A 71070-nucleotide genomic window follows, 5' to 3' on the forward strand; every position below is an offset into this window, starting at 1 on the left:
AGCCCAGAAACTCCCTGGCCCAGCCAGCTGACTCCCCACCTCGGGCCTAGTATTCAAACAAGGAATGGGACCACGCACTTTCTTGGCCTTGTCTGTCGCTTCTCTCCTTCGTATGTTTCCTGGGAGGTCAAGGCCACCCAAACTTTATGTCCACATGGGAAATCAGGGAACCGGAATCGTTTCTCCAAAAGGGATAACCGACACAGTGGGCTTAGCCTAAACTCCCCACGGCCGGTGCTTTCATTTCAGGGGATGGCCGAGTGTGTGGGTGGAGAGATGGATGGATGAAGGGTCAGTCAGAGACGAGGAGATGGGCGTGGGGATGGATCAATGAATGGAAGAGAGAATGGGTCAAGGAATAGTGGGTAGAGAGATCTTAGATGGATTAGTAGCGGGATGGGTGAGAGGACTTGGGACTCAAGAACACATGGGACACACAGGTGATTGGAGGGGTAGGATGGACAGACAAATGAGCAAAGGGGAGATCTGATAGGCGGGTGAATGGGTAAAAAACGCAGCCCAGCCCAACATTGGGCGGGAAGAACGGGCAGACCAAAAAAAGAACGCCACCGTAATGACCTATATCATAGGAAGGCTCAAAACACAAATGCAGGAGAGGAGAGTGACTCTAAAACATCTCCAAGTAAAGGCTCACAGAAAAACACCACTCGGGCCCAAATTAGAACTCCTGGAAGACATGTTTAAGAGACTTTAATGCAGTAGTTATTAAAAAAACATTTTTATAAATGCAAATGATTAAAAAAACATTTTCATAAATGCAAATGAGAGTACTTGAGGAAAAAAAATTGGAAAGGAGCTTTGGAGGAGAGAATCAGAAAGGATCGTAGCTGAATGGGCCTATGGATGAGCGCGGAGGTGAGCGAACCAGGTGAAATAAAGGGATGGCTAGCTGGACGGATAACTGGGTGAACGAGGGAGTAAGCATATGCGTGGCTGAATGGACAGACAGATGCACTTTTTTGTCTTTCTATTCCCCCACTGCCTAGCACGGTGCCTTGCACAGAGCGGACACTTAAGACACGCTCCTTTGTCTGGTTAACGGGTGCTATGTTTTCACAGTGGGAATTCCTTTTGGGGATGGGTTGGGCACTAGGGTCTATGATTTTTTGAGTGGATGAAGGGATGGATGGGGGTGAGGGTGGGAGAGTAGATGAATGGGTTGATGGGTAGGTGGAAGGACAGATCAATGGGTGAATGGATGGAGAGATGGGTAGAGGAGTGGATAGATTGCTTAGGATTGCCTAGGTTACTAGGCCTTCATGATGACAAGGAGTCCATGAACTAAGCAACCCTCACTTAGCCCTTGACTTCCTAACCTCGATTCAGACACGATTTTTTTCTTCCAGGGCCTGATAGGCCACAACCCTTGAGCCTTCTTCGATAGAAACCATGAGTTTTCCAAGGGCCTAGAAACCCATCTGTCTAAATCTTTTCAAGATGTCAATGACCTCAAAAAAGAAGCAAGTGCTATCTTTTCTCTCCCATTCTTTTTAAACTTCTCTTCCTCCTTCCCTCCATCGCTCCATCCCTTCCTTCCAGGAAAGCAGAAAATTGTCAACAGTTGAGTCTTTGGGGAGAGACCATAAAAGAGGGCCAGCTGTGCCTCAGTGGGCTTCTCAAGTGAAACTGTTTGGGGAACTCTGCTGGAAGAGGAGACAGATGGCTATGGAGACACATGAGCAGGTTCTTAGAATTCGAGCTAAACGGCCAACACGACAGACAGCCTAACCTGAAACCCGCCCGGGGAGACCCCGGAGGAGGGGAGCAGCACCCACACGCTCCCTCTCAAGAGCCAGCTGGTGGAGGGACACAAGGCCAGCAGTAAAGATCCTGCCCCGGCTCACTAGCAGAGCCAGTCCTAACTAGGTCTCTCCTCCCCGGATCGTTCTGATTTAAAAAAAAAAAAATAATCCACAAATCGTTTCCTTGCACAATTATTGTTGAAATAAAAACAAGTCAGCCCCGTCACTGGGGGCAGGCAGAGGTGAGGTCCCTAAGTACCACCACACATGGAGGGAGTCAAGAGGTAGCGTGGAGATCGTTCTGGAGGCCCCCGGGACTACCTCCCGGGCGGCTCTCCCAGGACAAATTCATTGGGCCCGGTGAGAACGGGCTTTGCCGTGGGAATCTCTGCAATGTTCTCCAGGCATCTTGGATTATGGGGAGCTACGGTGGGGGAGAGGCCCCCCCACAACCTTCCTGAACACACTTCCTTCGAATTTTGCCTTTACAAAATAAAATAAATGTAACGAGCTAACTTTCCCAAAACAAATGCAGAACAAGAGTAAGACAAAGCAAGTGGACCCAGAGAGGGAGGCCCCGGACTCAGGGCGGGGCGGGGAGGAAGTTCAAGGGAAAGGGAAACGGGGAAACCTAGGGTGAGGCTGAGATCATAGACGGGGTCTCCTTCCCAACCATTCATTCTGCCTCTCTCTCCAGGGACAGCTAAGCCATTCTCTTCTGGCCATCCTACTAGAGGCAAACTGAATGTGGGAACAGGAGCCAAAGGGGCAGATGGGCAGGAGCTATCTGAGAGCCGGGGGGGGGGGGGGGGGGGGGGGGGGGGGGGGGGGGGGGGGGGGGGGGGGGGGGGGGGGGGGGGGCTTTCTTCCTTCTCTAATGCCAAAGCGGGCCAGACACTGGGAAAAGCAACAAGCCAGGCATTTGACAAGGAAGTGCATGGGCAGCCAGCCCATGGTGGAGAGCTGCTCCTGGCTACCGGGGCAGCTGGTGGAAACAGCCAGGAGACGCTTCCCCCCATAGCCCCGCTGCTCAAAAGCCCCACGTGGCCCTGGGCTGGCTCCAGCTGGCAAAGGTAAATGGGGGGGGGAGGGGGGGGGGGGTATGGGGAAAGGCTCCATTCCTAGGAAGGCCGGCTCAGCCCCCGTGCCTTCCATCCCTTATGCTGGGGACATCCAAATTAGGTTGATCGGTCTGTCTGTCGTTCGTGCCGAAGCACAGAAAGTGAGGTCCTACAGAGTCTTGGGGGGGGGGGGTGTCCGGCTCTACACGCGCCAGGGCCGGGGCGGGTGAAGGCCCTCCCTCTCCTCACTAGCGGCTGCTGTTCTTAATCGCTTCTTTCGCAGCAAGGATCAGAGGAGTCAGGCTGGAGAGAGGCTTGGCTAGTTTTAAAAACGGATGCTGCAAGAAAAAAGGAAAAGGTTGAGCATTATTGGGGTGGCGCGCCCCTCCACGGCACAAGCCGTCCTGCGGGGCTCCATTCGGTCGTGGACCATCATGGGAGGCCCCATTCAGTCAATTGATGGAAGGCCAGAGACCCTGAGGCTGAGAGCTGGGAGGGAACATAGAGGCCTCATTTAACAGAAGGGGAAATTGAGACCCACGAGAAGGGAAGGGACTTGGCTGAGATCATGCAGGAAGTGAGGGACAGCAGCAGGATCCAAACGGGGCTCCTCTGATTGCACTACACCACCACGGGCCAGCTTTTGCCTTGAGCGCCACAGAGCTGGAAGCTCGGGATTAAGGGCCCGCACCGGTTGGACAGTTCTCCGATCCTTTCTCTGACTCAGGAGGTGACTTTACCGGGGAGGAGTCTCATCAGTTCTGCCAAGAATCTCCCCGGCTAAAGGCCACCCTCACACCTGCCTAGTTGACCCCCTGCCTCACTGTCCCCCTCCCCCAGAAATCTGCTTTGCCTCCCGCCCCCCAGCCCTGCTTGGCACAGAGGGCAGCGGGCAGGCCTTGCTCCTTCTCGGCCCACCTCTTTCCACTCTCAGGCTCCAATGACCCCACCCACATAGCAGCCCCCAAATCTCTAGCTCTACGTTCAGGCCTCTACCTCCAGGCTCCACATCTCCCCTCGGGAGTGTCACTGCCACCCTCACTCACTGTGTCCCAAACCTGACATCGCTGTCATCCCCTCCCCCCCATGTAGGGCTCACTACCCTGTATTCTTCACTCCTACCCCTTAGCCCTTCTCCCTGTGCCCTGGACTAGAGGCCTTGAAATCAGCATTTGTACTCACTGAAGGCAACGGGCTGGTGTGGGACAAAATGGGATGGCGCCCAAAGCCATCAGTTACTAGGCCCCAGACTTTGTGTTGGACACGAGGGTGTGACATCAGAGAGAGAGAGAGAGACCCCACGGGAGCCCGGGGATGCTACTCTGGCAATACCTAGGGGCCGTCTCCTCCTGCCACGTCTGTGCATCAACCAACCAAAGGCCACAGGCTCTCTACGGTCCAGGCCTTGGCCTGTTGGCACCAGAGAACACACGGCTAATTGGGGTAAAGCCTGATAACTGCGAGTGCCAGCATCTCCCAGCAGGGCGATGCTGAAGAAACGCTGGTCCCTGGCCCAGCTGCTGGAGTCCCAACGGCCCAATGTGGGAGGTCGCTTCCACTCTGAAGACCAGGCATTAAAGGCCCGGAGCCTCAGAGCCTCTGGGACAGAGACGTGGTACTCCCACACAGGAACCTGGACATCAGTGTGCCGTCTCCGAGTGTGCAGGGATGCTGGGCACCCAAGACACCGAGCCCCCGTCAGAGGGGACAGAGAAGACAGACCACACGACTGGGAGTCAGGAAGCCTGCAACCATCTGAGCACTGCTCTAGGGCCACACACAAGGTCCTCATCTTTCCCAGAGGGCACAGTGGGGTATGGTAGGAAAGGGGCCCACTCTGGAGCCAGACAGGCAAAAGCCTCCCTGCACATGTGACCTTGGACCGCCCAGGTTCCCTTTTTCTTTTCTTTCTTTTCTTTTTGTGAGGCAATTGGGATGGAGTGAGTTGCTTAGGGTCACACAGCTAGGAAGTATGAAGTGTCTGAGGCTGAATTTGAACTCAGGGCCTCCTGATCCCAGGGCTGGTGCTCTAGCTACTGCGCCCCCTAGCTGCCCCCAGAGCTCCCCAGATTCCATCTTTGAACCTCAATTTCTTCCTCTATGAAATGAGGCAGTTGGGCTTGTTGAACCCTAAAGACATTGCTTAAGGCTAACACGATACTCTCGTGGTCCTTTGATACTTCCGGGATCTCTGTCTGTCCATCTCAGAAATGGGAGACGGAGGAGGAGAGACTCTAAGAACATATGTAAGGTGCCTTCCAGCTCTAGTCACCAGCCAAGCTTAGACCAGCCAAAGCAGAAGTTGGGGCTGCTGAGCTGCTACAGAATGGGACAATGGCACTTGGAGCTGGACAGATGGACAGCTCTTGGAGATAACGAGTCTCCCTCCCTTGATGGATTACGGAACGGAGGCCTGCCTGGTGAGGGGAAGCGATCTGGCCAACGTCAATTCGAAGGCAGGGCCTTGGACTCCTCGCCCAAGGGTCTCTGCTACCATGCCGGCTTTTTCCAGAAGCAAGGCCCCACTTTGCAAAGAGAACCTCACCTGATCAATCCCTCAAGCTACGAGTGTCTACCAAGAGCAGACATGGCCCTGTGGAAACTCAGGCCCAGGGACCCAGGCAACAAGGCAGGCAAAGGGGCCCCGCCATCCTTCCCATTGGCCTTCGCTCTCTTTACCTGCAAAAGCTCCTTGGCGGACCCTCGCCGGTCCACATCCATCTCCAGACAGCGGTTTAAAAAGTCTCGGAACACAGGAGAAAGTCTCTCAGGGTTCTGGAGCTCCGGGGTGCCATTAGTAGCTATAAGGTACAAGGCCTGGGCAGAGACAGGAGGCAGTTAGGCAAAAGAGCCCCTCCTCTGGGAGCTCATCGGGTGCTCACACCCAACCCCTGAGAGGATTACAAGGGAAGGCTCTGTCACCTCATTTTATACAGAAGGCCCAATGTGATTGGCAAGAGGGCCCACAGTTGGCAAAGGGTACGGGAGGTGGGCTCTGGTGCTGGCTTCCACTATTCCAGGCCAAGCCACCAAAGATTTAGCAAGTACTTGCTGGGTACTTGCTGGGTAGGCAGAGCACCAATGAGTGCTGGGAACACAAACAAGAAGGCCCTTCAACTCCCCCCGCTAGGCAACTGAGGCTCAAGGAGGGGAAACCGATATTTCTACAGCAAGGCGGCCCATGGCAGAGCCGGAATCCAAAGCGAGGTCCAGGTGAGATGGAGGGGGGGCGGGGGGGGGGACTTCTCCCTGCACTATCCTGCCGCCACCCACCCCACACCTCCATCTGCCACATCCTGAGAAGGTTGGCATCACCCTCAGGGCCAGTGACTAGGCTGTTCCTGGGCCACACTGCTCCACAGGACCCCTCCTACCTGTCCCTGCTTCGGTCCCCAGGCTGGGGATGGGAAGCACTGGAGGCAGCCAACAGGCACGAAAGGGAACCATGAGGCTACGGTACAGAGACAGGGCTCTGATTCCGGAGGAAGCCATGGGAACAGGGCCTCGAGGAGCCTCTCGGAGCCGCTCCCCCCGTGGGCACGGGAGCTTACAAACACCAAGGCCAAGTCCCAGACGGGGAATCTGAATCTCTAGGTACCTGCTCCTCCTCCCTGGAGCAGGACACTATGACCCCTTGGCCTCTGACGGGGCTTTCTCCACGTTCCCAGCCCAGCCCGGCTAAGGCGAGGGCCTGAAAAGCGTCCAAGGAGCTGCAGTTCCACTGCCATGAGCCTGCCCTCCTACGGCCTCTCGGCAGCTCTGGCTGGAAAAAATCATCCTCCCCCTGGAGTAGGCCGGCCCCCTGGGCACGAGACCCACCTGCCATCACTGGACCCAGACTCCAGGGGTTACCAGTCTGGCTGAGCTGCCAGGCCCCTTGGGGCCATCTCATCCAGTCCATTCAACTGAACAGAGCAGGAAACTGAGGCCAAGAAAAAGGCAAAGAACGGGGCCATGGCTCCCCAGGCACTTAGTGGGAGGCCCGGGGCAGCAGACTTGCTAATGACTCTAAGGTACCTTCCGGACCTGAAATACATGGAGTCCAGCAACGATGTCATTTGGGAGCCCCCTAGCAATGTCAAGCGCCCCGTGGGCATGCCCAGTTGGGCCAGTGTTGAGTGCCCGTAAGCCCCATGGCAAGGAGGCGCCACTCAGTGCTTGGGAAAAGTCAGAGGGAGCCCTTGAGAGATAACTGTTCAGGGAGAAGCACCTTTAGTCAGCTTGGGCCCCACCCGCCCCATGAACTGTGGGCAGGGTGGCGCAATGGGGAATTCTCACCCACTTACCCGGAGCGGATTTTCATTCAGGTATGGGGGTTCACCCTCCACCATTTCTATGGCCATGATCCCAAGGGACCAGATATCCACTTTAGGCCCATAGGCCTTCCTTGTCACCACTTCAGGGGCCATCCAGTAAGGGGTCCCCACCATAGTACTCCTTTTGCTTTGTTCAGGAGTGATCTGGGCACAAAACCCAAAGTCCGCTGTGGAGAAGAGGACGGGGTCAGATCCGGACCTGGCTGTGAAATGGACACCTCCCCCCCCCTACCCCGAGGCGTTCCTCCAGAGCACTGAGGCCACCCCTCAGAGGGCAGCAGGCAGGAAAGGTAGCTCCCCGGGCTCAGGTGGAGGCTGTTTCCAATTATCTTCTTACCCAAGAGAAGCCCCATGGCCAATGGATAAAAAACCAACAAGAAGTGGATACAAATCCCACCTCTGAGGCATACTGACCAGCTGACTGGGCAATTCCTCCCCTGGGAGTTCTCTATACCAGAAAAATCCCGGCCCAGTCCCCGTGGCTCTCGCTCTCCAGACCGGGACCTTGAGCAGGCTGAGGCAAGTTTGCCCTAAAAGGACTGTCCCTGACTGGGAAGCAGCAGCGAGCATGGCAGCTGCTGGTCTAGCAGCTCTATGACTGGCCATTTCCAGCTCATAACCCCCAAGTCCCTTTCCTTGGGATCCTCATGGGGCTTGGATGGTCCCGAGCCCTTTAGTGGCTTCCGCCAACAGCCAGGACAAATGCCGGATTCTCCTGAGCAGGTCCAGGAGGAGCAGGGACTCCTCTGGTTGCCTGCTGAGAGCCAGACACCAGCAACTCTCCAAGAGGCTAGGCCACAAAGCAAGCCCATGACTGGGCCAGCCTTCCTTGGGAGGGGAAGGTTCCTCACAGAACACTTCCCTCTACCCTGCTGGGAGGTGCAACTAAAATTATCCCTATTTACAGATCGGGAAACCAAGGGCAAGAAAAGAGAAGGCTCAGGGATCCTAGATCAACAGCTCCCCATCTCTTTCCTATTTTCTCTGCTCCCCACATGAGCCAGCCTTCTATGGGGATCCAGGATCCTCTCCAAAAGGAAGCTCTAGATGCCCCCCTGACTTTCCCAAAGTTGAGCCTTCCACAAGGGGAGCTGCCCGAGGGGTCGCAGGGAAATGCCATGGGCAATAAGAAGAAGCCAAAGGAGTCGGTCGTGAGGAAGTGACAGAGAAAACCTGTCCCGTCACCGTAGGCTTGCTCACAGCTCAGCCAGATCTGAGAGGATCTGGTTATCCCATTTCTTAAAGTACCCTGCTGGCCCCAATTAGATGGCCTGTTCTGGGGATCCGGACTCCTGCTACAGAACCATATGGAGCAACAGAAGAGAGCCGGGCCCACATTTAGGGAGCAGAAGCTTCTCGAGGGTCGGCTCTCTTCCATTTTTGTCTCTGACTCCCCACTCGGCATTCTCCCAAGCTCTGGGCCCCAGCTCCTCCACTTCAGCCCCTCCCATGTTCTAGAAGCTTCTCAATGGCAGCTAGGGCTCCACTCAGACAGCAGGAGCTCCCCACCAGCCCATCTACAGCCCCCGGGCACCTACTAAGTTTGACGGAGCCATCCATCCCAAGGAGAATGTTGTCACTCTTAATATCTCTGTGGATGACTTGGTTTGAATGCAAGAAATCCAAAGCCTGGAGACACTGAAGCAAAAAGTTCCTGTTAGTTAAAGGGCCGAGAGCAAAGCCCTGCCTGCTTCCCTCCCAGTCATACTCAGCTGGGTACACCCAGAATGGCCCACCTCCAACTCCCCCCCCCTTAGTGAGGGTGAGAGGATGAGAAATGGGGGGAAGAGGGTATGGCTGGGGATCTTCCTGGCAGCACCTGACACTGGGCTGGAAATGGTGGGAAGGACAGGCTGGAGGAAAGTCCGCGTTCCGGCGTCCACGGTTGGTCCGTCGGCCTGCGAGGTCCTCAAAGGCCATCATTTCCAAGGCCCGGGACTCTCCTATCGTGGGGCGTGGCTCAAGTTCTTACCTCTCTACAGACAGCCGCTATCTGGCCTTCATCCATACAAGTCTCCGTGACAACATCGGTCAGAGAACCGCCGGCCAGGTACTCCATGACTACCCACAGCTCGTCGCCCACCAAGTAGCTGTGAGGGGCAAAGGAAGGAACCGGGCTAAGCGCCACCGGACTCTAGGCTCCAGGAACCTGGATTTAAATCTAGAACCTGCTACTTGGTGTCTGTACGCAGACACAACTCCTCTGCCTTCAGTTTCCACATCTATAAAAGGGACGACATAATCTCAAAAGTCATTTGACACTCTGGCAACTCACATTTTATGTTCTAGAATGATGCTAAGGACAAGGTGGAAACCCAGATGGCCCCAAGGCCCCAATGGTCACCCCTTGGAGCAGACCCAAGAGAGAAAGAAATAAATGAAAAGGAGGGAAGGTGGGTTCAGGGCAGGGAAAGGGCAACGACTCCCACATAACAGGTGGTGAACTGTGGCAGTGTAGACTGCCCACCTGGATAAGTCTAACTTAGTCTGGGTTCTTCACATGGGCTTTGCAAAGAATCACGTCCTACAGAACTGAAAGGCAGGCTCCTGAGACCAGTTGGAGCAACATGGAGCAAGGGGAACCAGTATTGGGTCTGGAGTCCAAAGATCTGGTTTCAAACCAATGTGACTGACTGGGCAGATCTCTTCCCTGCCATTACCAAAATCAAGGAGGCTGAATCTAACGCCCCATACCAAGATGATGTCAAAATGGGCTCATGATTTAGACAGAAAGGGTGGTACCATAAGCAAATTAGGGGAACGAGGGATGATCAACCTCTCAGATCTGTGGAGAAGGAAGGACTCGATGGCCAAAGAAGAACTAGGGAACATTGTGAAATGCAAAACAGATAATTCTGGTTACATGAAATTAAAAAGGCTCTGTCCAAAAATACCCAACGTAGCCAAGATTCAAAGGGAAGCAGAAAACTGGGGGGAAATTTTGCACCCACTGTTTCCGATAAAGGTCTCATTTTTAAAATATATGGAGAATTAACTCACATTTATAAGAAGCCAAGCCATTCCCCAATTGATAAATGGTCAAAAGATAAGAACAGACAATTAATTTTCAGATGAAGAAATTAAAGCTATCTATAGTCATAAAAAAAATGCTCTAGATCACTATGGATTAGAGAAATACAAATTAAGACCACCCCAAGGTACCACTTCACATCTCTCAGATTGGCTAAGAAGACAGGAAAAGATAATGATCAATGTTGGAGGGGATGTGGGAAAACTGGGACACTGATGCATTGTTGGTGAAATTGTGAATAGAACCAGCCATTTTGGAGAGCCATGTGGAAGGATGCCCAAAGGGCTTGGATCTCTGGACTTGTATCCCAATGTGTGGAAAAGGACACACTTGTGCTAAGGTGTTTGTGACAGCCCTTTGTGTAAAGGCAAGAAACTGAAAACTGAGTGGCTGCCCATCAGCTGGGGAATGGCTGAATAAATTGTGGTATATGAATGTGATGGAATATTATTGTTCTGTAAGAAATGACCAGCAGGATGATTTCAGAGAAGCCTGGGGAGACTTACATGAACCGATGCTGAGTGAAGTGAGCAGGACCAGGAGAACACTGTATACAGTAACAAGATTATGTGATCATCAACTGTGATAGATGTGACCCTTTTCGATAATGAGGTGATTCAAGGCAATTCCCAAAGACTTATGATGAAAAGAGAGAGAGAACTATGGAGACTGAATGTGGACCAAAGCAGAGTATTTTCACCTTTTTTCTTGTTTGTTTGCTCTTTTTTTTCTTATGTTTTTTTTTAATTTTGAACAGAAAAATCAAGGAGGTTGAGATGGGCTCTAGGTTCTCTTATCTCATGGGGCCTAGAGTCAGCCATGTTTCTGAGCTGATATTTTTGAAACCAACCTTTAAACTAGTGAATGCATTTTATCAGCATGGGGACAGTTAGAGACAGAGGGAAGGTTTGGATGTGGCACCAAGATATAGCCAACCCTGGCTTTCCAGGTACGTTTGCCCCCAAAACATTCTAAATCTTTCTTTTTCTTCTTGGTGCATCTGTATCACCAGGAACCAGCACTCTGAATGAGGGAGGGAAGATTCAGAGGCTCAGGGCCTCCATCTCCTCCTGGCGCATGTGAAAAAGCTGGCCTAGATTGTCTTTGTGGTCACTTCCCATTCTAAGCTCGTGCCTTTATGATGAACCCAATCCCAGACCCTGTCATCTGATTTTAAAAAAAAAAGGCAAGCCAAGCCCAGGAGAAAGATGAAACTAGACCAAGAGCTCACGGTCAATGACTGGCAGAGCCAAAGCTGGACCCCCCGGAAACACACGAACCCACTTGTGTTTCACTCTGGATTCTCCCCAATGGATGACTGCACTCTTCTCAGGGAAGAACGAGCCAAGGCAAGGGCCTCATGGGCACCTTGCTGCTAGAAGTCAGCTGCCCCATAGCCATGAACTTTAAGGAGTTTCCAACCAAGAACTTACCTGGGTTACAAAAGCAAAAACCATCATGGCCCTCTCCTCAGGGTCTACACTGTTATCGGCCCGATGGGAACAGTGGGTGAGTAGCAGGGGCTAAGCCTCAGCCTAATTGTATGGTGAATATGCTCGCTTGGGACATGGAGCCTTGAAGCTGTGTCCATGGGCAATGAGCCTTCTCTCCTGGACTACCACTACTGCCCATCTATCAAGCCTCACAACCAAGTCAGAGAGAGCCCATGACCACTAAGCCGGGTGTGGAGGGAACTCCTCCCCTAAGTGGAGGTAGGTTTGGGGCCAAGATCTCTATCCACAGGGGGCAGGCAGCTGGCAGCACCGATTCAGCAAACCGCAGAATAACCAAATGACAGCCTATGTAACACAAGGTTTGGAGCGATGGACTTGGAGTCACCACAAGTTGGTGTTCAAAGCCTGCCCCGCAATAGCTACTACTAGCTGTGATACCCTGTGGCAAGTAACATCACCCACTGGAGCCTCAGTGTTCCTCACGGTATATAATAAGGCCAAAACACCCACAGCCCTTGCCTCAAAGGGTGTTGGGAGGCTCTGAGAGCTCTATCAAGCTGAAGACTCCCTAGAAAGGGTGGCTCCGGTTATGGCAGCTACCAGGCCCACCTGTCACCACAGCCCCCAGCAAAGAAGTACTTACCTGTCTAAATAATTCACAATGTTGGGGTTCTTATTTTCCCTCATGACCAGAATCTCGTTAATAATTAATTCCTTCTTGGGCTGCTGCTGGAGGTTCATCTGCTTTATGGCCACCTGAGAGGACATTGGAGATCCAAGCATGAATGTGATCCAGGAGAACTCCCTCCCCACCGGCCTCCCAAACAATCCCCACATCTTTGGAGAGACGGCTGACACAGGGGCCTCAGCCAGGCAGACTGGGCCCTGCAGACTGCTCAGATGGTAGCACTTACCTCCTGTCCTGTGGCGATATCCAAAGCAGTATAGACAGTACCTGATGCCCTGGGGGACGGGGAGAACGGAGAAAAGAGTTCAATGAACGACCAAGGAGAGTGGACCAAATTGTTTGCATTTTGCCCCTTGGAAAGAAACGGAGGGATTGAGAGCGCTCCGTGCGAGCCTCAATTGAAGGATGAGAGAGGAGCCGAGCTGGGACCATGGCTTCTCCAAGTCTGTTCTCTCCACTCTCCACCCAAAGCATCTCTGGGAACTCCCTTCTGGTGTCGGAGGGAGCTCTCACACCAGGAGTTCCTAAAGCCTCCTTGGGACCATGTTAAATTGTCAGCCTCCTGAAGGCCAGCTCCTCATCTTATCTAAGCTTTCTTTCTCCCCCTGCACACAGTAGGTAGTTAATCAAAATGCCTCTAAACCCAACATCTGGCTGCCAAGCTAGTGGCCACTGGAGTGGCCCTGGAGCCCGCTCAGTCCACTGTTCAGTCTTCTAGGAGGGCACATACCTCTGCCATCCCTCCAACCCAGGGCCGGACTTACTGCTTTGTTGGTTATTTTGACATAAGGACACTTAACGAGGTATGTGTGTGCACCCACATCCCCAGCCCCCCTGCCCAGGTGAGTGCTCTCTAAACACTGCCAGGACTCAGGGAGTGAAGTCATCGCCAGCCGCTAGAGGACACAGTAACACATGCAGAGCACCTGCCATTCGGTCTCTGCCGGGCACCTCCCAGTATCCCCAGGCGCCACCGTTATCTGTGTTCACAGCCTTGGGGTTCCTATTTTTCCTTCTCCCTTACTCCCCCACGTCTACTCAGTTGCCAAGCCACAAGACCAGCGATTCCGAGCTGGGAGGGACCTCAGAAAGTGCCATTTTCCCAGTGAGGTAAGTGATCCCAAGGCCACACATGGGCTGCCTCAGCTTCCTGGATCCCCTTCCAGCTCCTCTGAGTCTCTGTCAAGGTTCTCTCCTACATCATGCCAGATTGACTGTGTAGACATCTCGGAGTAACTTCCCTGTGTACATGGCATTTTCCCCAAATAAAATAAACTATAATCTCTTAGAGGGTAAAGAGGATTTTGGTTTTTGTCTTTCTGTGCCCAGTGCCTGGCACACGGTAAGAGCTTAAGCTCGTTGGACTGAGTTGACTCTGCCTACCGAGTGTCCGTTCTCAAGGCACTACCACTGCCTTTCCACATCATCTGATTGGGAGAATAGAGGCTCACAGATGGTGACTACGTGGAAGGTGTTGGAAGGGGAGAGGGAAGCAGTACTGACCCCCCCCTTTCAGCTCGGGGGCTGAGGGGGTGAGAGAGGGCATGGGAATCCTGGTGCCTTTCAGGATCAATCAAGGCAGATTGGAAAAGGAGGAAGCACCTATCCAAGGCCCTGGTGGATAGAGAAGGGAGACTTCACTCCCTAGCCAGAGGTCCCAGGAGGCAGGAAAGGAAAAGCCCAGGACAGGATGGCTACTAGCACAAGGTGGCTGGAGGCCAGACTCCTCTAGCAGGGGCCTAGTCACCTGTTGGATGCAGGGAGTAGGGCTGGACACCAGTGTAGCTAGTCTGAGAGCAGCCCAGGATTTACAGTGAAAGGGATCATGGAGTTCAGCTTTATACAGATGAGGAAACTGGTGCTGGCCAGGAGTCGAGTCACTGAGTGCCAAAGTGACCCCTGCATGGGCTCTCCCGGCTGGGGGGTGTCCGCCCGTCCCAGGTGCGGCTGGGGCCATCCTCAGCATGTGCTCTGAATTCTGGGACCCAGATGGCCACTCCAGATCCCAATCCTCCAGGGCTGCCGAGACCAATTCCATGCAGCCCAGTGTAGCCTTTAATAAATCACTTTGCTTCCGGCTTTGCCCCCAAACTGCTTCCTGGGTGAGTTCTGCACACACTGCTCCTCGGGCCTGCTCTCCCAAACCTGTCACATGCTCCTTCCCTACACGCACCCACGCGCACACACAATGCAGTACACACACATGCACACATACACATACACACAGATAACCACAAGGACACGCCCACCACACTCTAGCTGCCAAACAGCCCAAATCTCTGCTCCTTGACCGTACCCCGTGTTTTCCTGCCTCCAAACTCTGACTTACGTGCTCCTCGGGCCTGAAATGTCTACTCTCCGGTCCCTCACCTGCTGACTTCTCACCCATCTTTTAAATCCCGACTCCAAGGGCACACTTCCTCCCAGAAGCCCTCTCTGCTTCTTTTCCCCATACCCCCAGCCCCTCAGAAAGATCCCCCTCTCCTCTCCAGCGTGTTCCTCGAGTAATCGCTGCCACAATGTCACTGTTACTGGGGCTGCCGCCGCCAGAGACCCCCGTTCGACCAGGGGATCACCTTGCCCAAGCGGGCCCCAGGCAGGGCCGCTGCCCGGTCAGCCCCCCCATCCCCACACATCCACGTGTGCTCCTGGCAGGAGGTGCAGGGGCTCACTCACCCTTGGCCAATTTTTTCAAATCTCGTGTATTTCTTCTTGGGATCACCGATGCTCACGATGCTTCCTAAAGGGAGAAAAGGAACGAAGGCCACAGGCTGGTCAACAGCACGGGGGAACGAGACCCCGAAACCCCTACGGGGTCACTGCCTGGCTCGGGGAACCACCCAGGGGAATGAATGCTTTGCTCAGGGCTTCCAGTCGCTCCTCTGGGAAATGGGAGCGATTGCAACCCGACACAAACGGCTGCTCTTCACTGAGTGTGCCTTCACGTCCCCTTGGAGGCAGGAGGCGGGAGGTGGGAGGCAGGAAGCTTGGGCTCTGGGCTTGGCTCAAGATGGCCTCATTTAGACCCTGTCACTCTCGTTGCACTGATTTGCTTGGCCCCAAGGGGAAGCACTAGGAGCAATGGGGTTAAAGACTTAGGTTCCATATAAGGAAAAACTTCGTCTCAGCTGGAGCCGTCCCCAAACGGAATGGGCTGCCTGGTAGGGTGATGAGTTCCCCGTCCCTGAAGTCTGTAAGCAGAGGCTGAATGAGCATTCGTCAGGGATGTTACAGAGAGGACTCCTACGTGGACTGTGGGTTGGAATAGAGCATTTCATTTGGAGTCAGAAGCATTGCATTTCCATCCCAGCTCGGCTAGTTACTAGCTGTGTGGCCTTGGGCAAGAGTGTTGGGGTGGCTGGATAAGGAGGCGAAGGACCTGGGTTCAAATCCTGGCTCTGCTGCTTACTACCTGTATGACCATGGACAAGTCACTCTACCTCTCTGAGACTCAGTTTCCTCATCTGTAAAATAAGAGGGTTAGAATAAATCAGGGGTCAGCAAACGACTTCCCATGGGCCCAGTCTGGCCAGTGCCTGTTTTTGTACATTACCAGCTAAGAATGGTTTTTACCTTTTTAAATAAAATATGAGCGTATTTAAAAACGTCCAAACCATTATTAGCTTGCGGGTCGATCAAAAACAGGCAGTGGGGGGGTGAAGGGGGAAGGAATGGGGGGAGGAGGGAGAAGGGAAGAGACAAGGGACAGGGAAGGGGCCAGATGAGTTTGCTGACCCCTGAACTGCATGATTTCCGAGATCCCCTCCAACTCGATCTGTGGCCCTATGAGCTCTCGGAGCCTCAGTTTCCTCGTTTGTAACATAAGGAGGGCAGGAGAACTGTACCAAATCAATTCTGAGGCCTTTGCCAACTCAATCTGTGGTTCTATGAGCTCTTGGGGCCTCAGTTTCCTCATTTATAACAATACAAGGGAGGCTGATTCTGTCTCCAAATCCCCCGGCGCCACGGCCCCTCCGAGTTCCCTCTCAGCTCTGGGGAGCCTGAGATGCTACAGAGGAGGAGGCCGGACCAGGTTACGGTCACCGTCTGTCCTTCCCCACCCCCTCCAGACAGAGAAAGAGACAGAGAGATGGGGGGGGGGGCGGTCAAGCACTCACTCAGCTTTTCCAGGATCTCTTCGTCTGTCATCTTGGACTTCTTCCTCTGGCGATCAGCATTTCGGTAGAGCGTGTTGGAGGGCGAGTTCTCTGCCGTGGGGGCGGAAGCCTCTTTTGGGGGCGCCGCTGGCAGGGCAGCATCCATCACGGAGCGCGTATAAATCTGAAAGACACACGGGAAGCCACGGATCAGTTCATTTTGCTCAAGTATACTTGGAAAGGCTCGGGAGAGGGAGCGCTACGTCTAGCAAGAAGGAACGACTATTCGGAAAAAAAGCTAAGAACCCTGTTTTTAAGAGATAATATGGGGTAACGGCATCCCCGACCCCCTTCCCCCAGGTCCTTGTTCCTCCTCCCTTCGTTCTGCTCTCGCTAGGAAGTCCCCAAGTTCCGATCGCCTCCTCTCCCAAGCCTCCCTGGCCTGGCCTGCAGTTCCAGCCCTTCCGAAATCCTACCCGGGCCGCCCGCCCCAGCCACGTTGGCCCTTCCCTTCTCACAGACAGCCCCCATTGGAGCATGGCTGCTTCCCTGAGCCCTCGCTCTCTCCAGGCAGCCCCTGAGAAGAGCTCGGCTGGGGATCAGCTCCGCCACCCCAGGAGCAGGCTGGGCGAGGGCACAAAATGCTCCCCTCTCCCCGCTCAGGGGCCAGGGGGAAAGCATCGAGAATGGGTCACGGACCAGCGCTCGGGGCCAGGGCCGTCCGGACCAGCTTCCAGTGAGAGGGCACCCAGAAGCTGCTCAATTGGGGGTTCGGGAAGGGAAACAGCTGGTAGGGAAGCGCTGGGCAACTTACAGATTTGGTGTGTTCAGGGCGTGGCGCAATTACTGGGGGGGGCTCGTTCTCCTCCTCTTCCTCTTCTTCTTCATCTTCATCCTCTTCTTCAGACACCGGAGGGGCCAAAGGAGGTTCGGATGCTGTTTTGGTACTCTACCAAGGCAAAGGACAGCTAAGTACTCGGCAGGAAGTCCCTCCCCGTCTCTCTCCTTCTAATGGGGGCGATTAGACATTTGAACAGACATGCTGGCCCATAGGCAGGGATTTTGGCAAGTGGATTGACATGTCACTTTAACATTGGATTCAAAATGTCGAATTAAAAACCATCTGAGCCAGAAGGGGCCTTAGAGACCCCCGAGTCCACCCCCTTCCCAACGGCTGAATCCCATTCACCAGTCTGAGACACAATCGAGAGCAAGATTCAAAGAACTACAGATACCCAAGGACGACGAGGTACGCCCGCTCTTTCCCGGTTCCTAGAAACGAGAGATTGTCCAAACTAGCAGGGACCCCAGAGACCTTTTGGTCCAACCGCCTCATGTTACAGCGGGGGCAAACCGAGGCTGACAAAAGGAAGAGATCCGTCCGGCTCGGTGCCTGGTCCACTGCGACACGTGCCCAGATGGGACTTGCCCAAAGTACAGAGAGAGGCTCCATTACAAAGCTTGGGAATGACAATGTTTAGAACAATCGCCTAAGACAAACGTGTTACATTAAAAGGAGATTTGGTTTTTTCCCCCAGAAGGAACTGAAACAATTAATTGTCTTCAGTATGGGAGGCAGCACTGAAGAAAAAAAAAAAGTCCCGGCCTGGAAGTCAGAAGGCTTGGGTTTCCCGTCCCTCGGCCTCAGTTTCCCCCTCTGTAATATGAGGGTCTCTGGGGACCCTTTTATCTCTGCCATGTATTCGAGGTTCTCCACATCATGCTCCCACCTTTGGTTCGAATTAGATTCCATCCCTGTCTGTTCCCAAGCCCAGCCTGGGCTCTCCTCTCTCAGTGCCCCGCAGTCATGTTCTCCTAGGTGAACCCTCCTCCCCCCCTTCAGAGCTTGTTCTGTTCTAGACCCCTTGGATACACACATTTCCTCTTGTATATTCTAACTAGCAGGCCAGTGCCCAACGGGTGAGCTGCCTTTCACAGAGTACCCGAAGGCCTGCAAAGCACTTCCCAAACAGTATCTACGTGGACCTCCTCGACAACGCCACGAGGCAAGTCCTAGGGGCAGAGGAGGAAACTGAGGATCGGGGAGATCGAATGGTTTCCCCAAAGTCACACTCCCAGTGGGTCAGGAATAGGATTTAAATCTGGGTTTTTTCCCCTGGTTCCCAGCGAGCTCGCCTCTACAACGGCAGCACCTCTGACCCGGCCGGGGGTGCGCACAGAACGGGCACGCCGTCGTACTGGCCGAATGAACGAATGAACCACGAGAGGTCAGTGAGTGGGGGTACCTTGTCATACTTAGGCGTCTGCAGTTCTTTGGGTCTCGCTCTTAATTGTGCCTCATATTAGCGAGCGGGACGCGCCCGTCCTATCAGCAAGAAAGTGAACGAGATGGTCTCTCGAGTCCCTTCTAGCTTAGCCATCCTCTGGCTATCGGTTTGATTCCAATGTTTACCTGAGCCTTCACTCCCTCGGCAGCTGAGGTATCCAGGTAACAGAGGGAAGCTGGTCTTGGAATCAAAGTCTGCTGTGGATCATTGACAATAGCATCTTACCCCAGAGTGGCTGTGAGCCGCGGTTAACGTTAATACACATTCGCCTCCTTAACATGGGCCCTGCTACTTGCACCCTGAGTCTCCCCTAAAAACTGAGTTCTCGCCATGCACTGGGGCCGGGAGGTCTACGGTGGACGTCAGACACATGCAAAGGCATGGGGGGGAGGAATCGGGCTCGATGCGCTAGGCCCCAGAGGGCACGGCCCAAGGCACGCGGAGGGGGGAGCTACCTCGGGACAAACTTCCTAACAATCAAGGGGGTGCAGAAATGGGACAGGCTATGCCAGGAGGTAGTGATTTCCCCTTGACGGCCGGCCAGCTGACCACCTATTGGGGACGTTCGGCCCTAGGTAGGAGGTTAGACTGGATGACCTCTGAGGTCCATTCCGACTCTGAGAGTCCTGGGTCCTACAGTACGAAACAAGAAATGTGAATTTGTCAAACTGATTCCAAATGCGCTCAAGTACATGGGGTGTATGGATGGCCAGGCGGCCACGGTTAAGGAGTGCCGGGGTCCCTCGGGTCACATCCGTGGGGTGAATCAAGTACATCTCCGGGACGGGGGCTCCGGCCACGGGACGACCGCCGTGAGAACTTCTGAGTGTACATGAAGTTCAGCTCGTGGAGATGTGGGTTCCAGCCCAGATTTACCAGACTTGGGGCGTGACTTTGGAGAAGTCCTTTCTCTGTCTCTGAGCCCCCTGGATTAAAGGGGTCGGTCGCTTACAGAGACAGACGGGGCCTATCAGACAGTTACGGTGGACAGACCCGTTTGTTTGGTTCTACTGCTTCTCTTCATAATGACGGAGGGGGTGGGGGCAGGTTCTCCAGGGAGCTTGTGGGAAAGGGCCCGTGACGTGAAAACATCAACCAAAAGTCCCCCTAAAATAGGACAAGTTCTGATAGGGGAGGAGGATCAGATGGTCTCGAAGGTCCCTTCCAGCTCCACCATTCAAGGCCTCAGGCATGGCAGGTCTGCAAGGTCATCAACCCCTGCCCTGGCTGGGAAATCTAGACACTCCCAAGATACATGCCCCGGGCTGGGCCTCCTGGCCTCCCTGATCACTAAGGGTTTTCCAAGCCCAGCCCTACGATCTTTGTGGTTCTACCCCTAAACTCTTTTGTACCCATCCCAGCAGAAACGAAGAGGAGGTGGAACTGTTCCAGTGCTCGCTTACCGAAGGGTGGGCTGCCAAATATCCGTGAGCACTCCTATCTGAAAGGAGCAAAAATGAAGCAGACGTCACTCATGGAGCCGCCCTCCCAGCAAAGCCCCCAGCCCACTGCTGCAGGCCCCCCCACCCCGGGATGCAAGCCCGACGCAAAGGCAACCGAAGCCGGTCGCCTCCTTATCTAGTTGGGAAGCGGGGTACACAACAGGAGCTTAATAAATGATTTTTCAACATAGAGTCCCAGAAGGCAGACCCAGGAGCCATGGAAGGAAGCCAGAGAGGGGACAGATCAGTGCTGGATGTCAGCAGGAAATACTCAGCAGTGAGAGCCATCCCCAAGCCGCCTGGGCCGCCAGGGCAGGAACTTCCTCACCCCCAAGCAAAGGCTATCTACCCCCTCACGGGGACTAAGGCACCGAGTGGGAGGGCGGACTGGGACTTGAAGGTTCTGACGCCCCCACACCAGCTTTCAGAGCTTCCTGGGTCTGTTTGGCCCACAGAGAAGGTCAGGCCACATCAAAGCTGAGTGTGCCGAGAGGGGAGGGAGGGAGTGGGCCTCAAAGAACTTAGGGAGCCCGAGCTGGCTGGCAGCCCCAAAGCCAGACAGTATGATCCCCAACTGAACCCACAGGTGCCTTAAGTGGGGGGGGGCAAGGCCTAGCCCCCTGGCTTTTTTTTCCCCTAATACCTAACCCCCATCGGGAATGAGGGCCAAACAGAAGTAACCAGCTGACTCCCTTCTGCACGAGCCAGTGGTGTTGCTTTTACTCGGCTCACCAGCCTCCCCTCACTCAGCTCGCCAGCCTCCTCTCACTAGCCTCCTCTGGTCTTCTATAGTCAGCCACAAGGCCGAGAGGGATGTGGGGTCTGCAGCAAGCGCCAAGGACACAGAGATCGAGACCCCTGAGGAAGAACGAGGCCAGTGGAGAGAGCGGAGCCAGAAGGCTGCTCCATCCCAGCCTCAGGAAAAAGCTAATAGGCCTTAGTATAGGAGAGCTCATGGGAGTGTCCACAAAGGGACCCAAAGCATGAGGAAAGCCGGGAGAGCTTGGCCAAAGTGACCAGCCAGAGTCGGGCAGAATTCCCGCCTCGCAGTAGACTGGCTTTGGACAAGGGGCGCCAGGCAAGGCCGAAGCGTGGGAGGCTTTCACTTCACGAGGGTGGTATTGGCAAGTGGGGTCACCCTTGGGGGATGCTCGGGGGAAAGAGAAAGAAAAGGTTAAGGGAGTTCTGAGAGTTGCTCGGTACCTCGCTTGAACCAGAAGACCCTGACAGAAGCCTTGGGAGAGTCTCTGAAGGAAGGGTCCCCTAAAAGGGTCCTCACGGTCGCCCCTGTCTGACCCCTGGAGAGACGATAAGAGCCCACTGACCTGGCTACAGGGGCTGGTCTTACTCTGGACTCAGGCCATCCTTACTTTTGAGGCAACAAAAGCAGGTCAGGGACCTTTCCCTATCTGTATCTCTACTGTGGGCACAGGGACAGAGAGCCCAGTGCCAGCCTTGCTCACCGCATCACAGAACCTCAGCCACAAGCCCCACAAGCCTGCCTCTGCCTAAAGCCAGCTGGCCTCCCCACCTCCACACACACAAAGGCACTTTGGGTCACACCTGGAGACAGCTCTCAATTATAGAAGGACTGGCCATGGAGCCCCAAAAATTTCCTCGGCAACCTTCCCCATTTCTTCTGGCTGGGCCGCCAGGGCCCTAAAATGGAGCCACAGTGAGGCAGGGCCAGGTAGGCGCAAAGCCCACCGGCTACATCCCAGGCCTTCTGACCCTGATCTCAGGAGGATGGGAAGTTGGGAGCCCAAACCCAGAGTACACAGAGAAGGTGACGGCCCCACCCTGGAAGCATGGGCTTATGGGGCCAACAGAGATAGGCCAGAAAGTTCCCTGTGAGTTCAGGGGCAGACACTGAGGATACCAAAACCAGGCCTGGCCTTACTTTGGAGAAGAGGCTAAAGATCATCCCACCCGAAATGTTGTCCTTATGCTGGGATCAGGGAGAGAGAAGCCCTTATCAGGGGAAGAGAATCCCATACCAGAAAGAGAGAACCCCATAACAGGGAGAGAGAACCCCATACCAGGAGAAGAAAACGCCACGTCAAGGACAGAAAAGTCCATATCAGGGAGAAGGAACTCCATACCAGGGAGAGCAAAGACCATATCAGGAGGAGAGAACCCCATATCAGGGAAAAAGAATTCCAACCAGGGAACTGAAGGAGACCCTATCAGGAAGAGAGAACCCCATAATAAGAGAAATTACATGGGAGAGAGAATAACCCATATCGAGAGAATTCTACAGAAAGATATTCCTATCAAAGAGAGATCATTGAACAGAGAACCCCATATCAGGAAAGAGAATTCCTAAGAATTCCCCTATCAGAAGAGAGAATTTTATCAGAGAGAGAATGCCCCATCAGAAGAGATATTCCCATCAGAAGAGAGAATTTATATGAACAGAGAACCCCATATCAGGGAAAGAGAATTCCATAGAGAATTCCCTATCAGAAGAGAGAATTCCATATCAGGAAGAGAGAACCCCATAATGGAAGAGAGAATTCCATATCAGGGAGAGAGAATAATTCCATATCAGAGAGAGAGAATTCCCTATCAGAAGAGATACTTCCCTATCAGAAGAGAGACTTCCCTATCAGAAGAGAGAATTCCATATCAGAAGAGATCACCCTATAAAGGAAAGAGAATTCCATATCAGAACAGAGAACCCCATATCAGGGAAAGAGAATTCCATACAGAATTCCCTATCAGAAGAGAGAATTCCCTATCAGGGAGAGAGAATTCCATATCAGAGAGAGAGAATGCCCTATCAGAAGAGATACTTCCCTATCAGAAGAGAGACTTCCATATCAGAACAGAGAACCCCATATCAGGGAAAGAGAATTCCATAGAGAATTCCCTATCAGAAGAGAGAATTCCCTATCAGGGAAAGAGAATTCCCTATCACAGAGAGAGAATGCCCTATCAGAAGAGATACTTCCCTATCAGAAGAGAGACTTCCATATCAGAACAGAGAACCCCATATCAGGGAAAGAGAATTCCATACAGAATTCCCTATCAGAAGAGAGAATTCCCTATCAGAAAGAGAATTCCCTATCAGAGAGAGAGAATGCCCTATCAGAAGAGAGAATTCCCTATCAGAAGAGAGACTTCCATATCAGAACAGAGAACCCCATATCAGGGAAAGAGAATTCCATAGAGAATTCCCTATCAGAAGAGAGAATTCCATATCAGAGAGAGAGAATGCCCTATCAGAAGAGATACTTCCCTATCAGAAGAGAGACTTCCATATCAGAACAGAGAACCCCATATCAGGGAAAGAGAATTCCATAGAGAATTCCCTATCAGAAGAGAGAATTCCCTATCAGGGAAAGAGAATTCCCTATCACAGAGAGAGAATGCCCTATCAGAAGAGATACTTCCCTATCAGAAGAGAGACTTCCATATCAGAACAGAGAACCCCATATCAGGGAAAGAAAAAGAATTCCCTAAGAGAGAACCATCAAGGAGAGAATTCACAGGAGAAACCTATCAGAAGAGAACCTATCAGAGAAGACTATATCAGGGAGAGAGAATTCCCTATCAGGAGAGAGAATTCCCTATCAGGGAAAGAGAATTCCCTATCACAGAGAGAGAATGCCCTATCAGAAGAGATACTTCCCTATCAGAAGAGAGACTTCCATATCAGAACAGAGAACCCCATATCAGGGAAAGAGAATTCCATAGAGAATTCCCTATCAGAAGAGAGAATTCCCTATCAGGGAAAGAGAATTCCCTATCACAGAGAGAGAATGCCCTATCAGAAGAGATACTTCCCTATCAGAAGAGAGACTTCCATATCAGAACAGAGAACCCCATATCAGGGAAAGAGAATTCCATAGAGAATTCCCTATCAGAAGAGAGAATTCCCTATCAGGGAAAGAGAATTCCCTATCACAGAGAGAGAATGCCCTATCAGAAGAGATACTTCCCTATCAGAAGAGAGACTTCCATATCAGAACAGAGAACCCCATATCAGGGAAAGAGAATTCCATACAGAATTCCCTATCAGAAGAGAGAATTCCCTATCACAGAGAGAGAATTCCTTACCAGGGAGAGAAAATTCCTATCACAGAGAGAGAATGCCCTATCAGAAGAGAGACTTCCATATCAGGAGAGAATTCCATATCAGAAGAGAGAATTCCATATCAGAAGAGAGAATTCCCTATCAGGGAGAGAGAATTCCCTATCACAGAGAGAGAATGCCCTATCAGAAGAGATACTTCCCTATCAGAAGAGAGACTTCCATATCAGAACAGAGAACCCCATATCAGGGAAAGAGAATTCCATACAGAATTCCCTATCAGAAGAGAGAATTCCATATCAGGGAGAGAGAATTCCCTATCAGAAGAGAGAATTCCCTATCACAGAGAGAGAATTCCTTATCAGGGAGAGAAAATTCCTATCACAGAGAGAGAATGCCCTATCAGAAGAGATAACCCATATGGAAGAGAGAACCCAACCAGGAAAGGAATCCCAATCAGAAGAGAGTTCCAAAGGGTCCCTAAGGAAGGAATTCCTTTAAGAAAGAAAAACCCTTAGGAAGAAAAAAGGAGAACCCCCAATCAGAAAGAAACTTATCAGGAGGAAAAACCCAAACCAGGAAGAGGAATTTATCAGGGAGGAACCTATAAGGAGATGCCCTAAGGGAAAGATACCCCTATCAGGAGGGGCCCAATAGGGAAAGAAAACCCCATATCAGGAGAAAGAGAACCCCAAGGAGGGAAAATTCCCTATCGGGAAAGAGACCCCATTCAGGGGAGAATTCTATCAGAGGAAGAACCCTATCGGAAAGAAACCCCAACCAGAGAAAGAAAAAGGAGGAAAGCCAAAAAAGGGAGAAAATTCATCCAGGGGAGAGAACTCCAAAAACAGAGACCCCTACCAGGGAAAGAAATCCCAATTAAGAGGAGAACCCAAATCAGGAGGAGAATTTATCAGGGAGAGGAAATACCAGGGGAAAAACCTATCGGAGAAAGAACCCCAAATCAGGAGGAGAATTCCTATCAGGGAGAGAACCCAATCAATAAGAGCCCAACAGGGAAAGGAATCCAAACGGGAAAGAAAAATTTCCAAGGAGAGAATTTACCGGGAGGGAAAAAAATCAACCCAACCAGGGAAAAAATTCCCACAAAGGAGAAAGAACCCCAAATCAGGGGAGAATTTATACCGGGAGAAACTTTTATCAGGGAAAGTATAGGGAAATTCCCCTTATCAGAGGAGAGAACCCAACACCGGGAAAATAAACCCCTATCAGGAATACCCCTATTTCAGGAGGAGAGAATTTAAGACAAAGAACCCCATATCAGGAAAGAGAACCCCAGGGAAAATCTTTATCAGGAGGGAGAAATTCAAAATCGGGAAAGAGAATTCTTACAAAGGGGAAAAAAGGGAGAACCCAAATCAGGGGAGAATCCATACGGGGAGAACCCCACCAGGGAAAGATAACCCCTATTTGGAAAGAAAGAACCCCAAAACAAGGAAAGAATTTCGGGGAGAGAACCAACGGGAGAACCCCAACCAGGGAAAGAAATTATCAGGAAAGAACCCAAATAGGAGGAACAAACCAAGCCAAATAAACCCCAGGGAAAGATAACCCCACGGGGAGGAAGAACCCCCAACCAGGGAAAATAAACAGGGGAAAGAACCCTAGGAAGGAGAATTCCCATGGAAGAGAACCCCATATCGGAATAGAGACCCGACAAGGAAAGAAACCATTATCAAGAAGAAAGAACCCCAAAAGGAGGAAAAAAGAAACCCCCCAATGGAAAATCCCTTCAGGAGGAAAGAACCCCAAATCAGGAGAGAGAATTCAATACCCGGGGGAGAGAACTCCAAATCAGGGAGATCCCCATACCAGGGAAAGATAACCCCATATCAGGAGGAGAGAACCCCAGACCAGGGAAAGATAACTCCCTATCAGGAATAAAGAACTCCAAATCAGGAGGAGAGAGAATTCTATGCCAGCAGGAGAGAACCCCATATCAGGAATAGAGAACCCCAGAGCAAGGAAAGATAACACATTATCAAGAAGAAAGAACCCCAAATCAGGAGGAAAGAACTCCATATCAGGGAGAGAACCCCTTACCATGGAAAGATAACTCCCTATCAGGAGGAAAGAACCCCAAATCAGGAGAGAGAATTCTATACCAGGGGGAAAGAACTCCATATCAGGGAGGTCCCCACACCAGGGAAAGGTAATCCCATATCAAGAGGAGAGATCCCCAGACCAGGGAAAGATAACTCCATATCAGGAATAGAGAACCCCATGTCAGAAGGAGAGAGAATTCTATGCCAGCAGGAGAGAACCCCATATCAGGAATAGGGAACCCCAGACCAGGGAAAGATAACACCCTATCAGGAGGAGAGAACTCCATATCAGGGAGAGAACCCCTTACCAGAGAAAGATAACTCCCTATCAGAAAAAAAGAACCCCAAATCACGAGGAGAGAGAATTGTATACCAGGGGGAGAGAACTCTATATCAGGAGGAGAGAACTCCATATCAGGAATAGAGAACCCCACACCAGGGAAAGATTACAGCCTATCAGGAGTAAAGAACCCCAAATCAGGAGAGAGAATTCTATAGCAGGGGGAGAGTACTTCATATTAGGGAGATCCCCATACCAGGGAAAGATAAGTCCCTATCAGGAGGAAAGAACCCCAAATCAGGAGGAGACAACCCCAATATCAGGGAGAGAACCCCACACCAGGGAAAGATAACTCTCTATCAGGAATAGAGAACCCCATGTCAGAAGGAGAGAGAATTCTATGCCAGCAGGAGAGAACTCCATATCAGGAATAGAGAACCCCAGACCAGGGAAAGATAACTCCCTATCAGGAGAAAAGAACCCCAAATCAGGAGAGAGAATTCTATAGCAGGGGGACAGAACTCCATATCAGGGAGATCCCCGTACCAGGTTAAGATAACCCCATATCAGGAGGAGAGAACCCGAAATGAGGGAAAGATAACTCCATATCAGGAATAGAAAACCCCAGACCAGGGAAAGATAATTCCCTATAAGGAGGAAAGAACCCCAAATCAGGAGAGAGAATTCTATACCAGGGGGAGAGAACTCGATATCACGGAGATCCCTATACCAGGAAAAGATAATCCCATATCAAGAGGAGATCCCCAAATCAGGAGGAGAGAGATTGTATACCAGGGGGAGAGAACTCCATGTCAGGAGGAGAGAACTCCATATCAGGAATAGAGAACCCCACACCAGGGAAAGATAACACCCTATCAGGAGGAGAGAACCCCAAATCAGGAGAGAGAATTCTATACCAAGGGGAGAGAACTCCATATCAGGGAGATCCCCATACCAGGGAAAGATAACTCCCTATCAGGAGAAGAGAACCCCAAATCAGGAGGAGAGAACTCCATATCAGGGAGAGAACCCCGTACCAGGGAAAGATAACACCCTATCAGGAGTAAAGAACCCCAAATCAGGAGAGAGAATTCTATACCAGGGGGAGAGAACTCCATATCAGGGAGATTCCCATACCAGGGAAAGATAATTCCATATCAAGAGGAGAGAACCCCGGACCAGGGAAAGATATCACCCTATCAGGAAGAAAGAACCCCAAATCACGAGGAGAGAACTCCACATCAGGGAGAGAACCCCATACCAGGGAAAGATAACACCCTATCAGGAGAAAAGAACCCCAAATCAGGAGAGAGAATTCTATAGCAGGGGGAGAGAACTCCATATCAGGGAGAGAACCCCTTACCAGGGAACGCTAACTGCCTATCAGGAGAAAAGAACCCCACATCAAGAGAGAGAATTCTATATCAGGTGGAGAGAACTCCATATCAGGGAGATCCCCATACCAGGGAAAGATAACACCCTATCAGGAAGAAAGAACCCCAAATCAGGAGAGAGAATTCTATAGCAGGGGGAGAGAACTCCAAATCAGGGAGATTCCCATACCAGGGAAAGATAATTCCATATCAAGAGGAGAGAACCCCGGACCAGGGAAAGATATCACCCTATCAGGAAGAAAGAACCCCAAATCACGAGGAGAGAACTCCATATCAGGGAGAGAACCCCATACCAGGGAAAGATAACACCCTATCAGGAGAAAAGAACCCCAAATCAGGAGAGAGAATTCTATAGCAGGGGGAGAGAACTCCATATCAGGGAGAGAACCCCATACCAGGGAAAGATAACACCCTATCAGGAGGAAAGAACCCCAAATCAGGACAGAGAATTCTATATCAGGAGGAGAGAACCCCAAACCAGGGAAAGATAACTCTCTATCAGAAGAAAAGACCCCCAAATCAGGAGGAGAGAGAATTGTATACCAGGGGGAGAGAACTCCATATCAGGAGGAGAGAACCCCAATATCAGGGAGAGAACCCCACATCAGGGAAAGATAACTCCCTATCAGGAATAGAGAACCTCATGTCAGAAGGAGAGAGAATTCTATGCCAGCAGGAGACAACTCCATATCAGGAATAGAGAACCCTAGACCAGGGAAAGATAACACCCTATCAGGAGGAGAGAACCCCAAATCAGGAGGAGAGAACTCCATATCAGGGAGAGAACCCCTTACCAGGGAAAGATAACTCCCTATCAGGAAAAAAGAACCCCAAATCACGAGGAGAGAGAATTCTATACCAGGGGGAGAGAACTCCATATCAGGGAGATCCCCATACCAGGGAAAGATACCTCCCTATGAGGAGAAGAGAACCCCAAATCAAGAGAGAGAATTCTCTGCCAGCAGGAGAGAACCCCATATCAGGAAGAGAGAACCCCATACTAGGGAAAGATAACACCCTATCAGGAGGAAAGAACCCCAAATCAGGAGAGAGAATACTATACCAGGGGGAGAGAACTCCAAATCAGGGAGATCCCCATACCAGGGAAAGATAACTCCATATCAGGAATAGAGAACCCCATGTCAGAAGGAGAGAGAATTCTATGCCAGCAGGAGAGAACACCATATCAGGAATAAAGAACCCCAGACCAGGGAAAGATAACACCCTATCAGGAAGAAAGACCCCCAAATCAGGAGGAGAGAGAATTGTATACCAGGGGGAGAGAACTCCTAATCAGGAGGAGAGAACCCCAATATCAGGGAGAGAACCCCACACCAGGAAAGATAACTCCCTATCAGGAATAGAGAACCCCATGTCAGAAGGAGAGAGAATTCTATGCCAGCAGGAGAGAACTCCATATCAGGAATAGAGAACCCCAGACCAGGGAAAGATAACACCCTATCAAGAGGAAAGGACCCCAAATCAGGAGAGAGAATTCTATACCAGGGGGAGAGAACTCCAAATCAGGGAGATACCGATAACAGGGAAAGATAATCCCATATCGAGAGGAGATCCCCAAATCAGGAGGAGAGAGAATTCTATAGCAGGGGGAGAGTACTTCATATCAGGGAGATCCCCATACCAGGGAAAGATAAGTCCCTATCAGGAGGAAAGAACCCCAAATCAGGAGAGAGAATTCTATATCAGGAGGAGAGAACCCCAAACCAGGGAAAGATAACTCTCTATCATTAGAAAAGTACCCCAAATCAGGAGGAGAGAGAAATGTATACCAGGGGGAGAGAACTCCATATCAGGAGGAGAGAACCCCAATATCAGGGAGAGAACCCCACACAGGAAAGATAACTCACAGGAATAGAGAACCCCATGTCAGAAGGAGAGAGAATTCTATGCCAGCAGGAGAGAACTCCATTGGAAAGAAACCCCAGACCAGGGAAAGATAACACCCATGGGAGAAAAGAACCCCAAATCAAGAGAGAATTTAAGAGGGGAGAGAACCCAATCAGGGAGAGGACCCCTTCCAGGGAACGAAACCCCTATCAGGAGAAAAAGAACCCAAATGGAGGAGAGAGAATTTTGCCAGCAGGAGGAGAACCCCTACAGGAAGAGAGAACCCCAGACCAGGGAAAGAAACACCCATGAGGAAAGACCCCCAAATCAGGGAGAAAGAATTTTCCAGGGAGAGAACTCCATTGGGAGATCCCCCAACCAGGGAAAGAACTCCCATGAGGAGAAGAGAACCCCAAATCAAGAGAGAGAATTCTCTGCCAGCAGGAGAGAACCCCATATCAGGAAGAGAGAACCCCATACTAGGGAAAGATAACACCCTATCAGGAGGAAAGAACCCCAAATCAGGAGAGAGAATTCTAGACCAGGGGGAGAGAACTCCATATCAGGAGGAGAGAACCCCAGACCAGGAAAGATAACTCCCTATCAGGAATAGAGAACCCCATGTCAGAAGGAGAGAGAATTCTATGCCAGCAGGAGAGAACCCCATATCAGGAATAGAGAACCCCATAAAGGAAAGAAAAATCTATGGAGAAAGAACCCCAAATCAGAGAGAGAATTCTATGCCAGCAGGAGAGAACACCATATCAGGAATAGAGAACCCCATACTAGGGAAAGATAACACCCTATCAGGAGAAAAGAACCCCAAATCAGGAGAGAGAATTCTATGCCAGGGGGAGAGAACTCCAAATCAGGGAGATCCCCATACCAGGGAAAGATAATCCCATATCAGGAGGAGAGAACCCCATGTCAGAAGGAGAGAGAATTCTATACCAGGGGGAGAGAACCCCAAACCAGGGAAAGATAACTCTCTATCAGAAGAAAAGAACCCCAAATCAGGAGGAGAGAGAATTCTATACCAGGGGGAGAGAACTCCATATCAGGAGGAGAGAACCCCAATATCAGGGAGAGAACCCCACACCAGGGAAAGATAACTCCCTATCAGGAATAGAGAACCCCATGTCAGAAGGAGAGAGAATTCTATGCCAGCAGGAGAGAACTCCATATCAGGAATAGAGAACCCCAGACCAGGGAAAGATAACACCCTATGAGGAGAAAAGAACCCCAAATCAGGAGAGAGAATTCTATACCAGGGGGAGAGAACTCCATATCAGGGAGAGAACCCCTTACCAGGGAACTCTAACTCCCTATCAGGAGAAAAGAACCCCACATCAAGAGAGAGAATTCTATATCAGGTGGAGAGAACTCCATATCAGGGAGATCCCCATACCAGGGAAAGATAATTCCATATCAAGAGGAGAGAACCCCAGACCAGGGAACGATAACTCCCTATCAGGAGAAAAGAACCCCAAATCAGGAGGAGAGAGAATTCTATGCCAGCAGGAGAGAACCCCATATCAGGAATAGAGAACCCCATACCAGGGAAAGATAACACCCTATCAGGAGGAAAGAACCCCAAATCAGGAGAGAGAATTCTATACCAGGGGGAGAGAACTCCAAATCAGGGAGATCCCCATACCAGGGAAAGATAATCCCATATCAGGAGGAGAGAACCCCAGACCAGGGAAAGATAACTCCATATCAGGAATAGAGAACCCCATGTCAGAAGGAGAGAGAATTCTATGCCAGCAGGAGAGAACTCCATATCAGGAATAGAGAACCCCAGAGCAGGGAAAGATAACACCCTATCAGGAGAAAAGAACCCCAAATAAGGAGAGAGAATTCTATAGCAGGGGGAGAGAACTCTATATCAAGGAGATTCCCATACCAGGGAAAGGTATCCCCATATCAGGAGGAGAGAACCCCAGATCAGGGAAAGATAACTCCATATCAGGAATAGAGAACCCCATGTCAGAAGGAGAGAGAATTCTCTGACAGCAGGAGAGAACCCCATCTCACCAATAGAGAACCCCAGACCAGGGAAAGATAACACCCTATCAGGAAGAAAGAACCCCAAATCAGGAGGAGAGAACTCCATATCAGGGAGAGAACCCCTTACCAGGGAAAGATAACTCCCTATCAGGAGAAAAGAACCCCAAATCAGGAGGAGAGAGAATTCTATGCCAGCAGGAGAGAACACCATATCAGGAATAGAGAACCCCAAACCAGGGAAAGATAACACCCTATCAGGAGGAAAGAACCCCAAATCAGGAGAGAGAATTCTATATCAGGAGGAGAGAACCCCACACCAGGGAAAGATAACTCTCTATCAGAAGAAAAGAACCCCAAATCATGAGGAGAGAGAATTGTATACCGGGGGAGAGAACTCCATATCAGGGAGATCTCCATACCAGGGAAAGATAACTCCATATCAGGAGGAGAGAACCCCATTATCAGGGAGAGAACCCCACACCAGGGAAAGATAACTCCCTATCAGGAATAGAGAAGCCCATATCAAGGAAAGATAATTCCATATCAGGAGGAGAGAAAATTCCCATAGCAGGGGAAGAGAGGCCTCTCTGGAATTAGCCTTCCACCTCCCTATCCCCAGGATTTCTGTCTCCCTCCAGCCCCAGGATTCACTTGGCAAGGCTCCCCAGTTCCCCATGTTTTCCAGAGAAGAAGTGCTCACCTCCAGAAGTAAAGCTCATGTATTTCTGGTTGTTGACAGTCTCCTTTGAGTCGTAGAACTTGAGGACATCGAGGACGGCCTGCGGGTTTCTCTTCTGCTCCAGCTTGGTGATGTTGGAAGTCTGAAGAAGTCTTGCCCACTGCTCGGGGATTCCCTGCAGAGCAACCAGGGGGACTCACCGTTGCCGACGTAGTGGTCATCATCGTTGCCATGGTTCTCCTCATTGTGACCCCCACCAGAGCGGCAGCAGCAGCGGCAGCAGCAGCGGTAGCAGCAGCAGCAGCGGCAGCGGCAGCGGCAGCGGCCATTCCGAGAGACAAAGAGCTCCGGGCTCCCAGAGGGCAGCCCGGCTCTGGGCGCTTTGGCTTGGTTTGGCTTGGGGAAGGGGCGCGGGGAGGAAGCCGGGGGAGGGGGGAGGACGGTGGGGAAGGGAAGGGAGGCCCGGGGCAGGGGCAGGGAGTTCCAAGTGGTCCTGACCCCATTCCGGTACCGCTCTTTGGCCAGAGAGCCCAACCCCTCTTCCCCCCCCTCCCCCAATCCCCATCCCGGCCCCTTCCCCGCTCCCCGCCTCCCCTCCTCTGACTCCTGCCTCAGGGTGATGATGGGTGGGGTGGGAGGTGGGGGGCCCCAGGCAGCTCTGAGCTTAGAGTTAGAAACGATACAGCCAAGATCAAAGCCACACTGAAAGCCACTTCAAGGGACAGATGCTGACCCGTGCCTCCAGCCCCTCGACACACTGGATGAGGCCGAGACCGGCAGCCCCGGCCAACGGAACGATTGCTTTGCCTTGATGGACTTTGTTACAAGGGAGGGCTCTCTGGGTGGGAAGGGGGGAAGGGAGTGGTTACTGGGGAGTGACAGCGCTTTGGTTCGAAAAGAGCATCAATAAAAACAGGTTTTTAAAAAATGACAGCTGCAAAGCAACTCAATTCAATTCAATAAAGATAATTATCAAGCACCTACTATGTGCAGGGCCCTGGGCTCAGTGCTCGGTCTCCCCATCTGTAAAATGAGGGGTTCAAACTCAATGGTGAGCAGAAGATCAGAGGGCTTGAGTCAGAAGGGACCGTGGAGGTCAAGCTAGTCCAACCCTTGTCATATTACAGAGGAAGAAACTGAGGCCCAAAGACAGAAAGTGGCCTGCCCGGGATTGCGCTCGTAGGAAGGAAGCAACAGAGCCGGAAGCCGACCCCGGGCCCCCTGCCCACTTGCTACCACGCCAGCTCGAGGGCCCGGAAGCCTAAGTCCTAGAGTCCTCCTTCTCTGGCCTGCCTCGGTTTCCTCCCCCGTCACGACGGCAGGGTCGGACTGGATCACCTCGGGGGCTCTGACACGCAACGGTCTCCGATCCCGGGGCTCGGTTCCCCAGGAGAGAGCCGGGCCGGGGAAGGAGAAAGGGAGTGACGGGCACGAGCACCGGGAGGATCCAGCCAAGCAGCCCCGTGCTTCTCCAGAATCCCAGACCGGAGGAGCTAGAAAGGACGCTCAGAGATCATCGAGTGTAGCCCCTTCGCGTGACCAAGGAGGACCCATGGCCCAGACCAGAAAAGTGACCATGAGCCTCCAGGCCCCAAAAGGGAGGCTCACTTTGTCCTGCTTTCTTACCATCCAGAATGTAAAGTTTCAAATCCTAATCTCACCCCTCTCTCATTTTCTCGGTGAGGAAACAGGCCCAGGGAGCTCAACTGGCTTCCCCAGACGGCCCAGTGCCCCTTCCTGCCTGGCCCCAATGGAGGCCTCCCATGACACAGGAGAGCCCAAAAGCCCAAATCACCCAGCTAGGAGGCCTGGCTCTGCCCATCGAGGCCACCCGGCCCCTCTCCAGCTAGAAGATGAAAACAAAGCGACCGACGCCCCCAAGAACGGGCGCATTCACCCAGCCGGCCCTGGCCAAATCCAGCTTCACACCAGTGCTTCCTACCCGGTAGCTGGGCAAGGGGAAACCGTGTCCCGGGCAGGTGGAAACACAGGTTTAAGAAATCACAGCCGCCTGGCCCTGGTGGGAACCGCCCCCTCCCCACCACGGGGCACCTGACCCACTCATAGCCAAGCCAGGATCTCCTCTCCAGCATCCTGACTCTCCGCTCCACGTGGAAACCTCCAGGGCCAGAGAACTCACTTCTCTCGCCTGTCGCTCAGTCGTTCCAATGGCTAGGAAGCAACTGCTCCCGGCCTCTCTGTCTCTGTCCCTCTCACCTAGCGCTCCAGACTCACTTCCAGAAAGCCAAAGACAGCCAACCTTTTCTCCACATAGCAGGGCTGCAGATACTTCAAAACTGCTCCAGGTCTTGTTTTCCCCAGACTAAACTCTTCTCGCATGGCACCGACTCCGGGCCCTCCCCCACTCGGGCTGCCCTCCTCTGGACTCTCCCAGCTCATCAAGGTCCCTCCTGAGTGGTAGCAGCCCTGGCTTCCGGCTCCGACCCGCCTGGGGCCCAGGACACGGGCTCTCCCTGGATGTGGCCTAAGAGCGCATGAGCTGCTCGTATATCTGCCGCCACATCAAGTGGCAGGCGCCTATTCAGCTTGCTGCCCAGAGTCCCCAGAGGCCAAATTATGACTCCTGGGAAGGGAGGCCGGGGACGGCACAGTCCCTGGCACCTCAAAGCAGGCTCTAGAAACAACATGGGGGGCATCAAGGCCCACTTCCTTAACAGGCAGACCAGAGAGAAGCCGGCGTCAGCACAGCTTTATATCAGGAGGAGAGAACCCCATATCAGGGAGAGAACCTCCTGCAGGCCAACTGATCCCACTGCTCCAGCCTCACCCCCACCCCATCCTGGTGTCGAGGCCCCTCTCAAGTGGGCTCCTATCCTAGCATGCAGGGTGGCTCCCCGCTCTGTGGAAGTCTACACTGACCAGTGGACTCCTGGGCATCCCCCAGCTCTACCTGGCATCTCTGGACCCGGGTTATGCCCTCGGCTCTCTCGCTGTCCCTGCTAGAAGCCCTTTTCCTTCACGGTCCTTTCTAGGCAACCCCCGGGGGCCTCCTCCAGCTGAAAGGCTCTCACCCTCCCAGAAGGCTGGCTCTTTGGCCCAGTGAGCCCTCAGTATGGGAGCACTCCCTTAGCGAGGGCAGGCGCCCTCTCATTTTTCATCTTTGTGACCCCAGCGCCGAGCACAGGGGCTTACACACAACAGGAGCTTTCCTCAAGGTTTGTTGACTTGAATTGAGTTGAGCCCTAACGCCAGCATGGCCCCCCATCCCTTCCCACCCCTGTCACCCCCCACCGGCCCTGCTCGGGGCACAGGGAGATGATCTTCTGGCTGGACGCCAACTATCCCCTTGGATGCTAAAGTCAGGAAGCCCAGGACCCCAAGTCCTGGGTGCCCAAGTGGGGGCTCCAAGCTGAACCAGCAGCAACGGGCTGGCTAAAACGCCCGGCCTAACATGAGAGCGTCAGTTAACTACAATAACGGCTGACGTTCCTAGCGGGTGCTAGAGTTCACAAAGTACTTTCATGATCTCATTTGGACCTTCTGATAACTCTGGGAAATGGGTGCTAGTATTTTCCCCATTTTACTGAGGAGGAATTGAGGCTGAGAAAGGAGAAGTAGAAGTAACCGGTCCAGTTGGACAGCTCTGAAGGCCGCCAGGCCCCGACCCCCAACTGCCGCCAGCTTTCGATGTGACCACCAAGCTGAACCAAGCCTGCTCCTAACTTGACAAGAGTCTGATCCTGAGAATGGGGGTCAGCCCACGGAGTGACCACAGAAGAGAAGCCTCAGGCCTCTAATCTAATCCCCAAACTAAAAGCTAGGCTTTGGAACCACAATGTGGCTTAGCGGATAGACTTTTAGACTGGGAGACTCAAGTCTTAGAATAAACTCTCAACTCTGCCCCTTCCTGGCTTTTTTTGGTTTTGCTTTTCGGGGCTTTTTTTTTTTTGGCTGAGGCAATTGGGGTTAACTGTCTTGCCTAAGGTCACACAGCCAGGAAGTGTTAAGCATTTGAGGTCACATTCGAACTCTGGTCCTCCTGACTTCGGGGCTGATGCTCTATCCACTGCGCCACCTAGCTGCCCCTCCTTCCTGGCTTTTTAACTGGGGACAAGTCATTCCTCTCTCTGGGCCTCAGTTGTTAGCTCACCTGTAGAGGAAAATTCTAAATTTGCTCTCCTTGCTCAGAATGTGGTTCAGACCAACCATTTTCCAAAGCTCCAGGGTCAAAGAAATGAGTTTTCTCATTGACCTGTGGGACCATCAGAATCAAGTTACAGGAGAGAGTGCCCTGACAAAGCAGATGGCGAGCAAGCTGGGGAGGCAGGAGCGTGGCAGGCCAGCCCCACACACCCTGACACTCAGCCAGGGGTCCAGCTTTGCACTCCGACATCTGAGAATTTTGACTCTGACAGCCACAAGGATCCCAGAAAGCCTCTGAAGGCCTACAAAGCGCTGTGTGCGCTGCACCTGGTTTTGGCCGAATGGGGAGTCTTACGCCCACTGTTCAGATGGAGCAACTGCCTCAGGGAGTGCACAGCCAGGAAATGGGAAAAGGTCAGAGTGAAAGCCAGGCCCCCTGACTCAAGGATCTGGCTGGGGGGTCTGCTCTGTCAGGGACTAGCTAAGGGGCCTGGAGCAGGGTTCTCGCCCCTCTGGGCCTGTTTTCTGTTTTTAAAGTAAAGGAGTTAGACTCGATGAACACCAAGACTCCTCTTGGTAAAACTACGATTCCCATGAGCCCTCTGATTCATTTATTCACCTAGTGACAGGAAGGTACCTAGCCAGGCCCAAAGACTTGGACAGTAATGATTCTAAGAGCATTCTCATTTCTATATTATAAGTGGTAGGAGGACTATGTTCTCTAAAAGATGAGGAAACTGAGACCCAGAGAAAGGAAGGGAGAAAGCATCCCAGACTGTCAGCAACATCCTCAATCAGTCCAAAGTTTCTGGCACCTTCTCCTGAGTGATTCAGTTCTCCCTAAAAGCACCCCCATTCAGGGTGCTCTGGCTGCCTCCTAGCCACTTACTAATTTGGCTAACTGGAATCAGGTGGTCACGTCTCCACTTTCCCTCACCTCAAGGTTTCAAACAGGAACTGCGTCTCCTCAGCTCCCTGTTGCCTTGCTAGCCCTGGCACAGGATGTTGCACATAATGAGCACTTAATAAATGTGAATTGAATTGACCTCGGTTTACCCATCTGCCAAATAGATCCATTCTAGCTCTAAGTCTGGGAGAATATGAACTAGACACAGAAAGCCAGGTGCTTACTGGAACAGAAAGCGAGGGGCTGTGTCCCAGGGGCCCTATTTCCCATCACCTCTCTCCTATCCCGCCACTCACCATGCAAAGATTCCAGGTTCAAAACTCATGCAGTTACTGGAATCTCTTAATTCTGTTGGAGCCCCAGAAATATCCAAAGAGGGCCCGAGACATGAATCTAAGACGGCCTAGAACAGGAGTGGGCAACCGTGGCCGTGGGCCAAATCTGGCCCGCTACCTGCTTCGGTACGATCGATGAATTAAGAATGGTTTTTACATCTTAGTTCGGCCCACAGGCCGCATTTGCCAAACCCCCGGTCTAGAGCGTTCTGGGCAAGAGAGCCATTCCATGGAGGAGAGCGGGCAGAAAGAATAGGGATGATGGGGAAGAACTGTGGCAGGCCCAGTTTTCAGCCAGCAGAAGGCAGAGTTGTCTGAAAACGTGGGTAGTGAGCTCCCTTGTCCTTTGTATCTAGCTCCCTTTCATTCCTGAGGATCCATGATTTGAGGATCCTAAGCTATACCTGGAGGCACTGACAGGATGGCAGAATAGCAGAAAGGCCCTTTTCCCTGGGAAGACCAACCCTTCCCAATCCCATCCGTTCTCATCTTTGGATGTACAATACCTTATTCTCCTTATTGTACGATACTGTTTCTCCCTATTGTACGATACTTGGTTCCTCCCTAGTACGCGATACTTTGTTCCTCCCTATTGTAAGATACTTGGTTCCTCCCTGTTGTACAATACTTTGTTTCTCCCTATTACACGATACTTTGTTTTTCCCTATTGTACTATAATACCTTGTCTCTCCCTCTCTCCTGCCACCTACAAGCCTGCAAGGGTCTCTTCCATCCTGAAGTGGGCTGGGAGTGGGGGAGTGGAATTCTCCATTTGGCCCTGCATCCCCTCAAACTGTTCTCCTATATCTGCCCTCTCTTGCCCTGTCAACTTCTTAAACATCATCTATACCCCCTGCCTCCACTTCCCCAACTCCAATTCACTTCTCAACCCCTTTTCAACCAAGTCCCTGTTATCATACATCCTCGAGTATCATGGGGGACAGACCAAAACCCGGGCAGCTCAAGTACACAATAATATATGTTTTGAGAAGGGAGGGGAGCAGGAAGATGGGAAGGAATTACTTACAGTGAATTCCCCAGTGACGGCATCGAACCCCACATGGATTGTATGCTCAAAATCAGAAGGAAGAGAGATCTCTGGCCGCTCCTTTTCTTTCTTCTTATTGGCTGGAAGGAAAAAGAGAATGGCCGGGGGCTGTTGGCCATGATCTCAAAGGAATAGAGGCTCTGGGCTAAAGGGGATCTTAGAATATCATCCCTCCTCCCTTTCTTGTCTTCATATCTCACTCTCCAATGACCCTGGCTCCCTGACTGTTCCGTGCACAAGCCCCCCATCTTGCAGACTGGCCATTTTCCCTTCTTGCCCTCCAGGCCTGGCATGCGCTACACTCGCCCCTCCACTCCAACTACTGACCTCTCTGGTTTTCTCTAAGTCCCAGCTAAAACCTCATTTTCTCCAGGAAGCCTTTCCCCATCTCTCTTAATTTTAGCATCTTCCTTCTGTTGGGTTTTTCCTATTTAGCCTGTGTAGAACTTGCTTCGTATATGTTTCTAGGGGTGCTGTCTCGCCCATTCAAATATAAGATCCTCGAGGATTGGGATTGTCCTTTGCTCTTGTATACTGAGCATTGAGCAGGTGCTTAGTAATTGGTTATTGAGGGATTGAAATGTCTAAAAATGACAAAGAACAATAATAATTCCACCCTCACAGTTCATTCAACCACCCAGTCGCCCATTGCCCAAAGCACGGGGGCTCCCAAGGGCCCTCATCAGGTGTCTCTTAGCAGGTCCCCATTTCAACCCATTTCAAGGGGTTGCATCCGTCCCCTTTTCTTCCTCCCTCAATTCCTTCCTGCCCCACTCCTCCTCCTCTCAGATCCAGGTTTCCCCCTGCCTTCCAAGGTGCCGATCCAATAGTCTAAGCCAGGGGTCCTCAAACTTTTTAACTAGGGGGCCAGTTCCCTGTCCCTCAGACTGCTGGAGGGCCAGACTATAGTAAAAACAAAACCGTTGTTTTGTGGGCCTTTAAATAAAGAAACTTCCTAGCCCTGGGGGAGGGGGAATCATCGTCCTCAGCTGCCCCATCTGGCCCGAGGGCCGTAGTTTGAGGACCCCTGGACTCTAAGCCAAATCATGGGCAGACAGGAGAAGGCTACAGACATACCTCAAGGTTTTGCTTCCATTCCTATGGCACAAACGTGCATCTGAAATCAGGAGACAAGAAATTCTACTCCTGTGCTCTTTCTGTCGTACCATATAAATTAGTGTCAATTCGATTCAATCACACAAATATACGGCCCCTCGTCTGGTATCGATTGAGGGGAAAACAGTAATGATCATAACTCATCGCGCTGTATTACTCAGTCCATTCTACAAAGCATATTTCTCACAATAACCCTGTGAGGACATAGATTGTATCTAGGATATACTATAACATATTTAACACGTATAAGACTGCCTGCCATCCAATTGTTAATGCTGTAAAGTTACCCATGTATGTATCCTGTAAATAAAAGGCTATTAAATTAAAAAAAAAAAAAAAAAAAGACTGCCTGCCATCTAGGGGAGGGAGTGGAGGGAAGGAAGGGAAAAGTCGGAACAGAAGTGAGTGAAAGGGATAATGTTGTAAAAAATTACCCAGGCATATGTTCTGTCAATAAAAAGTTATAATAATAAAAAAAAAAAACAAATAACTCTATGAAGGAAGGCAAGACCGGATAATCAGCCCCATTCTACAGATAAGAAAATTTGAGGCTCTGAGCGAGAATGTGACTTGCCAAGTGGTTCCCTAACCATCATGCAACTTGAGATTCAAATTCAGGTCTTCTGATTTGAATACAATATTGGTCCACATAGACATTGCCCTTCCTCGGCTTGCTTCACTCCCTGCCTAATCTACCATCTCCACAAAAAGTGGGGACTTAAATATTATGAATTTTCAAGGAAGCAATGATGATTAGAGAACAAGCTTTCTTTATGAGAAATAAGATGTTCTCTCAAAAAGGTTTCACAGGAAAGATACATATGATCATGAGTGAGTGTGTAAGTGTGGGAGTATATGAGTGTGTGTGTGTGTGTGTAATAAATTCTCCACTGGAGTTCTCCCTCTCCTTCTACTCCAAGTGGGGCCTGAGCTCTCCCAACCCCTGTTGAGTTACACCGGCTTTGACTACAACCCAAGCCCACTGACTGAGAAGACAGCCCAGTTCAGGCCCGGGAGGCTCATCGCTATGAGGCTGGGACTCACAGGTCAGCTGGTTTTGTCACAGCAACTCCCGAAACATCCACAGAGACCTGGGAGGGCAGCAATCTAAGGCCACATTGGTGGAAGGAGCACACCATGGATCGTCTGAAGCATGTGACTAACCTGGCAAATGTGAAGTTCTACCCTGGAGTCCCAAAGATCAGCTCAGAGGCTGTCCCCTCAAAGAAGCCTGCCTGAAAGCATGTTCTCCCCAGGGTTTGCTTCCTTAGCTCCTAGGTGACTTCAAGTGCATCGATTCCCCTCTCTGGGGAAGTCTCTCATCCATAAAATAAGGCCTTGGGGCTCAAAAACCTTGGGGGCCCTCCCATCACAAAGCCCTTCAGATTTTCCTGGCACATTTGGTCTGGGACTCTCCTCTGTCCACAAGATTCTCTCTTCTGACCAACTTATTCATTCATTCATTCACTGGCCAACTTATTTCTTCATTTATTCATTCACTCATCACTTATTAAGCGCTCCCTCTGTGTAGAGCCCTGTATTGGGCTCCGAGAGGGCCAAAAAGATGAAATTACTTGGTTTGGGCCCTCATAGAACATAATCTAGCATGTGAGCGATGGGGCTTCGCTCAGCAAATCACTTAAGTGTTTACCATAGACAGAACTCTAGGAGTTCCTTGAAAGCAGTAAAGTATAAGAAAGAAAACTCAGTCCCTGCCTGCACGGACTCACCACCCAGCAGTGGGTAGGAGGGGGTGTGGATGCAGACACTGTGTGATTTGGCTTGTCAAGCCCAGTGGCCGATCCCAGATTCAGGGGCCTGACGCTGAAACGTTCCTCCTGGGAGACAAGAGGGGCCGAATGCAGCAGATGTTGCCAGATGTGCCCACCAGGGTGACGGGTTTGGAATAATTGTTGGTCTTTGCTACTTTCTGCTTAATTGGGTGAAGGGGGATGCAGGCATAAAGAAATATAGATTATAGCAATGGGGGGCATGAAGAGCACCTTAAATGTATTTGGGAGGCATGAAGAATATTTTATTATTGGCTAGGGAGAATCGGGGCAGGTTTCCTGAAGGATGCAGCATTGAAGCCAGCCTGAAAGGATGGGTGGGAATTCCAAGGTAAAGAAGGGATGAAGGGTACTCCCGGCATGAGGAAGAAAATGGGGGGCCACAGGTCAGAAAGTACTCTAGTGGAGAGGAAGCTTAGAGCCCATGGAGCAAAGGAAGCTCCGCTGGTAAAGCTAGGGATGAGGGAGAGCACCATACTGTGGAGGGGGCTTCGAATGCCACGCCAGAGCCGACTCAGCGGGCAACCAAGTGCCGCTCGATAGTTCGGAGCGACTCGGCCACATCTCTGCAGAAGGGACTGAAAGACTAACTTGTTCACATAAACATACAATAAGGCATTTCACCGTTAAGCTCCTAGAATCTGCTGGAACAAGATCAGTTTTCCTATGTGCAGAGCTTCCTCACAACCATTTTGGTCCAAAACTATTGTGGCATTTTGATGCAGATTAGCAGCCAATCAGCCACATCTTTTGTGGAAATGGAGTGAACTCTGGGATTGATCTTGACAAGTAGCCATCCACCACCTTGCACTGGGGGAAAGACCTTGGCTGCTTGCTTTCCAGGAGCCACCCAAATCCCACATCTCCTCACCTACTTTAAGGGTCTGAGCTCCTAGGGGCATGTCGGTCTGCCATGGCTACCCAGTTCTACCATATTCCCAAGGCCCCGAGCAGATTGTACATCTCGGCAAAGAAGCTTAATCATTTCTGATCTACCAAGCTCACAGGTGGAAAAGAGGAGACATCACAAAATCAGGACGTGGAGGAGAAAAGAGTGCAGAGTTATTGGCTGGAAGTGTGCTTGTGGTAAAGAGGGACAGAAGGTGGAAGAAGTCTGGAACCGATTATGAAGAGCTTTAAGTCAAACAGAGGGCTCAATATTTCTGGAGTGAATCTAATAAGTAGGGACGTATAAAAGGATTGACTGGCTCTCTGGAGCTCAAATGTCTAGTGGGACCAGCTCTGCTCAGCAGCTCATGACCAGAAGCAAAAGCTGTAAATGATGGGAAAAAATCTTAGACATGAGCAGCCGGAGAGTACGAAGGATGGTACAGAGTCAAGGCAGAGAAAGGATGAGAGTACAGCCGGTGAAGGGGTGAGGGCCTGGGGAAAACTGGGGGAGAGTGGAAACGGACTGAACGGGGAGGATAAAGAATTAGGGAAAGATGGAAAAACTCTTCTGATCTGATAAAGGAATTTTATGACCGTGGAGGGGGGACTCTGTGAGGGATCAAGATTAAGGGTACAACCGTCTGAGTGGAGTCGAGCTGGGATGGAGGAGGAGATCATGGGAAACTGCAGAGTTGGAACAGAACTAGAACAATGGGGGAGCAACAGCCCAGATACGCTTCCATCTTAGATGGAAAAGCTTGCTAACACCGAGCGCTTCCCCAAAGGAGGAAGGGCTGAGCTGGAGGTGATAGGTTCTCCATCACTGGAGATCCTGAAGCAGAATCTCAATGACCCTTTACTATGGGTTGCAATAGGTGACCACCTCCTTCCCAATTTGAACTTCTGAGGGGTTATAAGAGGCAGGTTTGGGTTTAAAAGAGCCAAGAACTTCCTCCTGATCAAAGCTGTCCCACAATGCAATGGGCTGCCTTTGGAGGGAGTCCATAACTGGACATGTTCAAGCAGGGCCTGAATCCGAATAACAGTTTGGACTCTCCCTTCTCACTTAGGCCATCTTAAGTGTAGAGCCTCATACCAACCCACTTCCCGCCAGGAAAATTCTCCCATTAGCGTGACATCAGGGACAGAACCAGGCCCACAGTACAAGAGGCCGATTTCTCTTTCTCCCCTTTTTAATCTCCTGCGAGCACAAAGCAAGGGACCCGCCTTGAGCTCTCCCTCAGTTAACAGCCTCTTAGTCATTGATATTATTGTTATTGGCGTTCTCCTGTCTCCTCTCTTTTCCAAGATGATAAACTCCTGGAAGACACATCCCATAGGCCTCTATATGTCTCCCCTCTGCTAATAAAGAACCACCTGGGAGCATTTAGCCCAGAGAAGAGATGCCAGGGTTTGGGAAGAAGGAGTCTGATCTCTGAAGAACTGGCCCTGAGATGAGGGATTAGGCTTTGCACACAGTGAGCACTGAATAAATATTTGTTGAATTAATGAGCAAATGCATGGAGAGGGAGGCCGTGGAGGGTGGGGCATTCGGTGGCCATCTTTGCATATCTGGAGGGTGATAATGGGGAAGAGAGAATAGACTGTGCATTCATTGTGGGACCAAGAATCCAAAGGCCCTCCAAGGCCATCTCCAAGGCCATCTCCAAGGCCTTCCAAAAGAAGAAACAGGAGTCACTCCCGGGCGCCAGCCCTGTCCCACCCCCTTTCACTGTACCAAAGTCTAAAGAGTGTACTTGAACCCGGGCCAAAACTGAATCCTTGGGCATCCTGTAGGGTTCACAACTCACTCTACTTTCTCCCCTGTCTTAGGGGAATAAGGGAATAAGCATTGATACATCACCTAAAATGCCAGGCACGGTGCTAAGCACATTTATACAAATAAATCTCATCTGGGCCCCATGACAACCCTGGGAGGAAGGAGCTGCTACTAAACCCATTTTACAGTTGAGGAAACCGAGGCAGACAGAGGTAAAGTGACTCATCCAATGTCACACAGCCAGGAAGTATCCGAGCTCTTCCTGACTCTCGGCCTAGTGCTCTATCTACTGCTCCACCCACCCACCTAACAGACTCAGCACCCTCTAGCAAAACTTATAGAGCACCCAGAGCCCAAGGTCGGGTGTCCCAAAACTTCCCCCAGTTCTCCAGTGCCAAGCTGCATGTTTGCCATCCTCCCAGAGCATCGCTCACCAGAAAAGAGGGGCTCTGGGGAGGTCAGGAGGTGCTGAATTTATGTGGAGTACATGAATGAAGAATACCCGATCCCTGCAGGTTCACCCTGCATTCACCCAGCTCCCTTTCTCCTAACAGAACTCCTTGTTTACTGAAGAATCCAAAAGAGCCTTGGATGGGAAATCAGGGCTTTCTTCCCTTCCTTGAGCCTCAGTTTACTCTCCCATAAATGCTGGGGTTTGTCTTTTGCCCTGATGAATGGGACGGCCTTGAGGAAGCCTCTTCCCAAGCCCCTGGGTATCAGTTTCACCACAAATGAGACTGGTCTCTTTCCATCTGGATGGGACATTTTAAAAGTTGGAAGAAGGAAAGTGAATTATTCCTTAAGCAGTGAGTGTAGAAATGAATTAAATGGAATCATATTCTCTTATTTAATCCCGCTAATAATTGGGAGATGTGGCCCGTGGCAGAAACAACGGACAATTGAGACCAAATATCTCATCGTCCATGAGACGTGGACATCTTGACAAGACACCTTGAAGGAGGATTAACCCCAGAGGCCTAGAAGAGTTCCAGAAGAGGCAGATCTGGGCTCCTGATGAGGAGAGCCCTCCTGAATGGCCAGGGGCTACCATAGGAGAGAGCTAGAGCTGGCTCCCCGACCCTGGACGGCTCCCCACAGAGGCAGGATGGGAGCTGGGGAGGGTGGGGCCTCAAAAGCACCCACTGACTATGTGAAATGACCACAACCACAGAAATGTAAAGAATACAAGAAAAAATGTGAACCAAATACTGCCCAACCGTGACCACCAAGCACAGCCCCTGACAAGAATGGAGGAGATGTGGCTCATTCCCCCCCTCCCTCACAGAGGTGGGGGACTCTGGGTCTCGAATGCCGGATGTACCATAAGGCGCAGCTGATGTATCAGCCTGGTCTGCCTTGCGTTACTTTCTATTTAAATAGTTCCTGCTGGGGATGGCTCCTAGGAGCAGAGAGGGGAAGGGACGTATTCAGAAATGAAGGTGATACCCAAGGGGTTTTTTTTCAACAAAATAAGCTAATTTTTCAAACTAAGGCTTTGGAAGGACCCTTGGATTCCAAAGCAGAGGGAATCGGCAAATCGGCAAATCCAAGTCTTCCTTTTGTAGACAAGGGAAGCAATCCGAGGTAGGGGAGTGAAGGTCACCCGAGTGATGGAAGTCACAGAGGCAGCCTTCTGACCTAACTTTCTGGACTTCAAACCCAAAGCACTTTGGACTTTGCTCAAGCTTTCTATAATCGTTATCTCCATTTCACATTTGGGGGAAACTGAGGCCCATTGAACAATGTCACCCAGCAAGTGATAGAGACCAAACTGGTGCTCAAGGACAGGCCTCTCCCAAAATGACAGTTGCTATCCTAGGCCAAAGCCCAGCTTCCCCACCCAGGGAAACCTGGGAAAATCTCACAGAGAGTCTTGGCTTAAAGGCCATTTCCCAATAGCCCCCGGGGAAGCCCAGAGGGAGTATGGCCAGAGAGCCAATGAGAAGGGACCAGCCAGCAATACATTACTTTTATCCCCTCCTCCAGGGAAGATGGAGCGGAGTCGGGCCTTCTTGTTCTTCTCCTCAGGGGCCACAGGCAGGGGCTTGGAGCTGTGGTTGAGGGCTGAAGAGTCCCGGTTGTTGCTATTCATTCTCAGCGGAGGGGCTGGGGGCTTCTCCTCACTATCTGCACTGTCAGACATGGTCAGTGGGAGGGATCCTTCACAGCCTCCTAAAGGAAGAGGGAACAGAACGAGTTAGCTGGAGCATGGCAGTCTAAGGAGCGCCACAGCCAGAAGGGACACTGGGCCCCAAATGTTGATGCTGCAGCCAGGGGCGCAGAGAGCTCTGTCCTTCCAGCGTCAGACCTAGAGAGGTCCCTCCGGCTCCTGGAGTCCACCCTGATTACTTTACAGAGAAGGCAACCGAGTCACTGAGAGGGAAATGGTCAAGGTGGCATTGGGTGGGTGACCACTCTGCAAGGCTTTCTGTGTCCAAGCTTGTCTTTGCTGGCATTTCTCTACCACTTGACAATTGCCCAAGCAGTATCTGCAAAGCCAGCGGAAGCGGCTGGAAGAAACCTTCCTGCTGAGCCTGGATCCAAGCCTAGACACCCATAATCCTAATAAGAACTCCCGGTTTTATGGTTTACAAAGCACTTGACTCAAAATGAGCCTGCAAGGGGGGGGGGGGGGGGGGTCCTGTCCGTCACCCACTGTTGTGCAGAAAAACCTGATGAAAAGGCTTTGCCCAAGGTCACACAGAGAGTAAGCACCAACACCAGGATCTGAACCCCCCCCCGTGCCTATGGCATGACCAGTGCTCCTTCCATGACCCCAAAACAGAAAAACACCAAACTACAGGGCAGGGAGTAACCTCAGAAATGGCAGCCCACCCAGCCCGGCCTCAAACGGGAATTCCCTCCCTCTACACGTAAGGGGACAGCCAAGCCTTACTTGAAGGCCTCCAGCGGAGAGGGACCCCATTTACCAGCTCCCGAGACATCCCTTTGAGCAGCTCCAATTATTGGAAAGTACTTCCTCACGCCCAGCTGGGATCTCTAGCTTTACAATCCCCTCTACCCACCTTGCCCAGGGGTGTGCCGAGCAAAACAAAGCTGGTTCCTCTTCTAACCATTTGAAGACGAAGCCCATGATCCCAGACACGGGTGCATATGCTCACTCCCAAGCACACACACTCGCCCGCACTTCACCTTCTCTCTGGGCTGCTCTTCGTGGGGCCGGTCTCTAGTCCCCTCCCTGTCCCGACTGCCCTGCCCTGCCCTGCCCTGCCCTGCCCGCACTGCAGCTTGACAGTGTCTTTCCAAAAACATGCCCCCCATTCTTCCGGGCAAGGAGACGGCCATTCCCAGCGATTGAGCACTTTAAGGACTGCAAAGCATTTTCCATACATCGAGGGAGAGATGGGTCTACTGCCCCCACAAGCTCCCGGGCCCTCCAAGCTGCCCATCCCCAGAGGGTTTCTCAGCCAGATCCAAGTTGGCCAGATGCCCCTGGAGGGTGCAGAGGGGCCAGAGAAGACCCTGGCCTTTCCCACCATGCCCATTAACCATGGCCCTGCAAACACAGCCCACGATCAGGTTGGGGATTTGGCTGCTGTCACCCAACTGCCTCCCGGGGAGTCCGTGGGTCCCAAAGGGTCCCCGGAGGAAATCATGCAAATTCCACCCCTTGATCCTCCACAAGCACCTTCCCCTGGTCTTGGTGAGGATCCCAGGCGGGGCCTGGCTCCCAATCCTTCCCCCGACCTGGTCCCCCACGGTACCCATCCTTGGGCTTGGGATCCGCATCTTCTCAGCTTAACCACCTGTTCTTTTGGGCTCCCATCCCCTCGGGGGCCCCCAGCTCGAAGACCGAACTCATCTGCATGTGGCCAAGAGTGTAATTCCAGCCCCTGGCTCACTCCCCAGCACTGTCAGAGACTCATCCTTCCTCAGTGCTGGAAGGGACCTTGGGGACCGTCTCACCTCCGAGACCTCTTCTTTGGACAAGGAAGGAAAGACCCGGAGAGATCACCCGGTCCAGTTGGAACCAGAAGGAAAGCCTCCAGATCTCCCGAGTGCCCAACTGGTGCTTTGTCAATCGAAGCTATGGAATCGCTCCGAGAGAGCAGAAGGGTCTTTTGGCATCCGCTGGTCCGGCCGCTTGGGCCAGACGAGGGCGGCTCTTCCTTCTTTGCTTCTTCTCTTCCTCCCATCTCCTCCTCCTCCAAAGATTATGGATGAGGGAAGAAAAGATCCCCCCATTCCCCCCACTCTCAGGGTGGGACAGACAGCTCCAGGCTGCGGCCCCTCTCCAACACCCCCCAGACTCCTCACTCCCCCAGGCCCCAGGCAAGGCAGGCCACATCCCTACCTCCAGGCAGAGGGGGTGAGTATCACCTGCCTCTTCTCCAGCAGCTGCAGAAAAGAAAGGGAGTCCAGAGCCACCTCCTTCCTTCTCACCTCCTCCCAGGAGCCCCCACCGTCCCCAGCTGCCTCCATCCTTGGCTGTCCCCAGTGATGCTGATGTCACTGCCTCTCCGCCCCATCATTGGCCAGGAGCCCAGAGCCCAACAGGGGAGCCAAACCAGGCCAAGGGAGAAGAACAGAAGAGGACAGAGGAGGGAGGAAATCAAGGGTTGGTCAGGCCAAGCTACATGGGCCAAAACCATGAAGCAGCAGTGCGGAGCGGGGCCTGCAAAGCCTAAGCTGGGGCCACCCAGCAGGAGCCTCTGCACACAGTAGGTACTAGGTACTCACGTTCCACTGGCTGGCTGGTCAGCGCAATAAGGGAGTGGAAGAGAAGCTGAGGAGGAAAAGTGAGGGACTGAGTAAATACACAAGAACCTCCTTAGCTGAGAGGCAGAGAAGTAGAGGGGAAAGAGTCCCGTGGTGCGACAGGAAATCTAACGGAGAGGCTTGCCATCATCTTGGTGTAACTTGGGCCTTGTCCCTCTCCCTCTCTGGGTTTCCTCAGTTTCTTCCTCTATAAAATCAGAGGATTGGACCAGACGGACTCTAACTATGGCCTTTAGATCTGCTCTTCATGTTCTAACATACTGCTTCCTTCCCTGTCCTACCCCCACCCAATAGACTCTCCAAGGTTCTCCATGATCTCCATAGACTGGACCCAATCAACCTCTTGGGCCTTGTCTTCTCCTCTTCTTGCCCCATCCAACTTCCTCTCCGCCTCATCCCCACCTCCAGGAAACCCTCATCTCCACTTAGCCTGATGCTGTGACCTTCCTCCAAGACATCCTCTACCATTCACAGAGGCCTCCACAGCACATGGAACTCTCAAATGTTTACAGATCTCTTCACTATTGACATTGTCCTCTGCTCTTTACAGGGGCTTCCACCATTGAAAACAGCCCTCTACAGTTTACAATGATCTCCAGCGCATACAAAACCTTTTACAATGATCTCAACAGCTTAAAGTAAATGTTATCTCTGCCCTCTGTCCTTGGAAATAAAGGTAGACAACACAGAGCATGCCAAGGTCCTCTCAGAACAGAGCGGTAAGTAATAAAGCCCGGAACAAGCTTAGACTGGGCAGAAGAGGTAAGAAGACCCCAAAGGTCTTTCTGAGCACCCCTGGGAAGGGAGACTAAAAAGGGGGTGCGGCAGTTATGAGAGCAACAGCAGAGACAGGACCCAGCCCCTTACCTCTCACACTGCACGTCGGCTCTACCAACGAACATGATCTTTGGAATGACAAAAATAGCTAGAACGGGGTTCACCGGGAGCAGGTACTCTAAGAAAAGCTTCTAGTTAGGTGCACTGAATGAGATCGGCTCACTAGGCCCTGATGAACTAAATCCCACAGTGCTAAAAGAACTGGCAAATGGGATCACTGAGCCTTATCGGTGATCTGTGAAAGAGTAGGGAGAACAGAAGAGGAGGGGACAGGCTGGGAGGTGGGGAAAATGTCTCGCTCCACAAAAAGGGGAACAAAATGGAGGGAGTGCATTAGAAACCAGGGAATCTGGCTGATTCCTGGGAAAATTTGAGAAGGTATTTATTCATCGGCTTATGGAATGAGTGGGTATTATCAAAGAGATAATTTAACACCTAGAAAGAGAAGTGCTGGTCACTAAGAGTCAGCATGGCTTCAGGCTACACTGACCTTATTTACTTTTTGAGACAGGATTACTAGCTCAAAGGAAGCTATCAGTTTCCCAAAGCATCTGATCAAGTCTTTCAGGTCATTCTTATGGAAAAGGTGGCAAGATATAGAGTATAATTAAGTGGAATGAGGACCTGTTCAATTGTGAGATCCAAAGGGTTGTCATTAATGGAGCCATGACAAGATGTCTCCAAGGCTAGGCCCCGCACTGTTTTTTTGTTTTTTTTTTTAATCAATGCCTTGGTCAAAGGCAGATGATACAAAACTGAAAGGAAGAGCTAAACTCAGGGGAAAATCAGGATCAGGCTTTTCTAGGCGATTGACTTCCTCAAACATTGAGCCAAATCTAAGAAGATAAAATTTAATACGTTTAAATCTCAAGAGATAACATTTGGAAAGACTAAATAAAGCCTTGAAATCGTTGCTCTTTATATACGTGCCATGCTGTCTTCCCAATGTGGGCATTTTCCCTGACCGTGCCCAGGCCCGGAGTGCTCTCCCTCTTCCCCTCTGCCTCCTGCCTTCCCTGGCTGTCTTCAAGTCTCAACTCAAATCCCATCTTCTGAGAGAACTCTTACGTGATCCCTCTCCGTTCGGTGCCTTTACTCTGCTGACTATCGCATTAGTTTCCCACATACATCCACAGATATATGTGATAAACATATAGATCTACATCCCTATAGTTTGTTTGGACATTTGTTGGCATGTTGACACCCCCTTAGATTGGTAGCTCCTTGAGGGCAAGAATAACATTTTACCTTTCTTTGTATTCTCAGTGCTTAAGACACAGTACCTGATACAAAGCAAGTGACTAGCTAAGGGCAGCTAGGTGGCTCAGTGGATAGAGCCCCAGCCCTGAAGTCAGGAGGACCTGAGTTCAAATTTGATTTCAGACACTTAACACTTCCTAGCTGTGTGATCCTGGGCAAGTCACTTAACCCCAATTGTCCCCAGCAAAATAAATAAGTAATAAATAAATAAATGCTAGCTGGCCAGCTGAATAAGGAAAATCTGGGTTCATATTTTGCCTCTGACACAAATTCTATGATCACTTTAAAACCACCTAATCTCTAGAGATTCCCACACAAGGCGCTATCTATGGTGCTGAACTTTCGATCCCACCACCAGTGTCAAAAATGTAAATTCTCACATTTGAGTTGAAAGAATCAATCTCCCAAGTATGGCTCAGGGGAGCACAGTTAAGCAACAATTTGCCTGGAAAAGATCAGGTCAGGGGAAGGGGTCATTAGTGAACCTCAACTCTAAGACAAGTCAACAGTGTAGTAGAAGAGTGAAGAAAGCAAATGCGACCTTCCGCTCCATGAAAAGAGGCCCCAAATGCAGATCTAAAGCAGAGAAAGGCCCAGCTGCGTTCTGTCTTGGTCAGACTCCACTGCAGAGAGGAAAAACTGGGCTTGACGAAAAGTCAAATGAATAAGTATGACAGACACCATGCTAAGCCCTGGGGATCCAAAGGCAAAAAATGATTCCTGCCCTCCAAGAATTACCAGTCTAAGATGTAACAACAAGGTACAAACAAGCCCTAGACAGATAAATGGTGGGTAGTCTCAGAGGGAAGGCACTGGCACAAAGGGGAAGCCAGAGATGCCAGGAGGCAGAGAGGAGGAAGACAAAAACTCCCAATCATGGGCCCAGCCAGAGAAAATGCCTAGAAGAATCAGGAGATGGAATAGCCTGTTTGAGGAATGGAAAGGAGGCCAGAGTAAATGGAGGGAAATAAAGTGGGAGAAAGACAAGCTTGTAAAGGGCTTTCAACACAAACCTGAGGATTTTTTATTTGATCTTGGAGGGGGATAGGGAGCCACTGGAGTTCATTGAAGAAGGGAAGGTGGAAGGTGATATGGATTGGGGCTTGAAGGAGTTTGGGGAGTAGAGAAAGACTGTGACCTACATGTTGTGGTCATTGAGAAAGAAGCAGAGGATGCTAGAGGTCAACAGACAAGAGCTCCCAGATTTTTGATTGATAAATATAGATGATACGAACCCCAAAGGAGAAAGTCACTGAATGATGATGGTAGAGGGAGAGCTTGGGAGCAACAATGGGGAACAAGAAGTATCCTGACCCCCTTAAACCCTCCACAACCAATGAGTTGGAGAAGGGGAAGAGATTACAAGTGAAAGAGTAACCAGTGCAGGAAATGGTGACCAAAGATACTAGGTCATAAGGAGGGATCCAGGACTCAGGGAGTCTAAGAAGATGGAAAAAAATAAGAAGGCAAAAGTTAAGTTTGTTACCTGTGGGGAAGGTCTATACGTAAGGAAATATGATGTAAAGCAAAGTTTCCTGAGAATTGGTGCTACTCACAATGAAACAGGCTGACTCAGAAACTGGCAGGGCAAGTATATTGTAAAGGATATCTTTTCGCAGGAAAAGGTTAGCTTTAGATGGCCTTTTTTCAACTCTAAATTTCTATAATTCAGCAAAATCATCCATACTGCCTTCTACATGTGAAAAAGTCTGTTGCCATTCACAAATCACTCTGTAGCCCACTACCAGCCAAAAAGCCCCAGGCCACCTACAAGATCATCCTACATCCTCTACAATTTGCAAAGCAAGTGCACACACTCTCTCTCGCTTACAAAACTTACCAAACTCTTTCATTGACAACTCTGCACCAACGTGCTCTTCAGTAACTAAAGATAAACAGAAGTCAAGTTGCTCCATCCATCCTGGCCAGAACTTCACAAAATGAACCCAACACACCAGTGTCAACTCCAATAAATAGGCCTAAAACTTTCAATTGCCATGAGAGGATCATACCAAGAAAGCTAAGCTTGAGTTCTGATAAACAAACATGAAGCCTACTCCGAATGAGGATATTCATTAGAAGTGAAATAAGAGAGAAGTAGGAAGGAAAATTAACAGCTTAGAACAGAAGGCAGAAAACCTGAGCCAAGTAGTGGGCTTCATGAAAAACAGAAATATTAGCTCAAAGTCAAAAGATTAATTAAAAAAAGGATGGAAATGGGAGGTATCAACTTTCAAAAACAAGTGAGTCAGAAAACAGATCCATCAGAGAGAACTTAAAAGTCATTGTACTTCTTGAAAACCCAAGACCCTGGAGACCATAGGTCAAGGAATCGTAAAAGGAATCTGTCCAGATCTATTAGAAGCAGAAGAGCAAAGTAAAAATAGAAAGAATCCACCAATCACCTCCTGGAAAAAAAAAACACGCCAAACCAAAAAGCATTTGAGGAACAGCACAGCCAAAATCCAGAGTTTTCGACTCTTTCTCAAAGAAAAAAGATGGCATAGTCAAAAACACATATCTACTACAAAGGAGCTAAATTCTTAGAATGCTATTCTAAAAGGCTTATAATCAAAAATAACTTCCTTTCACAAGCTGAGAATAAAATTACAGGGAAGAAAATGTCCTTTAATAGAAAGGAGGACTTAAGAGAATTACTGATGAAAGAGTCAGAACTTATCAGAAACCCTGAAATACAAACACAGGAGTCAAGGAAGGCAGTAAACAATAAGGAAGCACATTCTAAATAAAGGAGAAGGGACAAAAGGATCTTCTGAATGCCGCTCTTCAAGAGTCATAGAGAAAATGAAGGATAATAAGGTGATCTCAATGTGGTTTTGTTTGGTTTTGTCGGTATTAGGAGAGCAAAGAGGGAATTTGCTGAAGAAAAGAGAAGAAGCCACTAAGACTTGGAATGGGAATATACGAGAATTTACAAACATGGAGGAAAGGATGGAAGGGATGACCATGTCGTGAACTTATCCGAATTAAACAAAAGAGGATGTGCACCTGTGCACTACAAAGAGTTTGGAGTAGAAATATATTATGGTCTGAAGGGAAACAGGAGGAGGTTGGGGGAAAGTTGAAGCAGGAAGATAGGCTTGAAGAGGGAATAGTCACAAGCAAGATAAACTTCAACTTTGAAGGATGGATGGGGAAGGGAAGGAAGAAATGAAGGGAAGGTAGAAGGGAAGAGAATGAAACAGAGAAGTGAGGGAAGGAAGGCAGGAAGGAAGGAAGGAAGAGAAGAACAAGTATTACTATGTATCAAATGATTACTGAATTGTTCATGCACCTTAATGAAAAATTAACTGTGAACAATAATTTTGGCATGCAAATTGGATCTAGTTCTGAAATTAAAGACTCTGTGAAAATTGATTATTCATTTCTATAATGCTTTCTATTTGAGTTTATCTATTAGCAGCCTCTGGAAAACATGTCATCAGCATTGGTAAGACATACAGCAGCATCATGGGCCTGAGCTCTCTTACTAAAATCCTGATTAACAAATACAGGAAAGTAGAAGTATTTTTTTTAAATATCCTTTACTGACCACAATGTACCAAAAATTATACTCTATAATATAAGGCCGTTGCAGAAATGATTAAAAATTTAAAGACTATTCAGTCTTTGAGAACTGGAAACTAAATCACTTTAACCTGTAGAATTGATATGTCAAAGAACAAATTAGAGAAACAATTGATAATCTTATCCAATAAAATAACAATGGTGTAATATACTAAACCTTGGAGAATGTAGCCAGAGATCCTTAGGGGGAAATGTAGATCTTTTAATCACCTTCATCCACGAAAGAGAGAACACATGAATTGAACATATAAATAAAACAGAACAAAAACTAAAAAGAATTAAAAATAAGCAACAAAGAAAAAAAATCCAAATTAAACACAAAATAGAAATTCTGAAAAAAGGGATAAACATTTTTTAAAGGATTCAAAAAACTAGAAGTTATTTTTAAAAGCTATTAAATTAAATTATTCTGATTTTTTATTAAAGACAGGAAAATTAAATTTTAAATATAAAAATAAGAAAAAGAATTCACAACGCATACAGAGAAAGTAAAGAAAATTATTCAAAACTATGTTATCCAATTACATACCCACACAGTTGATGACAACTGAAATGGATGAATATTTACAAAAATATAAAATATTCATAATAACAGGAAAAAGAGAATTTAAATAAACTTATATCAGAAAAACAAATAGAACAAACCACAATGGAGCTTCAAAAGGGGAAAAAACCAGAACCAGATGTATTTGCAAGTAAATTCTAGCAGAATTTCAAAAGACCAATTAATTATAATATTATGTAAATTGTTTGCAAAAGCAGGAAAAGTAGAGATCCTGCCAAAGTCCTTCTATGAAGCAGATAAGGTCCTGATGCCTAAACTAGAGAGAAAGAGACATAATGAAAGAAAATGATAGTCCAACATTTTTTAGGAGTATTAATGCAAAAATATCGAATAAAATGTTAACTAAGGGGCTAAGCAATATATTAAAAAGATTATATACTCCGACTAGGTTGGATTTATAATAGTAATGTAGGGTTGCTTCACGGTGTGTCACGGTATTAACACAGTATGTCATATGACAACAAAAAACATGTAATTTTCCCCAAAGATGCAGAACAATTGATACTACGAGTCAGACATCATCAAGAAAAAAAACCAGTTTTCAAAACTGCAGAATTCTGATGGCTACATCAACCAATCAGATGTCGAGAGGACAGTGATGAAGCAGTGTGCCCAGCTCTTGGCAGGCAGATGACGATGGCTTACAATGTGAAAGGAGACAGCCATTTTCAGACATGGGCACTGTGGGGATTTGCTGGAGCTGCCTCGATTTGTTTATTACAAAAGAGGTTTTTGTTTGGTTGGTTTGGGGAGGGGGCAAAGCCAGTAGTGATAAATCCAGGATGGTGTTGAAACTATTGGATTAGATTTAATATAGATTGAAAAATTAAAGCTATATATAATAGATTTTTTTAAATTTCACATTTTTTTTTTAAATGTGAAAATGCTTTGTTTACTGATATCTGTAAAGGTCAGAAAAATCTTTAAAAAAAACATTTCAAAAAAGTGGTTTAGAACTTGTTTAAAAAACAAAAAGGTGGGCAAGAGTTGCTAGGAGGGAGAGCCTGCAGACACTGACAAAGCTTTCTGCATCAATACTCTTGATTTGTCAAGTCCTCAGCTATCCCCAAAGCCCGTGACTGCACAAGCCATTTTAATGCTAAGAGGGGCTCATACAGCTTAGGGGCAGCTAGGTGGTGCTGTGAAGAGATCTGTGTACAGATCACTAGGGAGATCTGAGTTCAAATGTAGGCCTCAGTCCCTTGCTAGCTATGTGATCCTGGACAAGTCACTTCACCCTGTTTGCCTCAGTTTCCTCATCTGTAAAATGAGCTGGACAAAGAAAGGGTCAACCACTCCAGTATCTCTGCCAAGAAACCCCAAAATGACTGAACAACAAGATAGTTTTAGAGAACTACGAAGGCTCCGAAGGCACGGTGCAGGGTGCTGTGACCCCAAGTATGACCCAACTGTGATTTAAGTGGCCTTTCCTTCTCCAGGCCTCAATTTCCCTTTCTAAAGAAGGGCAGGCATTAGATCCCGTGGTAGCTAAGGAACCTGTTCTCAAGTCTGTGATACTAAGAGCCTCAGTTTTCCCTACTATAAAAACAGACTCAACATGCACTCCAATTAGGGCACTAATAGCGTCCCTGTGATAAAAAGCCTTCTTTATTGGGGAGGGGGGAGCTGCCTGAGCACCTTGACATATCCTTAACCTGCTCTCTCCCTTTTCTAAAAGAAGAATATTTTACTTTGCATTTATATAACTCTTTAAGGTCCACAAAGCACTTTAACACGCTGGCTACTCCCAACGGCCCGGGAGGTAGGTGCTAATATTGTCACCCTCGTTTTCCAGTTAAGGGAACCGAAATAGGCAGAGGTAAGGTGACTCATTGAGGATCACATGGTTAGGAAACGTCTGAGGCAGAATTTGGTCATCCTGACGCCAGGCCCTAGATTCAGGGCAATGTCATTTTCAATGTCCCTATGCTAAAACCTTCTCCGACTCAGGTTTATTAATCTAGTACCACCCCCAACCCACTGCAGCATGTCGAACCTCAGTCAAACTGAGACCTGCTGAAGACCTTTGCTTAAAAAGGCCAAGGTCTCCCAATGCATCCAAGGTCATCTCCGGTCGTCCTGATCTCTCTCTGGCCATTGGACCCAGACGGCTCTGGAGGGGAAAGTGAGGCAGGTGACCTTGCCCAGCCCTCCCTCGCTTCAACCCAATACATCCAATCTACCACCATGATGTCATGGGCCTCTTTAGGAATGAAGGACAAACAATAACAAGTTTCTTCCTATGAAGGCACAGAAAAGAGAGCAATGCTATGCCCACCCCTCCCTATGGAAAGCCTCATGACCAGGGCTAGCCTCTTGCGGTACCGCACTCATAGTCCTTTCTTTCTCCTCCCACAGAGACCAAGATGTATCCTGCCCCCTCCCTCACCCACAGAGCTAACCCTTACCCCCAAAGATGGCTCCTCCCCTGGATGGTTCTCAATTCCAGTCTTGACTCTCTGGGCCCCTATTGACCTTCACCTATCTGAGACTCTGAAGCCTCATTTTTTTACCCATGAGGCTCGAGCAGCTGTAATATTTTCCCAAAGATTCTTTCATTCTAATTTCTCCATGGGCCTCGGTCTCCATCTTTAGAAACAATAGGTCTGGAGCTCGGGCTTGGCGCTTCCCTTTTTTTAAAATAATGGGGTTGGGCTTGATGGTCTCCAAGATGAGCAAAGTATTTTTCTTTGTCACGAGGGAAGGAAAGCAGGGTTGGGAAGAAAGGTTGGTTATATATCCAGAAATGCCCGTGACGCAAAAGTACAAGGAAACTTCTCCCAAGTCCTTTCATTTAAAAACAGATATTTTACTTGAACGTGTTTAACATGTATGAGACTGCCTGTCATCTAGGGGAGGGGGTGGAGGGAAGGAGGGGAAAAGTTGGAACAGAAGGTTTTGCGAGGGTCAATGTTGAAAAATTACCCATGCATGTGTTCTGTCAATAAAAAGCTACAATAAAAATAAATAAATAAATAATGGAACCCTGGAAAAAATTTAAAAAATTAAAAAACCAGATATTTTAATGGAATCAACACATCGGGGCAGAGATCTCTGAAAATCCAGAATTCCTGCCCTGGACCCCTGGAATCCTAAGCACTTTGCCCATCTGGGGCCTGAGTTTCCCTCCTAATAAAAACAAACTGGGTCGTGCAGAATACCGCATGAGCTAGCAGTCCAGCTCACTGGGGGATCTTCTCTTTGTAACAAGAGAAGGCTTGGGAAGGGGGAAAGGGGCCCAGAAATTACTGTGCATAAAAACAACCGATATTAAAATAAAGACTACCTTAATTGGACAAGATCCTAGATTTCTGACTTGAAGCCCTTTAATCCTAAGTGCCTCCAACTCTCTGGACCTCAGTTACTTTGATTGTAAAAGATGTTGAACCCAACGGTCCTTGAGTTCCCTAAATCGCCATACCCTCATCTGTGGAATAAGAAACTGCTTTACCCAATCGATCTCTAAGAGCCCTGATACTTTATCTGAGATCATTTGTTCCTCCTACATATAGTCTCTGGGCCTCAGTTTCCTCTTACATTTCCTACTATATCCATCCAAGTGCCTGCTCCCAGAGAGCCTTCTTTTATAATAAGGGAAAAAAGAGGGGGAGACAAAATTTTAGCAAAAATAATCAGCACATTTAAAAAAAATCGGCCTTGGGTACAGTGTGGCAGACCCAAAACCCTCCCCGCCACCACCACTTATGCAAAGGAGTGAGAAGAGATGTCAGTTCAGATTTCCTTTTTGTGGCTAAGCTGGATCATTATAGTCCCTCCATATTCCGTTTTTATTGTTCTGTGGTTGTTTTTTCCATTTATGTTACTGTAATCATCGTGTAGCCCGATTCCTCCGACTTCATTTGGAATCAGTTCATCTAAGTGTTTCCACACTTCTCTGCATTCCTAATATGTGTCATTTCTTATAGCCGTGAAATCCCTTTAGATTCATGTAACACAATTTGTTTAGCGTTTTCCCAAATGATGGGCATCCAGGATGCTTCCAGCTCTCTGCTACCAAATTGGGCCGAGATAAATATTTGTACATATGGAGCCTTTCTTTTGCCGTTGACTTTGGGCAATACACCCAAGAGCGGACTCTCGGGGTCAAAGGGCATGGAAAGTTTGGTCAAATTTATAGCAAATAACTTTCCAGAATGATCGTACCAGTTCCTAGCTATAGCAGCAATACATTAACGTGTATTTTCCCATATCCCTTCCAACACTGAACTGACTAATGCCATTTTTTGGTCATCTTGGCCAACGTGCATAGTTATGAGATGGAACCCCAGGACTGCTCGGTTTGCGTTCTCTCATTATCGGTGGTTTGAATTATTATTTCCTGTAGTTATTAGTACTTTGCAGTTTTTCATATCTTTGGAACACTTATTGTGAGGAACAGATTTTGGTCTTATTAGTTATATCTCTGCTAGACATCTACCTATGTGGGAGGGGAGATGCTTAATAGAAATATATGATACAAGTTTTTTTCCCAATCAGTCACTTCCTTTCTGAATGTCCTTACATTAAGTTTTTTTATGCAAAAACTTTTCACTTTCAAATGATCAAAATGGAGATCATTTATTTAAAGGAAATATTCTCTGTATTGGTTTATTTAAGAGAGAGTGATAGACCAGTCTTCAAAGGTCCTGACCTGCAATATTCATCTGAGTTCAGGCCAAGGAATCACTTCCAACACGAAGCCATCTGGATCCCACAGTTTCTATCTTTGATCACTTTTCCCAAAAGGATCACTGCCTGAACTCAGGACCTCAGTATAACTTGGTTAAAAGTAATGGGAGACACACCGGACTCGTCCAAGGCCTTGATCAGTCTCCAAACTAACAAGCAGAGGTCTGAGGGGAGATGAACTTAATCTGAGTGAGTTTTATCCTTTGGGAGACAAAATCTTTTAAAAGCATAGTTTCAAAATGACTGGATCCACTCCCTGAATGCTAGCTTCCCCAAATCCCCCACGTTCAGGGCCCTTTGGTTTCACTTCCTTTCAAGGCCAAGGTTTGAAATGAGGGTCCCAAAGAGCTCTGAGTGTAGTCCTGAGGACAAGGGGGTCTGAGGGTTTCCTTACAAAGCAAGGCTGACAAACCGTGGTTTCCTGTACATTACCTTTCTCAGAACCACAGTTTCATCCTTCAGGAAATGAAGCATTTGGAAACTATTGCCCTAGAATTATTATTTTTTTTTACCAAAGCCTAAACAGGCAAAGCTACCATTTTCCTCCTTTTAGAAGACTGAAGACTTCAGGGGAAACTTGTGGCCCCTAAAGGACTTCATTCTAGCCCTGAGAGCAAGGGTTGCTGGGTAATTGTCCCACTCCTAGACCGTTTCCCTGCATGGGTATGTGTCCTAGTCCTGAGGATCCTAGTGTAAACTGAGAATCCTGGAGCCACCTGGATGCAATGGATTCTAAAATCATGAATACTCAACCTCGGATCACTTCCTTCTTCATGGCTCTGGTTAAACGCAGTGGGGGCAGTGTGGACTGAAGTGAGCTCTTACTACATGCGAGATTGTTAAATTTTCAGTGGGAGCATTAACACACTGGAAATGTTACAAACCGGAGCTTGATTTATTGTTTAGTTGACTTGTCTAGACTGAAGAAAGTAAGGGAGAAAATGTTGATGATGTAGAGTCACCTTAAAGATGTGCTGTCTATATAGTTTTCTGCAAGACAGCCGGTTGTTAAAACATTTACCAACGTACCTCCAGACGGAGGGATCCCACGATCACTAAAGGCCTGATTCCCATCATTGCTCTCTGCTGATTATCTTCCTCTGAGCAACAGATTTATCCTCTGGGGACTGAGGCTCTTGGAAACTAGAGTTTCTGAATTACTTGGTCTTTTCCCTCGGGTCCTTTCTTCCCAAACTAAACACTGCAGGCCTCAGTTGCCCTGTTCTTAAAAAAAAAAACACTTGGCGAAAATATGGTCTCTCAAGCTTTTGATTCTAGGCTTAAGGACAAGGGGTTCAGGTGGTTTGCTCCATTTCAAGCCTGAGTTTCCCTCATCAATGTCTGTCTACACAATGGTCCTGACCATGCCAGACTCTCTCTTTGTTCAAGCCTCTAGGAATCCGGGATCACTTCAAGGAAGGCCCCATAGGGGTTCCCTGGTTGCCTGAATTTTTATTAATACATTGCCTGGCAACATTTCTGCCTAAATGTCACCAGCCCAAACATAGGAACTGAGTTTTGCTGTCTGGAAGGGATCCCATGGTCAGGAAAGGCCTTTATCCCCAGACCCCTAGTCAAGGGTCAGTAAGATGGCGATTCTCTTCCCCAGTCTTCCCCAGTAGCAGATGAAGCTTTGGGAAACCAGGGTTTCTAAGTTATCCATTCTTTCCTTTGCGTCATTTCATCCCAAATTCTAATCTCTCAGGGCCTCAGTTTCCCTTTCTTCAAAATAAACCTGATAAGACCATGGTCCACAAGGACACTGACTTTGAGAACAAAGGCTGGGGTACTTCCTTCACTTCTAGCCTCAAAACATATCTATAGGGACAATGGCCCCAGTTCTAATACCCAAGATTCCTCTTTTTTCATGTCTTTCAGAACCCAGGATCACATCCAGCAAAGACTTCCCTGGATCTAGTCATTTCTAGGATTACTAATACTTAGCCTGTGAGATCTTTTCCCCAAGACCTCCTCCTACCTCCTCTTTCTGTCCTCATTTTGGCTTTTTTTAAGTTACTGGTTGACATTTGATGTCCTGTAAATGCCCCGATTCTAACCCTGAATATTTCTTCATAGCTAATACCTTTTCATATGCTGCTCTCCATTTCCTCAGATATAATTTCAGCCAATAGAGTGTCTGAAGTCTGAAGCAACCTATACTCCCCCCACCAAATTCCCACACTTGGTACTTCAGTTTCCCCTTCTTTAAGTGCCTGGCCTGGCAAGTGCAGTCTCCAAAGGCCCCGACTCCAACTCTCATTCCCTGAGCTCCTGAGTTCTTTGCTCAAGGTTTTCTCCCTTGGGTGAGAAGATATTTGGACTCTCCAGTCTCTTATTTCCGGTAACTGTTGCCTCACAACTGGGCCCCCCGTCTTTGGGCCCCTCTTTGCCTCTCTTTAAATGACTGTGTTTGATCAAAACATCTCTAAGTGCCTTGATTTCCAGGACTGAAACTCAATGCTTTCCCCCTTCAAAGTCTAAGATCCCTCTAAGACAACTGAGTGGGGATGCATGGGTTACTCTACTACCCCACGGCCTTAAGCACCTCCACCCACTCTCTGTCTTCAAGGATAGAACCAAGGGTTGGCCAGAGTGGTCTCTAAGCCCCTGATTCCATGGGAGCCTTTGAACTCTTCTGGTGTCATGAGGAGACCCCCGCCTAGAAGATGCTTCCCTTCTGGGTCTCAGTTTGCCTGTCTTTAAATGACAAGGATGGAACCCATAATCCTTCAGTGACGTGATCCTAATCCTGACTGCCTTTATCCAGTCTTTCTACCTTAGCTTGCTCCTTCAAACAAGGAGAGCTTTAAATCCCATAGTGTTTGAAGGCCCAGATTCATTCTCTGTGATGATTGCTTCTAAAATTTCCTACCAGGCTTCCCCCTTCTCCCACCCCCACCCATGCTCGTTTCTCTGTCTTGAGAGAACTGAGTAGACTCAGTGGCATCTAAAGGTTCTGACTTGAACCTGGTTTTTTATCTCCTCACAGCCTTCCTTTGCTCAGTTGAGTAGACCGTCCATCTGGCCAGGATTTTGCCTTCCTCTGTGATTTCCTGCCATCAGTGGGTACTAAAGAAAAGGGGGATATGTGCAAGAAATTCTACATCATTTAAAGTAAAAGCAGTCGATGTCTCCTGCAGAGGAGGAGGATATTTGAAAAGCCTGTCTCTCTGCTTCTCCAAGACAACAGATGTCACTTTATCCATTCGCTCTCTCCTTAGCTAGTGGCTTCCTTCTTGTTTCCTGTTAAGATGCTCTAATCTCCCCCACTTAACTCAAACACTGGAGACCTAGAGATGCAACAGCACCCGTCTGATGACCGGCCTGACGTTTGCATGACACTGATGGTTACAAGGAAACTCCAGAGCCCCTGAATAAATACAGCAAGCAACAGTCATCGACATTACAAAGTGAGTGGGGGGAGTCTGACAAAGGCCTGTCCCTATACCTTTCACCTTGGAGACCAAAACAACAAGGGGCCAATGGATTTTCCACTAAGCTGGCCGCTGGGGGCCACGAGGCAGCTCCATGAGTTGGGATATTAAAGAGTTCAGACCTCACTGAGAACAGTGGGCAACCCACCACAGATCAAAGACAACACCTTAAATTTCCTTTCCATTCGATTTTTTGGTCCTGCAAAATTCAGGAAGAGATTTCAGTCTGAAGAGTTCTGGGAGAATGGGTGAAGTTCATTATGAGCCACGAGAGGAATTTTCAACAAAGAAATCCACACAAGGCGACCGAGAACATGCTCTGTGGTATTCGGCTCAACACCAGAAATGCCCACTCCACTGGAAAGACCGAAGCCTCCTTGGAGCACAAGCTCCCCCTTACTCAGATATTCTGGCAGTCTCGGTAGTTACCTCGAGCCCCACTTTCCCTGCTTTACAAAGTGAAGCAACAAGACCTGCCCAAGCCAGGGTGGCTCTTACAAGGTTTTTTTTTTTTTTTCCCCATCACTAACTTCCCCCTCTCTGACCAATTCGGCACATCCCTTCGGACTCCCACTGATGATTAAAGCATTATCTGCTGGCGATCTAGAGCAGTGGGTCCTGCTCTGAATCCCAGTGGCAAATGTTAAGACGATGACCACCCAGTAGACCGATCTCATCTTTGGTACAGGTTTTCTCCTATGGTACTCTTTTGGTACAGGTGTTCTCCTACGGTACTCTTTCAGTGTGGGGTACTGAGCCCCTGATAGACTTCTTGCTTTAGAGTTATCATTATTGCATCCCACTGGATGTGGACGTGGGATGCGATATGTACCACTGCTCGCTGAGCCAGTTTTCATTAGAACCGGCCAAAATGGAGGTCAAACCCATAGAAATGTGCTATATGGAACAACGTATACAGAAACACATGAGGGATTTCTCAACCTAGAACTAGAACTCAATGTAAAAATGCATTGTAAAAGCACAAAAGAAGATGAGTGATTTGGGGATGTGTAAAGTGATCACTGATTGGTGAGATCTGGGCCGTTTTCTGTAAATTGTCCTCGAGGCTGATCATTCAAAGCCTTCTGGGAGTGATGAAAACTGGATGAAAAGACTAATCGGGAACTGATCACTTTGCCTTTCTGGGAAGGAGGAGGGCTTTCTCAGAGAGTTTGAAACTGTAATGGAGAGAGAAGGTTTGCCAGTGCATCAACTAATGCCTACAAAGTTTCCACACCCTCAGACACTGCTCAGTACAGGTTTCCCCTCTCCCAGGGGTATCCCTGGTGCAAATTAAGAATCTTCTCAAAAACTGACCCTTTTCCCAGCTTAGATTGGGCGGCAAGGTGAGGGAATGCATATGTGGCCTCTCGGCTTGAATGTGCAGCTTTCCAGTTACCAGCACAAAAGGGAGAGGCCCCCCTGACTTTCTAATGCAAATGGCTAGTCTACAATAGAGGCCCCTAGACTGAGCAGCAAGAAAGCAGGCAAGGTCAGAGGGATCCAAATGGACAGAGGTCTGCTCTCCTCAGGGAGCTGGTATTGAAAGAGAAAAGAAATAAGCCATGGTGAGCTAGAAAGAGTAAGATTGATGTTGGGCCTGGGCCTGCAAAGAGCACGTACCACAGAAAAGTCTGACTTCTCAGCCATGGGCCATGGAAGCAGGGAAAAAGACCACCCACCATTTGTTGCCCGGAGTCAAGTATTTAGAGAAAGTCTGCAGAGTGATGGAACAGGCACAGACTCCTACCTCTTGGAGAATTAAAGACTCAGCAGATCATACCCTACAATGGCAGAAGCACATCTGTCTTAACAGCTGGCAGAGATGAAGGACAGAGAGAGAAAGAGAGAGGGAGATGCAGAGTTGCTGGGTCTGAGATCTCTGGGAACCAGCACAGGGCAAGGGACAGAGATTACCACATAAGAACCACTGGTAATGTGGGCCCATCATGCCTGGTGTCCCAGGCCTTCAGCAGGAGTTTCTCCACAGAGCCCAGATGCAAAGTGTCTAGTTGTGCTGGCCCTGGGCTGTGCTTCCCATGTATTTCAGTCATGTGACCTTGAAAAAAGAAGCTAGGACTCTGTGAGCTGCAAGACAAGGAAGTCTTAGTGAAGTCCTTCATTAAGGAAGTCATGGATTGGGACCATCTCCAACCTATCCAAAGTTTCATTAGAATATGGCAAAGAGCAGGGGGCCAGGACAGGATCCCTGAACACTTGCCCTACCATCCACACAGCCTAGACAGGAACACACAAGACCATAGCAAGAAGTGGGAGCAGAACTGGCACCTAAATGCAGGTTCCTCCAGAGAAGTTGGCCGTTGGCAGACTACTTGGTGCCTGAAGACTAGAAGGGACTGGTTGGAAAAACTAAGCTAGAGGCTTAAGAGTGGGATGTGCTCCAGGAGCAATCCGCAAACCCTCCTCTGACTCTTTTCTCAAGAGGCGTCAAGGAAGATTCCCCCAGCTGTGGTGGCAGATCTCAAAAGCCATATGAAGGAATACTGCTTAGTAGACCATACATACCGCCCCTACTGAGGGATGGGGGGGAGGGAGAAGAAACACTACTGGACCTTGAACAAGAGAAATAAAATAATCCCGGATATGGTGCCAAAAACTCAAAATCCCCTACACTGTCACTAACCGGCCTAGGGTTTTCAATATTGGACACAGGCAGCTCATTTTAGCTGATCCCCAAGGTAGAGGATGACAAAAAGACAGTTCTCATCTCCCGGTCTGTGTGTCCTGCCCTCTGTCCAAGGCTTATGAAGAATGTGGCCGAGGACATAAATTAAATGGAAGCCGTCGATGTACTCGGACGGCCTCACACCGGGACGAGGGAAGCAATGGCGAGAGCTTGAAGCGTGCAACTGAAATTGTCAACTGACAAAATCTCGTCCTGACAAATAGAAAGGCTGTGCGGCGGTCCATCATGGTGTGAGCCCTGGCTTAAAGCAAACAGAAGAACCCGGCCAGCTACATGCCAAAGCTGGGAGAAGTAAGGATTTTTTTTGAGCATTTGGTGGGCATTTTTGCACATTTTTTAAGCGCTCTGTTGCCGTTTCAGAAACCCCCGTGATCTCACTCGTGGATAAAGGATGGAGGAGAATCGGGAGTGTCAGGGTAAGAAAGTTCCCTTTGAAATGAACTCTCTGAAATTGTTCAGATAGCCCCGTAATGAAAAACCCGAACAAGCTTTAAAGACCGGGTCCGCTACCTCTCCCACATGCACCAGCGTTGCTTATGCAGACCCAAGCAAGTCCTTTGTCCTTTATCCAAATGCCACATTTGCAAGCAGTCTTGTACCAGGAGACTGATGGGAAGCTGAAACTGATTGCATTTGTCAGTACAAGATTTAGTGACAGGAGTAGACCAATGGAAAGCTATTTCATCCCGAGTCGGGGAGATATTGAACAACTCGCCTGTTTACAAAAAAAGCCCCACAGAGACCTATTGAAATGAAACCCCGTTTCACTGCCATTTGGGGAGCGAGTTGGCCTCCACAGTGAGGCAATAAGAAAGGAGTGATGGACAGTCAACCAATTAAATTCTGAAGAAAAGCGAAGGCTCACCACCACTTGCAAAGAGACCAGCAAAGTTGGCTAATAATTGAAAATGTGCAATTCGGGGAAGCAAGAGACAGTGTACTACAAGTCAACCTCAGCCAGAAGGAGACCCCAACCAGAACGCAGGAAAGACCCGAACCTCTGGATAGCTCCATTCCTGCCCAGTGTTTCATCCAGCTCAGAGGGGAGTGTCCAAAAAAGCCAATATCTTGTCAGAACCAACTGGTTCTGGACTGCATGTCTAGAGATTTGAGAATGCTGATAATCATCCTAGACTAAATATCAGGACGGAAAGACAGAGGCCAAACACAAAGGCCTAGAACCACCCAGCCAACACCTAGCTCAAGTAAGGGTGATGCTGGAAAAATGACAGATAATAAGAAAAACGTTTTCTCCGGACCTTTTTTTTAACCTTTTTATGTTCCCTTGCTTATATGCCAGGGGGGTGAATACACTATTGCTATGTGTGTAGGTAACATGTTATGAATGCAATTAAGACCCCGAATCACTAAAGATCTATGAAATGTAGCTGTGTATTGTTCTATGTTCACAGTGTTGTTGTGGATCTTATGTAACGGTAATATGTGCTAAGTATCTGTGATGTTGATATAATTACCTGAAAAATATTGGATTTTTTTTACCATGAGGTCACGAGATATCTCTACAAGTGTTCAAGTATACCCCTAGTGATTTTTCCAGGACTGAAAATCCTTTCACTACAAGGGAAAAAAGGATCACTTCTGCTTGACCAAAAGGTTTTCTTTTACATTTCTTCCCTCACCTTTAGGCCACAGAAAACTGGGAGGAATATAGACAGAGGTAAATTATCCAGTCATAAAAACAGCTGGCTAAAGACATTCTTAAGGGAGACATCATTCTTTATGGAGAAGGCACCAGAAAAGGACTCCTGAGAAATATTCCAGAGGCCCGACAAAGCCACCAAGACAATAACTATCTGGAGGTCCTTCCCAGGGAGGGGGAAGAGGAAGTCCATCCCCCTCAGGTCTAGCTCACCTTTTTTTCTTTTTATTTGATAATGGCTTTTTTTATTTTCAACATACATGCAAAGATAGCTTTCAACAATCACCCTTGCAAAACCTTGTGTTCCAGATTTTTCTCAATCCCTCTTCACTTCTTCTCTCCCGTAGACAGCAAGTAATCCAACATGGATTAAATGTGTGCAATTCTTCTATACATTATTTCCACATTTATCACACTGCACAAGAAAAATCAGATCAAAAAAGAAAAAAAATGAGGGAAAAAAAGAGCAAGCAAATAACAACAAAAAGAGTGGAAATACTATGTTGTGGTCCACTTTCAGGCCCCATAGTCCTCTCTCTGGATGCAGAGGGCTCTCTCCATCACAAGTCTATTGGAATTGCCAGCTCTCCTTCTTGAAAGAGTATTCCTGACATCTATCCTAACCGGATCTCTGTGGTTTCCATTCATTGGGCCTCATTCTGAACGTCTACAGCCAAGCAGTTACCCCAGTTGCCACTCAGAGATCATCTAGCCTACCTCTTCATGAATCTACTTCCCTGGAACTACAAGTAAAGAGACAAAGTCTAAACTGGTTAAGGACATATTAATGCTAGCTCACCAAACTAACCATGGTTTTTGATTGGAAGCCTGAAAAAGAAAGCAAGGAAGTTGACATACTCGCGGAGTTGAAGAGAAGGAGGAATCCTTTGCACAACAGGCCTTTGGAGATTTGAAGAAGTCTGTGGAGTCCCATCTGAGTCTTCTCCAGGCCCAATTCCTTCAACCAATCCCGCTATGATATGAAGTAAGATCCTCTGTCATGTTGGTGAAAGGATCCCATTTCTCTAGAAACTCCCCAACTTCTCAAAGAAGCATTTATTAAGTGACAACTATGTCCCAGTCACTATGTTAAGCACTGAAGAGACAAAAAAGACAAAAGACAGTCCTTGGTTTCAAGGAACTCCCAGTCCAATGGGGGAAACAGACAAACCACTATGTATAAACCAGATGGATACAGGATAAATTGAGGGTGGTCTCTCAGAGAAGGCACCAAGATGAGCAAGACTGGGGAAGGCTTTTTGCAGAAAGTGAGACTCGAAGAAAGACTGTGAAAATGTCTGCAATTGGGAGCAAGAGAATTTGTGTTTGAGAAACAATAAAGATGCCACTGTCACTGGCTCAAAGAAGATGGAGCAGGGGCAGGGAGCAGAGATGTCAGATGTAAGAAACCGAAGTTCTTCTTAAAGCATGGGATCCAGAACTGAACAAAATGTTCTGGGGGGGGGTGTGGAATGAGGCCTGAGAACAGTGGGGACTCTTACTTCCCTAATCCAAGAAGGCCTGCCCTTCTCTGTACAGCCAAAGATATCACAGGGGCTTTTTTGCCCGCTGTATCCCATTCTAGACTCATGTTGGGCTTGCAGTCCACAAAAACTTCCAAGTCTTTTCTAGAATGACTGTTGTCTAAGCGTGTCTCCTCCATCTTGCATTTGTGAAGTAACTCAAAAGAAACAAGAGTAAAAATCTCAACCAATGCACACAGTGGATAGAGCACCAGCCGTGAAGTCAGGAGGTTCAAATCTGGGCTCAGACACTTAGCACTTCCTGGCTGTGTGACCTTGGGCAAGTCACTTAACCCCAATTGCCTCAGCCAAAAAAAAAAATCTCAACCACTATGGACAGTTGGGCAGTACCCTGAATCAAGTGGGATGTTTGTATTTGTGTCACAGTCAAATGAGAGAGTGGACGCAGATCTTGCTCCTCAAGAAGAAAATGAGCGACTGGAAAAACATTTCTCCCCCTTCCAGGTTGGTAAGGAGAATGAAAGGCTCCTAAAGAAAATAGTCACGGGGTTTCAAATTGGGGGGAGGGGAATCAGATATGAAAGAAGAGATACTTGATCCTTGCCAGGGTGCTGAAAGAGTGAGCCAGAATTAGCCAGAGGAGAAAGCTGAATCTGCAGCTCTTCCTGAAGAGGGAGCCACCTGTCCTCCCAAGAATGTTCCAGTGGCGCCCCTATGGGGCGAGACCACTCAGGAAGGCAGAGAGAAGCAAGTGGGGAGGAGCTGAGGAGTCCCTGCTGTCCAGCGAGTCTGAAGCAGCTGTCTGTTGTCTTCCTGACACATGGCTCCAAGACATGACACAGAAGCTCCCAAGACTTAGCCTATGAGAGGGCACCTACTGACCTCGGGTGATCCACAACTACGGGCTCCAAAGCCACCAAAGAGTCCCCAAATGAAGGCAGGAGTAGCACTTGGGAAGGCTTCAACCACGTGGTTAAAGGGGAAAGTGATGAGACAGAAGCCACCCCACACCCATACTCTACTTTTGAGACTTGGACTGAGGGGTGGGTATTCCCTACCTCTGGTCTTTGGGTGTACCTGGGAAATGTCAGGAACAGAAGAAAGATGAAGGAATCAAGAGCTTAGAACTCAGTAGTTTTTTGGGGTTTTTTGTTTTTTGTTTTTCTTTGCTGAGGCAGTTGGGATTAAGTGACTTGCCCAGGGTCACAAAACTAGGAAGCCTTAAGTGTCTGTTCTCAGACACTGGTCTTAGATTTGAATTCAGGTCCCCCTGACTTCAGGGCTGGTGCTCTATAGAACTCAGTAGTTTTCAAGTCAATATTCTAAAATTCATTTTCCCTCCATTAAGGAGTCTGTTTTAATCTGCACGTGAAGGAGCAATCCTTTCTGGGCAGGCAAAGTTTGAAAAGAGATTGAAATCCTGTAGAAATGATGGAACGAACCAAGTTTATCATGAATTATGATCGAACCAGACCGAAATCCAGGCAAGGCAACTAGCAGTGGGGGTGCTCTATAGATGGGACAGGGGCCCAAACAGCCTACGCCTGCGAACCTGAAATGAACGGAGCCGTTCTCCCATAGAGAACTACCTTGTGGTTTGCCCAGAGCGAGCTCTTGGAGTAGCCCGGCCTTCTACTAATGGGAATGTAGGAAACAGCCCCAGTTCTTCCCAAACATTCCCT

At 49.2% G+C, this 71070-nt stretch overlaps 1 protein-coding gene across 8 annotated transcripts; it reads right to left on the reverse strand.

Moving 5' to 3' along the window:
* Positions 1-3006: 3006 nt before the first annotated feature.
* On the reverse strand, positions 3007-46617 carry LOC100926699 (serine/threonine-protein kinase PAK 3). 8 transcript variants are annotated; one of them, XM_031944336.1, is made up of 17 exons: positions 46393-46617; positions 38827-38927; positions 33187-33291; positions 32475-32628; positions 20102-20139; positions 18824-18892; positions 17225-17359; positions 16432-16594; positions 15754-15777; positions 14990-15053; positions 12540-12588; positions 12269-12381; positions 9113-9230; positions 8679-8778; positions 7111-7307; positions 5504-5641; positions 3007-3162 (listed from the first exon to the last, which is right to left on the reverse strand). In XM_031944336.1, the coding sequence occupies exons 1-17, from the start codon at positions 46565-46567 to the stop codon at positions 3073-3075; spliced, it is 1833 nt and encodes a 610-aa protein (XP_031800196.1). In that variant the 5' UTR covers positions 46568-46617; the 3' UTR covers positions 3007-3072. The 8 variants fall into 8 exon arrangements, with proteins under 8 accessions (XP_031800196.1, XP_031800195.1, XP_031800198.1 ...); XM_031944335.1 differs by having other exon boundaries at positions 18824-18895; XM_031944338.1 differs by lacking the exon at positions 33187-33291 and adding an exon at positions 33438-33476 and having other exon boundaries at positions 18824-18895.
* Between the last annotated feature and the right edge of the window lie 24453 nt (positions 46618-71070).

The sequence above is a fragment of the Sarcophilus harrisii genome, chromosome X, assembly GCF_902635505.1.
Source record: "Sarcophilus harrisii chromosome X, mSarHar1.11, whole genome shotgun sequence".
Lineage (NCBI taxonomy): Eukaryota > Metazoa > Chordata > Mammalia > Dasyuromorphia > Dasyuridae > Sarcophilus > Sarcophilus harrisii.

Excerpts from the sequence above, each read along its gene's own strand:
- LOC100926699 (XM_031944335.1), bottom strand. The coding sequence starts at position 46,567 with ATGTCTGACAGTGCAGATAGTGAGGAGAAGCCCCCAGCCCCTCCGCTG. Across the intron at positions 38,928-46,392 it reads CCCTGGAGGAGGGGATAAAA|CCAATAAGAAGAAAGAAAAG; the intron begins GTAATGTATTGC and ends TTTTCCTTCCAG. Across the intron at positions 12,589-14,989 it reads TTTGAAAAAATTGGCCAAGG|GGCATCAGGTACTGTCTATA; the intron begins GTGAGTGAGCCC and ends CCCGTCCCCCAG.